The sequence below is a fragment of the Cebus imitator genome, unplaced genomic scaffold (genome assembly GCF_001604975.1).
Source record: "Cebus imitator isolate Cc_AM_T3 unplaced genomic scaffold, Cebus_imitator-1.0 Scaffold119, whole genome shotgun sequence".
Classification (NCBI taxonomy): domain Eukaryota; kingdom Metazoa; phylum Chordata; class Mammalia; order Primates; family Cebidae; genus Cebus; species Cebus imitator.
In genome coordinates, this window is record NW_016107434.1 from 4,943,295 (window position 1) to 5,004,846 (window position 61,552).

A 61,552-nucleotide genomic window follows, 5' to 3' on the forward strand; every position below is an offset into this window, starting at 1 on the left:
GTGTGTATAATTGCGTTTTTAGGTTTTGGGGTACATGTGAAGAACATGCAGGATTGTTGCATAGGTACATATATGGCAATGTGGTTTACTGCCTTCCTCCCTATCACCTGTATCTGGCCTTTCTTATATTTATCCATCCAGGAAATGTCAGTTTTTCAGGTTTAAAAATATGTTTCTTAGCTATTATGAAAAGGTGTCTTGCCTTTTTTTTTTTTTTTTTTTTTTTGAGACAGATTCTCACTCTGTCACCTAGGCTGGAGTGCAGTGGCCCAATCTCAGTTCACTGCAACCTCAGCCTCCCAGGTTTGAGCGATTCTCCACCCTCAGCCTCCCGAGTAGCTGGTTTTACAGTCATTCACCACCACATCCAGTTCATTTTTGTATTTTTAATAGAGAAGAGGTTTCACCATGTAGACCAGGCTGATCTTGAACTCTTGGACTGAACTAATCAATCCACCTCCACCTCCCAAAGTGCTGGTATTACAGGCTAAGCCACCATGCCTGGCTGTGTCCTGCTTTTTATTAACATAAAAGTCCAAATGTTCTTTTACAAAAAGGAAATATCTCATCCTTTTAATTAAGCTTATAACCACTTAATTCATCCTCTGTGGATATAAAGGTGTCAGCTACTCTGCCAGATAAGTGCTTAATATCTTTGACATTAGTAAAATCAAATAAAGATCACTCATCTGCACTCTCTGGTTTTGCTCACCTCAAGCTGTTTAGTCTTCCTCAAAGGACCCATCTTCTATCCCCTTTGTCACTCGTCTGATCACTCAACTTCACTACCTAACCTTCTCATTGTATAGACCTAAAAATTACCATAAATGTTTTGAAAACATAACAAGCATAGGAGGATTTATTTCAGCCATTGTTAAACTCTACACATGTAGTTTCTTACTTTTTTCCTCCATTCTTCAATCAACTAATTTTAACAGACACTACATTATTTTTTCCGTTCAGGATGAGTTAGAACTCTAGGTGTTTTTCTTCCAAGTAAGTTTTCAGTTATTCTTTCATCATCTTGATTCCATGAAACTGGGATTTTATTTTTTTAAAACTTCACTTCTGACTAGTAACCAATGAATTTTCTCCTTTCTATATCTTGGGTCTTCTCTAGAAACAGAAGTAAAGCAAACAACAAGCTTGTTAGGAAAGCAACAAGCATATTTGTCTTAGTTTTCAGGGCTAACATATTTCCCCAAAGGTCTCTGGGTACCATAAACAACTTTATGTGCATCTTAGTTCTGCCCTGAACCAAGCCACAGTGCAGACTCCAGACTCCGTAGTGTACTGTGTTGCACCTTTGGATCTCCAAGTCATTTCTGTTTTAGTTAAAAACTAAGGTTAATTCTTGTTCTCCATATCCATAATTCATATTTACTCCTTTGCTGTGATCATTTCCCCACCACAACCACATTTCTTTCTGTCCCAGGCTAGCAAACTATTACCTGAGTCTTTCTTGCAGCTGAAGTTTATCTAGTTTATCTTGCTCCTATTGTGAATTTCATGCCATCCTCCCCTTGTAGCTATTTACAGACTATTATCTCAAGCACACACATACTTAAAATATTTATATAAGTGGAAAAAATGGCTAATGAATTGCACTGGAGGACAGTGACCAAGTAAAACTATAGTGACCTGGGATTGCAACTCTCAAGTCAAAGAGCCAAGAAATTGTCTCCTAGAAGTATATTCAAAGCAACAAAGGAGAAATGTTGATAATGAGTCATAGGAGAGAGGGATGACCCTGGGACCTTTAAGAAAAATAAATCTCTACAACTTTATATTTTTCTGGATTATTTTTCTAAGTTTTATTTTAAGGTCAGGGCACATGTGCAGATTTGTTACACAGGTAAATGTGTGTCATGTGGGTTTGTTGTGCAGATTTAATCGTTCAGGTATTAAGCCTAGTACCCGTTAGTTATTTTTCCTGACCCTCTTCCTCCTCCCACCCCCCTCTACCCTCCTATAAGCTCCAGTGTGTGTTGTTTCCCTCTATGTCTCCATGTGTTATCATTTAGCTCACACTTAGAAGTGAGAACATGTGGTTTTTGGTTTTCTATTCCTGAGTTAGTTTGCTAAAGATAATGGCATCCAGCTCCATCCATGTCCCTGCAGAGGACACCATCTTTGACAATTTAAATCCTATCATGATAAATAAAAGTGTCTCTAGATAATCTAATAATATCCATTTTCCAAGAGATTCATAAAAATCATACAGAATCCTCATAAATATCAATTTCATCTATACATGAATAAACTAAGCAAGTAAAAGAGTACAAAATGTTTTTAATATTTCATGTGACTTTTATGAGTTATAAATTTAATATATTATACCAAGCACTTTGAAGTTATAGGTTTTATCTAATTCACATTGTTTTTTCAAAGCAACTTTTCCAGTTTCCTGTAATCAAAGAAGCTTAACTTACATTCATTGACTTTAATAATTCAGTTGTTGAAGTAATTCTATTATTTTTACTGTGTCTGTCATTAGGAAGCAGGTATAATATGAACAAGGGTTGATTTCAAAATATTAAGAGGAAGCAACAGGACTTGTGTGGTTTTACAACTTTCAGTATAATCATATGTGTCTGTCCATGATGCTTAACGATTGGTTAATAGCAAGCGTTTATCAATTGACCAACAAGCAATGATCGTTGGCTTACAACTAGCACTCTTGTTTTACTTGCTTATCCCCTTTAATTTCCATTCCCCATTCCCAATCCCTTTCTCTCAAAGACCACCATTCTGGTGCTTTTAAGTGTGTCTTGCCATTTTGTGTGTTATTATGAAACATGTAGGATTGTTTGTATATGTATACGTATAAAATAGTATTCTACATCTAATTCTATTTATTTTTTTCCACTTAGTACATGTTGCTATATGTACATCTAGCATATCACTTCTAAATACTGCAGAGCATTCCATGGTGGCTATGCACTGCTTTCTGCCTTTGAGCACTCAGATAACCCCCAAGATTTTCAGGGTTGCTGATTGGATTATGTAAGTATTGGACCTTACTTTTAATTTCTCCAACCCTGACATAACAATATTGTTAATATTTACCTAGAAGACACCAGCGTAATACCAGTTGTTAAAAATTTTAAATACTTGCACATTGGTTAGAATATAGCTACTGTCACAAGCCTTTTGAGGTTCCACCTGTTTCCAAGTTGCTTCCCCAGAACTCCTTATGAATCAGCTACTAAAAGTTAATTCCTGGAACAGCAGGAGTCTCCAGGATCTTGTTCCAACTCTGTGGCCAGCGTCTGTTCTTATCAATGCAGTTTAATATTTTGAAGATTATACCTTCCCTATGCTAAAACCAACACTGCCATGGACACCCTCTACATTGTATCCCTGAAGATCAACAATGACAATGATCATATCTTTTAAAGCATTATGAGGCATCAGACCTTTGAACTAGTCAGCATTATTTTATTAATCACTGTTTCATGGCATAGAAAAAATACAAATAAAGCAAATGACTGATCTAAATTAAAATTTCCCACCCTAGATATAATATCCAAGAGGGAGGCACAAAGACCATGTTCTTCTCCATAGTACTGGACCCTAGGCTTTGGGTTTAAAGAGCAGTCATTAATTCATCCATGTTGCTATGCTAGCAATTATTTCTCCTTCGCTTATTACACATCAAAGATTCATGACAAAATATTCAAATGCCCACTCATACAGAATTAGGCCAGAGGGTGAAATATAGCGGCACTAGAAATTGGCTAAGGTAGTTATTCTGCCAAAGACACTCCAGTGAGAACTCCTAGGGAACTATCCATAGCTAAAGATTTGAAACATGAACATCAGTTCTGAAGTCATAAGACTAGGAAACTCAAAAACAGAGGCCAAGGATTCCATCTGTTTAGAAGGAAAAAGTAACTGAATCAAAGAAAGATCAAGAGAGACGACATGGGGCAATCATGACACAACTTGCCTTTACAATCCAACCATGGTGGGATGGATTTGAAATAAACCCCAAGGAAAATCTATATGCCAAGAAAATCTATACCCCAATCATATCCCCAAGAAAAATCTGTTATATATTCACAAATTATAACAAACCATCATCAATCCTATAGATAACTTGGGGGAGCTTAAGTAGAAAGAATGCAGATGACATATGTAACATCTAAGAAGTCACTTCTGTTTTATCAAGATCAAATAATAAACCATGAGCAAATTTAACATCACTAGTGATACTGTGTGGATATTATGTAGTCCCTAATATCATGTGATTAGATCTTTCCATCTTTTGGGTATTCTTTTCAAAAATACAGAACCCATGTATAACTATAATAAAAAATTTCAGACAAACTCAAATTGAAGGACATTCTACAAAATATCTCACCAATATTCCTCGAAGCTGTGACACCATGAAAAGCAAGATAAGACTGAGAAATTGTCACAAATCTCAGAGAATATTTTTAAAAACTTTAAAAATAAAAGAGACATAATGTAATGTGACACCCAGGATTGGATTCTGAAACATAAGACATTAATGGAAAAAATCAGTGAAATTTGAATAAAATCTATAGTTCATAGTAACATATTATACAGTGATAATTTCTCAGTTTTGGAAAATGTACCATGGAAATGTAAGGTAATAACATTAGGGGAAACTGCAACTTGGTAAGGGTCATATGGACACTGTCTGGACTAGCTCTGTAACTTTTCTGTAATAGTAAAGTTATTCCAAAATAAAAACCTTATTTTAAAACAACCCAAAGGATTAGAGAAAGAAATGTAAATTAGGACTGAATAGATTAGGTGAAAAATTATGTCTGAACATTTGTTGAAACTCTGACAGTCACTCAAGATACTAGGTGAATATCTTATGTAAGTGAAACATTAACAGTCCAATGGAATACCAGATTTATCAATTAAGGAAATGTGATCTAAAATCATAGAAAACAGAAGACCAGGAATCTGTCAGCCTGGGTTCTAGGTTCTAGATTTGGATCTTTCATATTTTATCATTTTGGGCTAACTATTTTCTTTTCTAGTAGGTGAGATTTTCTAAAATGAGGAAGGACTGAAATTATAAAGTTCAAAAACTCTACAATCCTACTAAGTAACTGCATGTGCTTTCAGTGCCAAAATATCTGTCTACACTCTGTACGATGCAGGAGCTGGGGCTCTGTCAACTTTTTCTTTTTAGCTTTTCCTTGCTTGGACTCACCATTGGGGATACTAGAGGGAAGTTGCAAGACTGGGTATGGAAAAAGGGACTTGCTTCTTCCTGTTTGCCCTCTCTCTGCTTGCTGTGCCTATCAGCATTAGCCGAACACACTCATCAACTCAGCAACTTTGGTTGTTTTCCAAGGCAGCAGCTGAATCCAGTTAGTTTTTACGATGCTGCAGGAGCTCTGCTTATTACACTCTCCTCAGGAACACCTGCACCAGCCAGAGATGCCTTTTCCTCAAGGGTGTGTTCCAAACCATAGGCCCTCCTCTGAGCTCAGAGACACTAGCAACAGCCAGACAGCATCCGCCCCACTCAGGTATTTGAGTTTCATCTCCACAGGTTCTTCCTTCAAGCTTTAATATTTTTTCTTTAAGTCTTAGCAGTTCTAACCTTTTCCCTTTATTTCCTCTTTTCTAGGAGTGAAAGCTGCTTCTTCCAAATGCTACATTTTTATCTTAAAGTTCATTTTTTCCCCAAACAACTAGTTAACAACTGTCAAAATTACAAAGTTACAACTTTAAGATCGAATTGCCTTTTATTAGTGATTCTATAATTGGGCAATACTTCAGTCTATCAAACAGAACAAGTGTTCCCAATTTGCTGAGCAGAAGAGCTTGGCCTTGTAGGCAGAAAAAGGCTGAAGAAAACAGAATCAGAGACAAAAAATGGATTGGCCTTTTCAAAGATACTTCCCTTAAAAACTTAAAACAGAAGGGACTTTCATATCTTACTGACTCAGGCTAACTGTAATGTGGGTTTTGGGGGGTGGGTTTTAAAAATGGCTCATTTTGAAGTTCAGGTGATTACATGGCACTTAGCACAAGTGACTCTATTCTGATTTACCTGCTGTTTAGTTCGTTCTACACTGCTGTAAAGAAATACCCATGACTGGATAATTTATAAAGGAAAGATATTTAATTGACTCACAGTTCTACATGGCTGGCGAGGCCTCAGGAAACTTACAATCACGGTGGAAGGCAAAGGGGAAGCAAGCATTTCTTTCATGAGGCGGCAGGAAGGAGTAAATGCAAGCAAGGAAAACGCCAGTAGCTTATAAAACCATCAGATCCCGTGAGACTCACTCACTATCACGAGAACAGCAAGGGGGAAACCAGGCTGTTCCCATAATCCAATCACTTCCCATCAGGTTCTTCCCTTAACACGTGGGTTAATTTTTGCCTATATATAGTAAGATGTTGGTGAGATAAAGTAGCCACACTCTTTAATTTTTAAATCTCTTATATAAGTAGTCAAGAGATTGGTATCATGATTCAATTTGGGAAAAAAAAAAAAGACAACACAACAAATATTAGTAGAAGGTGATATTCTAGTTAAATTAAACATAGCTTACTTAGCACATATCTGTCTAAAATCCTGGTATAATTTGCCTTTTTGTATATTCTAAATATAATTAAGAGACTTTACTGTAATTCACAAATGGAGAGCATAGTCTTCTCATTGCCACCTTCATCTCTTTATTCCTAAAAGTATAGATGACTGGATTCAAAACAGGAGTGATAACTGCATCAAAGATGGCAAGAAATTTATCCAGATGTGATGTGGGAAATGGAAAAATATAGAAAAAGATTAATGGCCCAAAGAACAAAATCACCACAATGACATGAGCTGACAGCATAGAGAGAGCCTTGAATATACCACCTGAAGATTTTTTCTGAACAGTCACCAAAATAAAGATGTAAGAGATTATGGGAATTAAAAAGGAAGCCAGAGAAATAAGTCCACTATTGGCAGTAACCATGAATCCCAATGTGTAGGTCTCTATGCAAGCCAGTTTGATAAATCGAGGAAAATCACAAAAGAAACTATCTAATTTATTAGGGCCACAGAAAGGCAGGTCTACAACAAAAGCCAACTAAATCACTGAGTGAATAATACCTATAATCCAGGAAATGACTAAAAACAAAATGCACCTTTGTGGGCTCATGACAGTCAGGTAGTGGAGAGGCTTACATATAGCCACATATCGGTCAAAAGCCATGGCTATGAGCAGCACCATCTCAGTGCCCCCTGCTGAGTGGATAAAGAAGATCTGAGCTACACAGCCCCCAAAAGAGATGGTTTTGTGCTTCCTGAAAAGGTCATAAATCATCTTGGGAGCTGTGGAGGAGCAAAATACCAAATCGATGATGGAAAGGTTGGCCAGCAGGAAGTACATAGGGGACTGTAAACGAGGGTCAGAGGTCACAGTTAGCACCATGAGCAGGTTTCCCATCAGGATTGACACATAGAACACTGAGGAAAAGAGGAAGAGGAGGAGGTGGATCTTCCAGGAATCAGACAGTCCCAGGAACACAAACTCAGAGACCACGGAGTGATTGGCTTCATCCATTGCCTCTGTCAGCTATGATAACTTTCATTCTGCCTGAAAGAGGAGAGTAAGGAGAAACTTTGATTTAGGACAAAAAGCACTGATGTTGGCAAAAATCACAAGTAATTCAAATGTTGTTAGAAAACTATATAAGGGCTAATATATGCATTTGGAAACAATTCCGGTTACAAAGCAACTCATATTCCTCTAATGTATATTTTGTCACCAAAAAAAATACATTGCACAGAATATTTTGGGAAGATAAGGTGAGTTATCCAGAAGAAGACAAAACTATAGGAGTACCGGATGCCAGATCATGGCACTCACCATGAGTGTTAGAAAAAGTGATGCAATTATGGGTGTTGTTAAGGAGATTCTGACTAAGAGAGATTATTTCCTAAGGGAGGAAAGAACGTGAGACATTAAAAAAGGCAACCAGACTGGAAGTGATGAGTTGTAAACCTTAAATAAGGGGAACAATATGGGTAACCCCCCATATAGGCACCCAGGAATCAGAGCTAAGCAGAACGTTGGCACAGTTAAGGCTTGAAGAATATCTCACTTTATAGTGTTACTACTTAGCTATTTCCTTTTATATAATCCTTTACATAATCATATATTAGTTTATAGAAATAGGGCTTGAAGAATCCCTTTATATAATCCTCTCTATATAATCAAATAATAGTTGATAGTATGAGTGCCTAAAGAATATTTCCCTACATATATACCTATAATTATATCTTAGTTCATAATCAGAGGAATGCCTAGAGTGGACACAGGACAGAGCATGAATTAAGGAATAAGCAGCTTATAATTGGAGGAATGCCTAGAGCAGACAGTGCAGAGCATGATTTAAGGGAAAAACAATCATACCAGGACAAGAATCCATGGCCCAGGCGGCAGCGTTCAGTATCGTAAAGATACCCACTGTATGGCAGGCTTGGGGCGAGAGCCACTCCTCCTGATAAAGGAGGTGTAGGACCTTGCTCCAGTTCTTGTGGAAGGCTGCCCTCAGAACGGCAATCCACCTTGGTGACTGTGAACTTTACCAACTCTTACTACTGTGCTGCTTGAAAAGCATCTTCCCATAGAACCCATAGGAAGCTGCCAGAAGGTGGCGGTAACCTTGACAGCTCTGTCATTGCTATGTGACTTAAAGCATCCTCCTATAAATCTTAGAAGTAGCTTGCCCATAGATAGAAGTATTGCACACTGCACCCTCTTCACTGCGCACGGCCCACCTTCAAGCCTCGGTGACTTAATGGGGTGGAGCCCTTACTGCACACGGCCCTTGCCTTCATGGAAATGGTCCCCTTGCTGCGCACTGTCCACCTCCTGGCCTAGGTGACCTAATGGGGGTGGACCCCATGTTTTATTGCTCATGACCCTATCAATATCCTTAAAGATGATTTCACTCACTGCCCTGCCCCCTAACCTATACACAATAAACACTCATGCTTCTGGACATTCAGGGCCTGGCCTGACTCCACTCATAGGTGGTGTGGCCCCCAAGCCCAGCTGCATTTTCTTTGTACTTCTGTGTCCTGTCTCTTTATTTCTCAGATCCTGTGCCTCAGCACAGCAGAAGGCTCACCGCACGACCCTGTGGGGCCCTCAGCCCTACAGAACAAGAAAGAGTAAAAATATCAGAAAATTTAGAAATTTTCTTTCTACTTTAAAGTCTGCCTGTTAAAGTCTCTGTGTACCTTTAAATGAGCTATTTAACCTCATTCATAATAAACACATACTAAAATAGCAAGATACCAGTTGTTTCATCAGTTTGGCAGATACGTAAACATTTGAGAAAAGTCAGAGCTTTGTAGGAAATGGAAAAATAGGCTGTCTCATAACTGAGAATGTAAACTGAGAAAACATTTGCCAATTTGGAAATACCTTCTGAATTTTTATGTCATCATATACTTTGTTTCAGTTCTACATTTCGGGTAGGGAGGGGAACTCCTGAATATACCTATGTGTGCATACAAACTAAGTGAACAAAGAAATAGCATTCATTTGCTTTTTTTGCTAAAACATTGTTCTAAGAGCAAAATCCTGACAATAACTTCAATGCATAGAATAGGAAGCTAGTTAAAAGACTTATCTTAGATCATTTCCATGCAATACTATGCAGCCATTTATAATACTGAGGTAGATCTAAATGTACTTAGGATGGAGGAGAGGTTGTCAGTTGCCTGCACTATATCATTCCATCTGGGCTTAAAAATAAAATTAGTCAAATAAAATAAAAAGTAGATAGAAAATGTCTAAATTGATACACAAAAGCCTGTTAATAATGACCTCAAAGGGCTGGGATTGAGAAAGTAATGAAGGAAAAGAGAGCTTTTATGTTTCACTTTGTGCTCTTACTATCTTACATTTTTTCAGTGAGCACATATCAATTTTAATCTTACAATAAGGTAAACGTTTTCAGAAAATTACACAAGCAGTGTCTTCAGAGCATCCAAATATATTATCAAAATGTCACTCTCAAATTAAGAATCAAAGCTACTCCCCAAATATTCACTAACTTTGTTACTTCACTGCTCCCTACACCTTATACTCTAAGCTATACTATTTTTTTCGCTGGACATGTTCCCAAAAGGCATTTACTCTTCACACACACATGCACACACACACGTATGCATGCACTTCAGCTCATGTCTTCACTCCACATTCTTCAGTGGCCTACCTGCCCTTGTACTCATTATATCTAATTCTTCCTATTTTCCTCAGTACCCACTCTGTCTAATTCCTTTCTCAATGAAGTCCTCTTTACACTAAATGAAAACAAATTTTGTTTATACTGTGGTAACCAAACTGAAAGTCTTCATACTAACAGTGTTCTAAGAGTGATCTAACAAAGAACACTATGGAATTTCCCATCATTGTAAATCACGTTTCTTCAACGTGTCTTCAAATCATCCTTTTTAGACTTTTGCATGATAATAGTATAAATAGCATTTACATTTATAAAGGGCAACTCAGCTTGGAATAAAGTTTCTTTCACAGTGATTATCATCAGCAAACTTCCCACTAAAGCAACTTATTTAAGTGAATGTTTAAATTCTAAATTGCTCCCCTAGAAACTGTAAGTTACTCTGTCAATGTCTCCAATTTCCACTCACACCTAAAACCTTTTTAATGTTTACATAAGACTTTTGTTTGATCTTTAAAACAATACTTTTTGATTTTTATATATAAGGTTAGCAAAGATTTATATTCGATAATTCCTAGTGTTGCTAAAAATTATGCTAAAAATTTGGAAAACAAGTTTGTCCACTCCTCTAGCCAGTCTTTCGTGTCCTATCTCTATTTAAAACTTAAAGTCTTTAGGTACCACACTTTGTATTAGTCCCTACTGAATGTGTTTTTTAAACAGGGTTGAATAGTTGTTTGAATCTGATCTTTTTCATAAAGACAGATTTAAGCTCTCCATTTAGTTCACTCCTACAAAAGGAAAATACATTATTAGTTGTGATAAGCAACTAAATCTCAGTCTGCCTTTATAGTGTTCTGACTCTCATAATTGTGTTGAACACAGACCAGCAACATCTGCCTGCACTCCTACCACGAAGCCTAGAATGTAAGAAAATAAAAATATTTCAGAGATCCCTACCGATCAACTTACTCTCTCCCCTGCTCAGTTTGCTCATCCCTGTGCTGACCAACATAAATAGGAAATGAATTAAAGTCATGTGAGCTTATCACCAATCCAAATAAAGATGATAATTCTAGTATTTTTTTTTAAAGTAGATCAATGTTTGAAGTCACTCAGATAAAGATGGATAGAAAGAACTCAGGATACCACTCAAAATATGAGAAAGATGGACAGGAATGGACACTGGAGCTTCAGGCTCCCAAAATTGTTATTATGCTATCAACAATACAGCAAGCCTCATAGAAGTCAGTTGTTATGACCTGAATGAAATTCTGAATGAAATTCTTTCATTTTAGAGTTGAGAAAACCAAGGTACAAGGAGGGTAAATGACTCTGCCAAAGCTACAGAACAAATTGGTGGCAAATCCAGAATGTGTTTGACTTTTGGCTTCCTCAATCCAGCTTATTTCCACTACACCGTGTTTCTTCTGCTGTGATTATCTTTGTGTACTGTCTGTGGTTCAGGAAACTATAACATACCAAAACTAGTTTCTTTAGCATTGTCTAAAATGCTTCACATTTTACTTGCACTGGACCCAAATCTTCCACTCTGACTTTATTCTTTGCACACAACACATCTGTGCAAATGTCACTGGAATAAGCTTTCCAATACTGAACATGAAATCATGACTTGACTCCACTCATTCTGTTACCTTCTATATTTCGGTCGTTAGTTAATCTGCTGCAATTTTCCTGTTGAATAACAGTTAATTCATCACTCCTGTTTGATTAAATTCTCCCTCTCACTGCTCTGTGTGTTTCCACTTAAAGTTCTGATCTCTATCGGTCCAGTTTCTATCCGTCTAACCTACCTGGACTAATGTTGAAACAGAGAATCACAAAATGCCGAGCTCATTGATGTTATCATCACTTGGTATAAAAAGTCAGGTTTAATACTTCCATAGGGGAAAAGGGAGCTAATTGGCAGCAAAGAAAAGTTACCTAAATGTTGCTGTGGAGACCTGGATTGCCATCCTGAGTATATTTGGCCAAGGGAATTGTTTCCTAGGACCACAGAAATTTGGCCACAGCAATTAAAGGAAAAAGCTGACAATGGGTCAGTTGAAGGGAAAGAAGAGAAACTAGGGACACTTTATGTGTAAAAATCAAAGATTTTAAAAAATCTTTTTACCTGCTTGTTTTCTTTATTTGTGAGGGAAGAAACTCCATAAGGATGAAAATATATACTTTCTAAAAAGTGAAATCAAGTTTATCATTGCAGAAGGAAGGAAGGAAGGAAAGAAGGAGGGAAGGAAGGAAGGAAGGAAAGGGAGGGAGGGAAAAAGGGAGAAAAAGAGGCCTCCAATGTGGCATATAAAATGTAATTTATGCCCCACTAGAAAGGATAACTAAATTAGAGGTAATAATATGAACAGTTGTGTAGTCAACATTTGGTTAGTTCTTAATTGTGTGTGTGAAATGGAGAGATGAATAAGATGCTATAAAAGCAGCGCATGAGGATTGACTCAAAATGCTAGTGCAGCTGAAATAAGGAAAACCAGTAATGGATTTACCCTCTCATAGATCAAGACTTTTAATTTTTAAAAAAATCAACAAAACAGAATATTTCTGGTTATATTTAATTTCTTTTTTAAAAATTGCACTTTAGGTTCTGGGGTACATGTGCAGATCATGCAGGATTTTTGCATAGGTACACACACGGCAATATGGTTTGCTGTCTCCATCTCCCTGTCACCTATATCTGGCATTTCTCCCCGTGTTATCCCTCCCTGACCTCCCCACCACCCCACTCTCCCTCCTTTGGCCCCTTGAAACAGACTCCAGTGTGTGATGCTCCCTTCCCTGTGTCCCTGTGTTCTCATTGTTGAACATCCATCTATGAGTGACAACATGCAGTGTTTGATTTTCTGTTCTTGTGTCAGTTTGCTGAGAATGATGGTTTCCAGATTCATCCATTTCCCTGCAAAGGACACGAATTTATCATTTTTTATGGCTGCATAGTATTCCATGATGTATATGTGCCACATTTTCCTTGTCCAGTCTATCATTGATAGGCATTTGGGTTGGTTCCAGGTCTTTGCTATTGGAAACAGAGCCAATACGAACATACATGTGCATGTGTCTTTACAATAGGACAATTTATAATCCTTTGGGTATATACCCAGAAATGGGATTGCTGGGTCAAATGGAATTTCTGTTTCTAGGTCCTTGAGGAATCACCACACAGTCTTCCACAATGGTTGAACTAGTTTACACTTTTACCAACAGGGTAAAAGTGTTCCTGTTTCTCCACATCCTCTCCAGCATCTGTCGTCTCCAGATTTTTTAATGATCGTCATTCTAACTGGGGTGAGATGGTATCTCAATGTGGTTTTGATGTGCATTTCCCTAATAATCAATGATAATGAGCATTTTTTTCATAAGTTTTTGGCCTCATATATGTCTTCTTTTGTAAACTGTTATATCCCTCGCCCATTTTTGAATGGGCTTGTTTGTTTTTTTCTTGGATATCTGTTTTAGTTCTTTGTAGATTCTGGATATTAGCCCTTTGTCAGATGGGTAGATTGCAAAAATTTTTTCCCATTCTGTTGGTTGCTGGTTCACTCTAATGATTGTTTCTTTTGCTGTGCAGAAGCTGTGGAGTTTGATTAGGTCCCATTTCCCTATTTTGGCTTTTGTTGCCAATGCTTTTTGTGTTTTAGTCATGAAGTCCTTGCCTATGCCTATGTCCTGAATGGTTTTGCCTAGATTTTCTTCTAGGGTTTTTATGGTTTTAGGTCTTATGTTTAAGTCTTTAATTCATCTGGGGTTGATTTTGGTGTAAGGTGTCAGGAAGGGGTCCAGTTTCAGCTTTCTGCACATGGTTAGCCAGGGAATCCTTTCCCCATTGCTTGTTTTTGTTCAGTTTGTTAAAGATCAGATGGTTGTAGATGTGTGGCATTGCCTCCGAGGCCTCTGTTCTGTTCCATTGGTTTATATATCTGTTTTGGTACCAGTACCATGCTGCTTTCATTACTATAGCCTTGTAGTATAGTTTGAAATCAGGTAGCGTGATGCTTCTGGCTTTGTTCTTTTTGATTAGGATTGTCTTGGCTATGCAGGCTCTCTTTTGGTTCCATATGAAGTTTAAGGTGTTTTTTTCCAGTTCTGTGAAGAAGGTCATTAGTAGCTTGATTGGGACAGCATTGAATCTATAAATTACTTTGGGCAGCATGGCCATTTTCATAATATTGATTCTTCCTAACCATATGCATGGAATGTTTCTCCATCTGTTTGTGTTCTCTCTCATTTCCTTGAGCAGTGGTTTGTAGTTCTCCTTGAAGAGGTCTTTTACATCCTTTGTTAGTTGTATTCCTAGGTATTTTATTCTCTTTGTAGCAATTGTGAATGGAAGTTTGCTCTTGATTTGGCTCTCTTTAGTCTGTTATTTGTGTATAGGAATGCTTGTAATTTCTGCAATTGATGTGGTATCCTGAGAATTCGCTGAGGTTGCCTCAGTTTCAGGAGATTTTGGGCTGCAATGATAGGGTCTTCTAAATATACAATCATGTCATCTGCAAATAGAGACAATTTGACTTCCTTCATTCCTAATTGAATTCACTTTATTTTTTTTTCTTGCTTAATTGCTCTGGCTAGAACTTCCAATCCTATATTGAATAGGAGTGGTGAGAGAGGGCATCTTTGGCTAGTGCTGGAATTCAAAGGGAATGCTTCCAGTTTTTGCCCATTCAGTATGATATTGGCTGTGGGTTTGCCATAAATAGCTCTTATTATTTTGAGATATGTTCCTTCAATACCTAGTTTATTGAGAGTTTTTAGCATAAGGGGCCATTGATTTTTGTTGAAGGCCTTCTCTGCATCGATTGAGATAATCATGTGTTTTTTGTCTGGTTCTGTTTATGTGGTGGATTACATTTATAGATTTGTGTATGTTGAACCAGGCTTGCATCCCTGGGATGAAGTCTACTTGATCATGATGGATAAGCTTTTTGATGTGCTGTTGCAATCAGTTTGCCAGTATTTTCTTGAAGATATTTGCATCTATGTTCATCATGGATATTGGCCTGAAGTTTTCGTTTTTTGTTGAGTCTCTGCCGGGTTTTGGTATCAGAATGATGTTAGTCTCATAAAATGATCTGGGAAGTATTCCCTCTGTTTGTATTGTTTGGAATCGTTTTGGAAGAAATAGTACCAGCTCCTCTTTGTACATCTGATAGAATTCAGCTGTAAACCTGTCTAGACCTGGACTTTTTTTGATTGGTAGGCTATTAATGGCTGCCTCAACTTCAGCCCTTGCTATTGGTCTGTTCAAGGTTTCAAATTCTTCCTGGTTCAGGCTTGGGAGGGAGCAAGTATCCAGAAATTTATCCATTTCTTCCAGGTTTACTGGTTTATGTGCATAGAGTTGTTTGTAGTAATCTCTGATGGTAGTTTGTATTTCTGTGGAATTGGTGGTGCTATCCCCTTTTTCATTTTTTATTACATCTATTTGATTCTTCTCCCTTTTCTATTAATCTGGCTAGTGGTCTATTTTGTTGATATTTTCAAAACACCAGCTCCTGGATTTATTGATATTTTGAAGGGTTTTTTTGTGTCTCTATCTCCTTCAGTTCTCCTCTGGTCTTAGTTATTTCTTGTCTTCTGCTAGCTTTTGAGTGTTTTTGATCTTGTTTCTCTATCTCTTTCACTTTTGATGATAAGGTGTCAATTTTAGATCTTTCCTCGCTTCCCTGGTGGGTATTTATTGCTGTAAATTTCCCTCTAGACACTGCTTTAAATGTGTTCCAGAGGTTCTTTTACTTTGTGTGTTCGTTCTCTTTGGTTTCAAAGAACATCTTAATTTCTGCAGTCATTTCATTGTTTATCCAGTTGACATTCAGGAGCAGGTTGTTCAGTTTCCATGAAGTTGTGCAGTTCTGAGTTAGTTTCTGAATTTTGAGTTCTAATTTGATTGCCCTGTGGTCTGAGAGACTGTTTGTTATAATTTCCATTCTTTTGCATTTGCAGAGGAGTGATTTACTTCCAATTATGTGGTCAATTTTAGCGTAGGTGCAATGCTGTGCTGAGAAGAATGTATATTCTGTGGATTTGGGGTGGAGAGTTCTTTAGATGTCTATTAGGTCTACTTGGTCCAGGTCTGCGTTCAAGTCCTGGATATCCTTGTTAATTATCTGTCTTGTTGATCTGTCTAATATTGACAGTGGAGTGTTAAAGTCTCCCACTATTATTGTGTGGGAGTCTAAGTCTCTTTGTAGGTTGTTAAGAACTTGCTTTATATACGTGGGTGCTCCTGTATTGGTTGTGTATATATTTAGGATTGTTAGCTCTTCTTGATGCATTGATTCCTTTACCATTATGTAATGACCTTCTTTTTCTCTTTTGATCTTTTTTGGTTTAAAGTCCATTTTTATCAGAGACAAGAACTGCAACTCCTGCTTTTTTTTTTTTTTTTTTTTGCTCTCCGTTTGCTTGATAAATCTTCTTCCATCCCTTTATTTTGAGCCTATGCGTGTCCTTGCACGAGACGGATTTCCTGAATACTGCACACCAATGGGTCTTGATTTTTTATCCAATTTGCCAGTCTGTGTCTTTTGATCGAGGCATTTAGCACATTTACATTTAAGGTTAATATTGTTATGTGTGAATTTGTTCCTGCCATTTTGATGCTGGCTGGATGTTCTGCCCATTAGTTAATGCATTTTCTTCATTGTGTCGATGATCTTTCCATTTGGTACGTTTTTGGAGTAGCTGGTACTGGTTGTTTCTTTCCTTGTTTAGTGCTTCTTTCAGGAGCTCTTGTAAGGCAGGCCTGGTGGTGACAAAATCTCTCAGCAATTGCTTGTCCATAAGGATTTTATTTCTCTTTCGCTTATGAAACTTAGTTTGGCTGGATATGAAATTCTAGGTTAAATGTTCTTTTCTTTAAGGATATTGAATGTTGGCCCCCACTCTCTTTTGGCTTGAAGGGTTTCTGCCAGGAGATCTGCTGTAAGTCTGATGGGCTTCCCTTTGTGAGTAATCCGATCTTTCTCTCTGGCTTCCCTTAGCATTTTTTCTTCATTTCAGCCCTGGTGAATCTGATGATTTATGTGCCTTGGGGTTGCTCTTCTTGAGGAGTATCTTTGTGGTGTTTTCTGTATTTCCTGGATTTGAATGTTAGCCTGCCTTGCTAAGTTGGGGAAGTTCTCCTGGATAATATCCTGAAGAGTGTTTTCCAGCTTGGATTAATTCTCCCTGTCACATTCAGGTACATCTGTCCAATGTAGATTAGGTCTTTTCACATAATCCTATATTTCTTGGAGGCCTGGTTCATTTCTTTTCACTCTTTTTCTCTATTCTTGCCTTCTCATTTTATTTCATTGAGTTGATCTTCTATCTCTGATATTCTTTCTTCTGCTTGGTCAATTCGGCTATTGAAACTTGTGTATGTTTTGCGAAGTTCTCATGCTGTGTTTTTCAGCTCCATCAAGTTGTTTATATTCTTCTCCATGCTGTTTATTCTAGTTAGCATCTCATCTAACCTTTTCTCAAGGTTCTTAGTTTCTTTGCATTGGATTAGCACATGTTCTTTTAGCTCTGAGAAGTTTGTTATTATCCACCTTCTGAAGCCTGTTTCTGTCATTTCATCAGATTCATTCTCCATCTATCTTTCATCCCTAGTTGGTGAGGAGTTGTGATCCCTTGGTGGAGGAGAGGCATTCTGGTTTTTGCTGTTTTCATCCATTTTGCACTGGTTTCTTCCCATCTTAGTGGCTTTATCTACCTGTGGTCTTTGTAGTTGGTGACTTTCAGATGGGGTCTCTGAGTGGATGTCTTTTTGTTGATGTTGAAGCTATTTCTTTCTGTTTCTTAGTTTTCCTTCTAACAGGCCCCTCTGCTGCAGGACTGCTGGAGGTCTACTCCAGACCCCGCTTGCCTGAGGATCACCTGGGGGGCTGCAGAACAGTAATGGTTGCTGCTGGTTTCTTCTTTTTTTTATCATCATCCCAGAGGGTACCCGCCAGATGTTGGCCTGAGCTCTCGTTTATGAAGCGTCTCTTTGGCATATGGGGGTGAGGGAGCTGCTTGAGGAGACAGTCTGTCTCATATAGGAGCTCAGGTTCTGTGCTGGGAACTCCATTCTTCCATGCAGAGCTGCTGGGCAGGTACCTTTAAATGTGCTGCAGCAGAATCATAACTGCCTGTTTCCCAGGTGCTCTGTCCCACCCCTGGTTTTGTCTTAGATTCAACAGATTTGTAATAAGTAATTTTTATTGTTATTTTCTTAATAAAGTTATATCCTGATACAAAACTCAGTTAAGTCACATGACCTTCCAAAGTCTTCAGCACTGACAGCCAACCTCCTACTTGTCAAAGAAGGTTCAGGAACAGAGGTAGAGGTAGAGGCACAGTCACACTACTTGATTGGAAGTCTAGATGCCCTGTAAAAAGAAACTTTTCACCATCAACAAATGAGATCAGATACATATAGAATGATTTGATGAACTTGAGTTGTCCAAAGGAGGGCAGTCTGATGCATGTCAGATAAAATTATTACAAAAGCAAAAGATATCTAGCAGAATAGGCCAGACTAAGCAGCAAGGCCTGGTGTCTAAAGGAAAATTTATAGCACTAAATGTCCATTTGAGAAGTGAGGAAAGATCTAAAATTGAAACTTTAATGTAACAATTAAAAGAGCTAGAGGACCAAGATCAAACAAATTCAAAACCTAGCAAAAGACAAGATATAACTAAGACCAGAGCAGAAATGAGGGAGATATAGACACAAAAAAATCCTTCAAAAAATCAATGAATCCAGCATCTGGTGTTTTGCAAAGATCAAGAAAATAGGCCACTATCCAGACTAATAAAGAAGAAATGATAGAAGAATCAAGTAGATGCAATAATAAATGATAAACAGGATATCATCACCAATCCCACAGAAATGCAAACTACAGTCAGATTACTACAAACACCTCCGTGCAAATAAACCAGTAAATCTAGAAGAAGTGGATAAATTCCTGGACAACTACATCCTCCCACAACTAAATCAGGAAGAAGTTAAATCCCTGAGTAGACCAATAACAAGGTCTGAAATTGAGGCAGAATTCACCTACCAAATTAGTCCAGTACCAGACAGGTTCACAGCCGAATTCTACCAGAGGTACGAAGAGGAGCTGGTACCATTCCTTCAAAGCTATTTCAAACAATACAAAAATAGGCAATCCTCCCTAACTCATTTTAAGAGACCAATATCACCTTGATATCTAAACCTGGCAGAGACACAACTAAAAAGAAAATTTCAGGCCAATACCCATCATGAACATGGATGTGAAAATCCTCAATAAAAAACTCGCAAACAGAATCCAACAGAACATCAAAAAGCTTATCCATCATGATCAAGTCGGCTTCATCCATGGGATGCAAGACTGGTTCAACATTCACAAATCTATAAAGGTAATTCATCACATAAACAGAACCAGACAAAAAAACACATGATTATCTCAATAGATACAGAGAAGGCCTTCAACAAAATTCAATAGTGATTTATGCTAAAAACTCTCAATAAACTAGGTATTGATGGAATGTATCTCAAAATAATAAGAACTATTTATGACAAACCCACAGCCAATATCATACGGAATGGGCAAAAACTGGAAGCATTCCCTTTGAAAACTGGCACAAGGATGCCCTCTCTCACCACTCCTATTCAACATAGCATTGGAAGTTCTGTCCAGGACAATCATGCAAGAAAAAGAAATAAAGTGTATTTATTTAGAAAAAGAGGAAGTCAAATTGTCTCTATTTGCAGATGACATGATTGTATATTTAGAGGACCCCATCATCTCAGCCCAAAATCTCCTTAAGATAATAAACAACTTCAGCAAAGTTTCAGGATACAAAATCAATGTGCAGAAATCACAAGCATTCCTATACACCAAACACAGACAGAGAGCAAAATCCTGAGCAAACTCCCAACCACAATTGCTACAAAGATAATAAAATACCTAGGAATACAACTAACAAAGGATGCGAAGGACCTTTTCAAGGAGAACTACAAACCACTGCTCAAGGAAATAAGAGAGAACACAAACAAATGGAAAAACATTCCCTGCTCATGGCTAGAAAGAATCAATATTGTGAAAACGGCCATACTGCCAAAAGTAATTTATAGATTCAATGCTATCCCCATCAAGCCACCATTGACTTTCTTCACAGAATTGGAAAAAAAACCACCTTAAACTTCATATGGAACGAAAAAGAGCTCACATAGCCCAGACAATCTAAGCAAAGAAAACGAAGCTGGAGGCATAACACTACCTGACTTCAAACTATACCACAAGGCTACCATAATCAAAACAGCATGGTACTGGTATCAAAATAGAGATATAGACCAATGGAACAGAACAGAGGCCTCAGAAGTAATATCACACATCTACAACCACCTGATCTTTGACAAACCTGACAAAAACAGACAATGGGAAAAGGATTCCCTATTTAATAGTGTTGGGGAAAACTCACTAACCATATGCAGAAAGCTGAAACTGGATCCCTTCCTTACACCTTATACAAAAATTAACTCCAATTGGATTAAAGATTTAAACATAAGACCTAACACCGTAAAAACCCTAGAAGAAAATCTAGGCAATACCATTCAGGACATAGGCATAGGCAATGACTTCATGACTAAAATACCAAAAGCATTGACAACAAAAGCCAAAATAGACAAATGGGACCTAATCAAACTCCACAGCTTCTACACAGCAAAATTAACTATCATTAGAGTAAATCAGCAACCAAGAGAATGGGAAAATTTTTTCTGCAATCTACCCATCTGACAAAAGGGCAATATCCAGAATCTACAAAGAACTTAAACGAATTTATAAGAAAAATACAAACAACCTTTTTACACTGTTGGTGGGGGGTGTAAGTTCAACCATTGTGGAAGACAGTGTGGCAATACCTCAAAGATCTAGAAAGAGAAATACCACTTGACCCAGCAATTCCATTACTGGGTATATACCCAAAGGATTATAAATCATTCTATTATAAAGACATATGTACATGTATGTTTATTGCAGCACTGTTCACAATAGCAAAGACTTGGAACCAACCCAAATGCCCATCAATGATAGATTGGATAAAGAAAATTTGGTATATATACACCATGGAGTACTATGCAGCCATTAAAAAGAATGAGTTCATGTCCTTTGCAGGGACACGGATGAAGCTAGAAACAATCATTCTCAGCAAACTGACACAAGAACAGAAAACCAAACACATATTGTCACTTATAAGTGGGTGTTGAACAATGAGAACACACTGACACAGGGAAGGAACATCACACAGGGCCTGTCAGGGGTTGGAGGGGCTAGAGGTGGGATAGCATGGGATGGGGGAATTAGGAGAAATATGCAAAGTAGATGATGGGGGGATGGAGCAAACCACCATGGCACATGGATACCTATGTAACAACCTTGTACATTATACACGTGTACCCCAGAACTTAAAGTATAATTTTAAAAAAAGATAAAATAAGGGGTACATGTGCAGTTTGTTACATAGGTATATTGCATGGTGCCGAGATTTGGAGGACAAATCAATCTGTCACCCAGATGTTAAGCATTGTACCCAACAGGTAAGTTTTTCAGCCCTTACCCTTCTCCTTCCATCCCCACTCTTGCATTCTTCAGTGGCTACTGTTCCTTTTTTTCTTTGTTTCCTTTTGAGATGGAGACTCGCTCTATCGATCAAGCTGGAGTGCAATCAATGGCACAATCTCAACTCACTGCAACTTCTGCCTCCCAGGTTCAAGAGATTCTCCTGCCTCTGCTTCTGAAGTAGCTGGGGTTACAGGTGAGTGCCACCATGCACACATAATTTTTGTATCTTTAGTGGAGATGGGGTTTTACCGTGTCGGCCAGGCTGGTCTTGAACTCTTGGCCTTCACACACTTCGGTCTCCCAAAGTGCTGGGATTACAGGCATGAGCCACCTCACCCGGCCTCATTGTTCCCATTTTTATAACAATGTGTACCCAATGTTTAGCTCCCACTCACAAGTGAGAACATGTGATATTTGGCTTTCTGTTTCTGTGTTTGTTCACTTAGGATAATGGCTTCCAGCTGCATCTATGTTCCTGCAAAGGACATGATTTTGTCCATTTTATGGCTTCATAGTATCCCATGGTGTACATGTACCACATTTTCTTTAGCTAATCCACTGTTGTTGGGCACTGGGTATCAACATATTTTTAAGCCATCACATTCATGCTAATTCGTTATGACAGCCTTAGGAAACTAATACAGAGATTAATCTATCATTAGAAGTAAAGTGGATTCAAGAAAGAGGCATTTGTTTGTTTTATGTTTCTATGCTAAGAAGAGATGTGACCCTATTTGAATACTAATATAAAGAAACCAAGGGAAAGGATGGTTTAAAAATATAGGAGGGGGAGGGAGTAACTGACAGAGCAAAGGCCCTGAAGAGGTGGCAGAGGATGAGATCTATAACTCCACTACAGAAAGGGCCCTGCATCTTTGGGGTCCTGGCTTCACCTAACCAATCATATCCTCCCTCCAGGAAATTTGAAATTTGGGGTTCATAAATGCCGGTTAACTTCTAGACTGAGGCTTCCTCTTTTATGAAGCCGGTACAGCAAAACCTACCTCAGGTTTTAAGAGTTTTTAACAAGAATACATATGAAGGCCCTGAAGTATAGCACATATTTGGTTACTGTTAGTTTCCTACCCATCCCTTAGAGGTAGCTTGAGGAAAACAGAAATCTCTGCCTAGATAGTTTATTTTGATAGTTTATTGTGATACGCATTTGGAAATGGATAATAAAGAAAATCTCACCACTAAAAATGGTTGTAGAGTATAGAGAAGCTTTAAGCTCCTGTAGAAATCTTAGAATATATGAGGCGTAACACCAGAGGACCTTTCTACAAGGCCTCTGCCAATCATCCCTACCTCTGTTTCTGTCCCCTAACCCTTTTCCAGACAATTAGAAAACAAAAGCTCGCCTGGTAACCTATCATAGATAGACTATAAAGGCATCCTAGATTCTGTTTATTTAACTTAAGACAGTTCTTAAATTGTACTTTCCATAAGAAGAAACATGATTCTAGCACTGGCGATGGAACAGAAAAACTTCATCCTCAGATTAGGAGTAACACGCAAGTTCTTCAAAGTTGTGCAAGGTCTTTAAAGTTACCCAATGGCATGATTCATGCAGTTGATAACACCACAGATCCGGGGTTTGCTGCTGCAAACAGGCTGACCTCAGCACAAGGATGAATGTGTCTCATAGCCTACTCTACGCAGCACCTACAACATGTAACAGGGAAACTTTAGGCAAATGATAGGAAACTATTTTACCCCTCCAGATTTTCTTTTCTCTTTTCTCTTTTTTCACTTCTAAAATGAGGACATAACAATGCCTGCTCCATACAATTTTTATGTATAAATTAGATAGTGCCTGGCACACAGCTCTCAATAAATGGTAGCTGGAAAGAGGAGAGAAGCCCTGCTGGTTAATATACTAGCTAAGGAGGGAGTATTTTATATACACCAGATAGAGCTGTGCTTGAAGCTTATTTTTTTCCTTTAAGCTCTTGTTAGAGTACTCTGGAGATGCCTAATGGTATAGAATTAAGAAGCAGTGTATCATTTGTTCGGTCATTTCCAGCTGTCAATTAAACAGTCATAAAAGTTGGTTTATCCTCTGCCTGGACTAATGCAAACTCTCTGGTTCCATGAGAGTGAAGGAACTGCATAGGGTGTCCCTGAGGCTTTTCCTGCAGCATTACTCTATTATGGATTAAGTATCTCCAAAGTGCAGACGGTGCATTGTCCTTCACTTATGCATAATTGTGTTTAAATATGATGAAGTTATAAAATTATTTGAGCACCCAAGCTACTTCAGAATCTTAAGTCTTCTGAATAGTAAATATAGCAATATTTTAATGAAACGTTAAAATGACAGAACACAAATCTTGAATAGTGCATTTTATTGAGTTGATGCACATTGTACGTTACCATTTTATGCTCTTAAGTATAGAAAGGAAAAATGTGCTCAGATTTTCAAAGTTCAGGAGAAAGCGTTTTTGAACTATCTTGAGAGGTAGTGGAGTGTGGTGATTAGGAGCAAGCATGTTGCAGCGGGAGCTGCTTGATTTTACATCCCAGCTCTATCACTTACCAGCTGTGTCCCCCTGGGCTAGTTACTGAATCTTTCTGTGCATGAGTTACCTCATCTGTAAAAGGAAAATGAGAATATCACCTACCCAGTTGCTGTTAAAATTAAATGAGTTAAGGTATGTAAACAACTTAGGATAGTAACTGGCACATCATAAGTGTTCAGTTAGACAAGTCTTGGTTCACGGTTAATTTTACAAAACAGAAACATTTCTCACTTGGTTAAGTCAATGTCTTAGCATATGTTTGTCCTAACAAATGTTTTACAAGTGAATTAACAGTTTTAAAAGAATTCCAAAATTAAAAAAAGACGAAAGGTGAGTAAAATCACTTCCTAAAAGAATCTCAAAATATGTCAATACTTTAAGAAGATGAATTTATTACAAAGTTCTACCAAAAATCACTAACTTACAGATATATATGATTATATATACATTTTAAAAGAATCTTTAGGGTAAATAGGTATTAGTGTAATATCCTCATAGTTATTCATTTATAAATCAAAATTTTTGTTTATAGAGCAGAAAGACTTTGTCTGTGGCTTATATCATCTTTGGATCCCAAAAGTTCTTTTTTTTTGAGACAGAGTTTTGCTCTTGTACCCAGTCTGCAGTGCAATGGTGCGATTTCAGCTGACTGCAACCTCAGCCTCCCGGGTTCAAGCGATTCTCCTCCCTCAGCTTCCCGAGTAGCTGGGATTAGAAGTGCACTCCACCACGCCTGGCTAATTTTGTATTTTTAGTAGAGACAGGGTTTCTTCAGTTGCTCAGACTGGTCTCTAACTCCTGACCTTAGGTGATCCACCCACCTTGGCCTCCCAAAGTGCTGGGATTACAGCCAGTATGGAGAGAAAACTGCTTCTTCCTCATGACTTTCTTATTGTATGATATATCTTAATCCATTTCTGAATGGCCCATGTTCTATCCTCACACCCTAGGCAGATCTAAGTGAAAGAGAAGGAGATAGCTTTGTCTTTAAGTATTCACAGCATCTGGGTTTCTTAAGTTACTTCACATGCATCCATAATTTATCCTGGCTTTTTAAACAAACATAGTAGCAGAAGGTGAATGTGTATAATACCTGCAGCTCAGAGCATCCTGGTTAAGTTCCCAGACTGCCATTATCTTGATACACAAAAAAAATCTTTCAGCTTTCCATAAGAGACTTAGTTCTTACTACAATCTAATCAATGAAGAAAACAAAGGTGTTCTGTCTCCATGCCAATAAATAAAATAAATCCTTGAACTAAAGCAAATCAGATTCTATTCCCATTTACAAGACTGCCTCAAAACCATGCTAACTCCCTTCTTTGGATTTCAACTTTAGATAGCAATGAGGTTTTTTGTTTTTTTAGAAATGAAAGCAATTTTAGATTCTGATTTCATATCCTTTTTCTTCTCATTTGTATTGATTCTTGCTCATTAAGCTCAACTGAAGCAGGATCCTTTGTACAAAGTACATTTAATTAATTTCTATACAAAGCAAACTTGTCATCAGAAACATCTATTCAATACTGACCACTGGGGACTTGAGTACTATAAGCCAATATCCCTAACCATTTCTATGTTGCCACCAATGTACTTTTTTAAAGACCAAAGGTGTGTCTGTTTCCTAAGATTTAACCACAGTCAATCGTGGTTAGAACTAGCATTGCTTCAAGGGGAAAGATGCCAGATGTAGGTGATGGGGAGGAAGGCAGCAAATCACACTGCTACGTGTGTACCTATGCAACAATCTTGCATGGCCTTCACATGTACCCCAAAACCTAAAATGCAATAAAATAAATAAATGGGAAAAAAATAAAATAAAATATTTACATTTCAAAAAAAAAAAAGAACTAGTATTGCTTCATGTACAAACAACTATAAAAATGCTATTATTGTGAAAGATATGGCTAATTGGCACACAGGGAGTACTGACCAAATGATAGTGTGGAGACTTGGCATCACCAATATAAGTTCATTTATCCAAGGGAGTTGTCACCCAGAATCCTGGCAAGCCAACAGAGAAACCTATAAGTGAATCACAAATGGAGGGAAAAAGAGATAAAAAAAATGTAAGGCTAATGTAAAAGACCTAAAGTATGGAAATAACAATGTAGATCTAAGTAACATCATACTCTGAAACCTAAAATGGATTATTCCTTTTTTTCCAAGTATCCAGGTAGACCATATATGTGACCACATATTATACCACAAGAAATCCCAAAAATTGGAAATAGTGCAAATAGCATACTATAATCACAATCCAAGAAATCTTGAATTTAATTTAAAAAGAGGAATAGAGGGGAAGAAACTTAAAACATGAAATAAATTTTCATAGATATATCAAAGGTAAAAGTAAAAGCTGTAAAAATATCTTTGTGAAAACTGAGAAAACTTGAACATGGACTGTGTATCAGTTGGTGTTAGTGACAATATGTGTGTTTTTAGACAAAATAATTTTTAAGATAGTTGTAATTGTACAAAATTGGAGGAAATGTTCATCAGTGAGGAATTAGCTAAATAAATCATAGAATATATAATAGAATACTTTGAAAAATAAGAAAAGCTTGGGAAAGCTCTCTTTGTACAGATATGAAATGCTTCCAAATAATAGGAAATCATTCATATTTTTTAAAGTGAAAGGATAAGACATAATATTTTATATACGCACAAGCACTCAGACATAAAGGATATAAAAGAAAAAACTAACAATGCTTACCTCTGGGAAAAGGAATTGGATATCTAAATAACCTCTTATAATTTTTTAATAGAAAATTCTTATTCAACAATTTTTATCTTAAAAATATGAAGAAAGAACATTCCAAAGGGTTTATTTTATGAAGTCATCCTCTCTGGTTAGTGCCAAGGAACTAGTATTTGAATTTAATATTTCCTCCAAACCTTTAGTAGACAGTTAGAGATGGGAGGAGACTCCAGAAAAGTCCAAGGTTTAAATATAAAATTTTAAAGTGCGAAACACTTCAGAAAAAAGACACACAAAAAGCAAGAATTAAAAGAAAAATAAAAAGGTGTGAATTTTCCCTAGGTTAATCTCTAAACTTAGCACCATTCCATTAAAATATCACCAGATTTGTTTCAGGTGCCAGGTAAATTAATTATAAATTTCATTTGAAAGAATAAGTAAGAGCTGTGAAAGCCTGAAAAGGAAAATCAATAGGAAGGGGGAGGGGGAAGGAAGCCTTAATATATATCAAAATATTTTAAAGAGTCTTATGTTTTTTTAAATTATAGGAATAAGCAAATGGATTACTGGGACCATATAGAAAATGCAGAAACATTCCAAATTGCCACTGGAAATGTAGTATTCAATAAAGATAACCTCTCATATCAGTTGAGAAATGTGTACATTTTAAATAAATGACCTGAGGATGCTAGAGAACTATATGTAGAAAATGTTAAATTAGACCAACTTCCAACACTACACCAAAATAAATTCCAAAGGATGCAGAGGTCTAAATGCTTTTTAAATGAACACATGGAAATGAGAAGAAACATAAGTAAATTCCTCTATAATCTGCAAGTAGAGAAAATATTTCTGACTCTAACCCAAAATCCAGACAGAAGACAATGGAGATGCATCCTAAAAATATTGTAAAGAAAGAAAAATGTGTCAGTTGAAATTATTTACAAAGCAAAAATCTTTCAAAATTGAAAGCTGTCAGTTCAAAATAGAATTAAACTAGAAATCAATAAAAGATTGATGAAAATTCTAAAACACTTGAAGATTAAACACATGCTTCTACATAACACAAGAGTCAAAGGAGAAATCTCAAGAGAAACTTAAAAATAATTTAAACTAAATGAAAATGAAAATACAAGGTATCAAAATTTGTGGGATATGGCAAAAGCCATGCTTGGAGGGAAATTTATCGCACTTAATTGATATAGTAGAAAAAGATTTAAAATCAATAATGCAAGCTTCAACTAAGGACACTAGAAGATGAATAGATTAAATACAAAGTAAGGAGAAAAATAACAAAAATTAGAATAGAAATTAATAAAATTGGAAACAGGAAACCAATACAAAAAATCAAGGGACAATTGTATCTTCAATTAGGCAAATGCTCTGGGTGTGGTGGCTCATGCCTATGATCGCAAAACTTTGGGAGGCTGAGGCGAGTGGATCACCTGAGGTCTGGAATTTGGAACAGCCTGCCCCACGTGGTGAAATCCGATTCTGCAAAACTACCAAGAGGGCTGGTTGCGGTGGCGCATGCCTGTGGTCCCAGCTGCGCAAGAGACTAAGGCAGGAGAGTTGCTTGAACCTGGGAAGTGGAGGTTGTAATGAGCCAAGATCGCACCACTGCACTCCAGCCTCGGTGGTAAGAGTGAGACTCTGTCTACTATAAGGACACGTGCACACGAATGTTCATTGCAGCACTGTTTACAATAGCAAAGACCTGGAACCAACCCAAATGCCCATCGACGATAGACTGGATAGGGAAAATGTGGCACATATACACCATGGAATATTATGCAGCCATCAAAAACGATGAGTTTGTGTCCTTTGTAGGGACATGGATGAACCTGGAAACCATCATTCTCAGCAAACTGACAGAAGAGCAGAAGATCAAACACCGCATGTTCTCACTCATAGGCGGGTGTTGAACAATGAGAACACGTGGACACAGGGAGGGGAGCACTACACACTGGGGTCAGTTGGGGGGAATAGGGGAGGGACGGTGGGGGGTGGGGAGCTAGGGAGAGATAGCAAGGGGAGAAATGCCAGATGTAGGTGATGGGGAGGAAGGCAGCAAATCACACTGCTACGTGTGTACCTATGCAACAATCTTGCATGTTCTTCACATGTACCCCAAAACCTAAAATGCAATAAAATAAATAAATGGGGAAAAAAAACAAAAACAAAAACAAAAAACTCATACAAGAATCCACATAGGCCTATATCTTTTAAAGATATTGAGTCACATTTTCTTTATCTAATCATCCGTCATGGACACTTAGGTTGATTCCGTATCTTTGCTACAGTGAATAGTGCTGTGATCAACAGGCAAGTGCTTGTATCTTTGTGATACAATAATTTCTTTTCCTTTGAGTAGTTACCTAATAGTGGTATTGCTGGATGAAATGATTCTTCTGTTTTTAGTTCTTTGAGATATCTCCATACTGTTTTTCATAGAGTTTGTACTAATTTACATTGCCACCAATAGCATATAAGCTTCCCCTTTTCTCCAAATCCTTGCCAATATCTGTTATTTTTTATCTTTTCAGTAATAGGCATTCTTACTGGTGTAAGATGACAATTGTGGTTTTGATTTGCACTTATCTAACGATTAGTGATGTTGAGCATTTTTTCATATGCTTCTTGACCACTCGTATGTCTTTTTTGGAAAAATGTCTACGTCTTTTGCCCACATACATACATATATAAACACACACACATGCATGCACAATGGAATACTATACAGCCATTAAAAAAGAATGAAATCATGTCTTTTGCAGCAACGTGTATGGAGCTGAAGCTAGAGACCATTATCTTAAGTGAAACAACTCAGTCAAATACATTTCCTCACTTAAAAGTGTGAACTAAATAAGGTGTACACAACACAGAGTGTGGAATAATAGACATCAGAGACTTGGAAGAATGGGATACTGGAAGTGGGGTGAGGGATGAGAAATTACTTAATGGGTACAATGTACATCATTTGGGTGATGATTACACTAAAACCTCAGAATTCACCCTATATGATATATCCATGTAACAAAACTGCACTAGTACCCTTTAAATTTATACAAACAAACAAACAAAAAAGAAATTTCATCAATAATTAATAATCTTCCAAAACAGAAAGTGTCAAACCCAGATAGACTCACTGGTAAGTTCTACCAAGCAATTAAGGAAGAAATTATACCAATGCTCTACTGTAATCTCTTCCAAAAGACAGGTAGAAGAAATACACCCTAACTCATTCTTATAAGGCCAGCACTACCTTGATACTGAAACTAAATAAAGATAATACAAGAAAAGAAAACTACAGACCAATATCTCTCATGAACATATGTGTCAAAATTTTTAGAAAAATATTTGCAAATTGAATGCTAAGTACAGTCTTTCCTTTTTATCCACGGATTCCACATCTGTAGATTCAACCAACTTCAAATCAAAAATATCCAGAGAGAAAAACAACAAAAAATAATACAACAATAAAAAGTAATACAAATTTTAAAAACAATACAGTTTAACAACTATCTATATAGCACTTACCTTGTATTAGGTATTATAAACAATCTAAAGTACAGTCATGTGTTACTTAACAAGAGGGTATATTCTGAGAAATGTATCATTAAGCAAGTTTGTCATTGTATGAACAACACAGACTTGACTTACACAAACTAGATGCAATAGTCTACTGCACACCTAAGCTACACAGTAGGGCCTATTGCTCCCAGGCCACAAGTCTGTATAGCATGTTACTGTGCTGAATATTATAGGCAACTGTTAAGTGTTTGTGTATGTAAACATATCTAAACATAGAAAAGGTACCATAGAAACTTAGAATACAAGGTAAAAACTTGGTACAACTGTATAGGGCACTTACCATCAATGGGGCTTATAGAGCTGGAAATTGTTCTGGGTACATCAGTGAGTAAGTGGTAAGTGAATGTGAAAACCTAAGCCATTATAATACACCACTGTTTATGAACATTGTACACTTAGGCTAGACTAAATTTATTTTTCAAATATTTTTATTTCTCCAATAATAAATTAATTTCAGCTTACTGTAACTTTTTACTTTAGGAACTTTTAAATTTCTTTTCAACTTTTTGACTCTTGTAATAACAGTTTAAAACACAAACACATTGTATAGCTCTACAAAAATGTTGTTCCTTTAAATTCTTATTCTGTAAGCTTTTTATTTATTTTAACTCTTCAAACTTTTTGGTTAAAAACTAAGACAAAATCACACACGTTAGCCTAAGCCTAAATAGGATCAAGATTATCAATATCTCTGTCTTCCACATCCACATTTTATCCTGCTGAGAGATCTTCAAGGACAATGTCATACATGGAGCTGTCATCCTCTGTGATAACAATGCCTTCTTTTGGAATACCTCTTGAAGGACCTCCCTAAGGCAGGCTTACAGTTAATGGGGCTTTTTTTTCATAAGTAGAATGAGTATAATCTAAAATAAAAAGTATATGCCATGGAATACTATGCAGCCATAAAAAAGGATGAGTTCATGCCCTTTGCAGAGACATGGATGAAGCTGGAAACCATCATTCTCAGCAAACTGACACAAGATCAGAAAACCAAACACCGCATGTTCTCACTCATAAGTGGATGTTGAACAATGTGAACACATGGACACAAGGAGGGGAAACATCACATACTGGGGCCTGCTGGGGAATTGGGGGGCTAAGGGAGGGATAGCATTAGAAGAAATACCTAATGTAGATGACAGGGTGATGGATGCAGCAAACCATGATGGCACATGTATACCTATGTAACAAACCTGCACATTCTGCACATGTATCTCAGAACTTAAAGTATAACAATAAAAAAAATTAAAAAAAGAATATGGTGTAAATACATAAACCAGTAAAAACAGTTATTTATTATCAATTTTTATGTACTGTGCATAATTGTATGTTCTATACTTTTATATGACTGATAGCACAGAAGGTTTATTTGTACCATTATCACTACGAACAGGTGAGTAATTTATTGTATGAAAATGTTACAATGGCTACATGACAAGGTGATAAGAACTTTTCAGTTCTATTGTAATCTTATGGGACCACTGTAATATATGCGTTCATAATAGACTGAAAGATCATTATACAACACATGACTGTATACAGGAGGATGTGCAGAGGTTATATGTAAATTTTACATAAGGCATTTTACATAAGGTACTTCAGCACCCAGATTTTGATATCCAAGGGGTCCTGTGAATAATCCTGCAAAGACACTGAGGGATAATTATATATAAAAAGAATTATACACCATGGGCAAGTGAGATTTACCCAGGTATGCAAGGTTGGCTCAACACTCAAAAATCATTTAATGTAATCCATTAAATCAATAAGCTAAAGAAGAAAAAAATACACTGTTATATCAATAGACACAGGAAAAGCACTTGACAAAATCGAACAGCCATTTGTGATTTTTTTTTAACACTGGGTAAACTTTGTTATTTTAGGATGTCAATAAACTGATTATCAATAAAAAGGTTTATATGAGGCTAGATGCAGTGGCTCACGCCTGTAATCCCAGCACTTTGGGAGGCCAAGGCAGGCAGGTCACGAGGTCAGGAGATGGAGACTATCATGGCCAACATGGTGAAACCCCATCTCTACTAAAAATACAAAAAAATTAGCCGGGGCGGTCGTGCACACCTGTAATTCCAGCTGCTTGGGAGGCTGAGGCAGGAGAATCACTTGAACCCGAGAGGTGGAGGTTATGGTGAGCAGAGGCCATGCCATTGTACTCCAGCCTGGGCAACACTGCGAGACTACAACTTAGGGTGGGGGCATGGTAAAAAAAAATGGTTTATATGGAGAGACAGAAGACCCAGAATAGCCTTATGCAAATTTGTTTTTTTATATGAAAATATAGAATTTCATGTATTTCTTTTTCCTGCTCTCAATTTTTTTTTAATTTGATGCATCTGAGTGTTTTTTTTTTTTTCCTTNGCGCACCACCAAGCCCAGTTAATTTTTGTATTGTTAGTAGAGACGAGGTTTTGCCGTGTCCGCCAGGATAGTCTGGATTTCTTGACCTAGAGATCCGCCTGCCTCGGCTACACAAAGTGCTGGGATTACAGGCAGGAGCCACCTCGCCCAGCCTATTTTTTTGTTGTTGTTGTTTGTTTTTTGTTTTTGTTTAGTCTTGCTCAGTCGTCCAGGCTGGAGTGCAATGGCATGATCTCGGCACACTGCAATCTCCGCCTCCCGGGCTCAAGAAATTCTTCTGCCTTAGCCTCCGGAGTAACTGGAATCACAGGCGACCACCACCGCACCTAGCTAATTTTTGTATTTTTAATAGAGATGGGGTTTCACCATGTTGACCAGGCTAGTGTCAAACTCCTGACCTCAGGTGATCTGCCTGCCTCAGCCTCCCAGAGTGCTGGGATTACAGGCGTGAGCCACCACGCCCAGCCACCTCCCCACCATTGACTCCTTTTTTTTCCTCTTCACCCGCTTATGTCCCCCACTGACTTTCATATTTAGAGTTCTTGCCGGGTGAGATGACTCATGCCTGTAATCCCAGCACTTTGGGAGGCCGCCGAGGCAGGCAGGTCAAGAGATCAAGAGATGGAGACTATCCTGGCCAACATGGTGAAACCCCATGTCTACTAAAATACAAAAATTAGCTGGGAGCAGTGGCGCTCGCCTGTAGTCCCAGCTACTCGGAAGGCTGAGGCAGGGGAATTGCTTGAACCTGGGATTCGGAGGTTGCAGTGAGCGGAGACTGCACCATTGCACTCCAGCCTAGGCGACAAAGCAAGACTCTGCCTAGGGCGGGGGAGGGGGGGCGAGGAAGGAGTTCTTTTTCTCTTTCTTTTCTTATTTTTTAAATAAAAAGATATGATAAACAAGTCATCCCTGCAGTCCACATTTTCCCCTCCCTCCCTTTCTTCTTTTTTTTTTTTTTTTTTTTTTTTTTTTTTTTTTTTTTTTTAAAAAAAAAAAAAAATTCTTTTTTTTTTTTTTTTTTTTTTTGTTTTTTTTTTTTTCCTTCTGTTGCCCAGGCTGGAGTTCAGTGGTGGGATTTTGGCTCACTGCAACTTCTGCCTCCAGGGTTCAAGCAATTCTCCTGCCTCAACCTCCCAAGTAGCTGGGACTACAGGTGTGTGCCACCATCCTCAGCTAATTTTGGTATTTTCAGTAGAGACAGGGTTTCACTATGTTGGCCAAGCTGGTCTCAAACTCCTGACCTCCTGATCTGCCAGCCTCAGTTTCCCAAAGTGCTGGAATTACAGGTATGAGCCACTGCGCCTGACCAAGCTTTTGTAACCTCCTGTTATCCTTTTTTTCTTTTCTTTTCATTTTTATGTTATTCACAAATTTTCTAAGTATGCCTTCATTTTGTCATCCTGACATAGACTTATTTTTATTATGCCATTTGAGTGTTTTAGAAAATAAACTCACAAGATATATTTCTTCTGCAGTAGGAAAACAAGTTTTGACTCATAATCTCAGGGTATCTATCTATATTGCTACTATTAATATAAATTGCTTCTTCATGGTTTTGATTATAATGAAATTTTCATAAGACAAGCTTTAGTTTTTAAGACATTATAAATTTTACACAACCATTATTTCATTCTTCATACAATAATCTAAATAATTTTTGAAAACTATTTGAAATAATTAGTAGTTAATCTTCTTAACAGAAAATCAAAATTATTAATCTATTAGAACCAGGAGAATTCCACCTTTGATGAAATATTTTCACTATTAATAACACTGTTTACCATATCACAGAGTTGATGAATTATATTTTCTTTTAAACTTTTCCTTAGCTGTTGCTCTTGCTAGAGCTACTAACCATCTTTAAAGAAGAAACTCATGAATGACTGGGCTCAGTGGCTCACTCCTGTAATCCCAGCACTTTGGGAGTCCAGGCAGGTGGATCACTTGGGGACAGGAGTTCGAGACCAGGCTGGCCAACATGGTGAAACCCTGTCTCTACTAAAAAAACAAAAATTAGCCGGCTTTGGTGTGAGCACCTGTACTCTTCCATCTACTCCAGAGGCTGTGGCAGGAGAATCACTTGAACTCAGGAGGCGGAGATTGCAGTGATCCAAGATCGGCCACTGCACTCCAGCCTGGGTGACACAGCGACACTCTGTCTAAAAAAATAATAATTAAAAAAAAATTCTGATGGGTCCTTGAAAAGTATTATTCAAATACAAGCAAATTTTCTGTATATTTTTCTAATTTTCTTTAGTAGACTTGTATTATTTTGTAATCAGAAAACTGCTGTAAGAAAGAAGAATCCTCAAAAATAAGCAAAATTCCTCTGACATACACATTTAGAACATAATCACTGAGATAATTTGGACCCCATTCAATTTTATTATCATCCAATCTACATTTTGCAATCTTATCTGTAAAGATATCATAAGAAAATTTGTCAAAAACCCAATGAAACTTTCAACTCAGACTCAGGGCTGAACATTATTAATAATCTTGGCATCCCTCTAAAATAATTAAAATTTACAGATTCTTAGATCATATTTTTTTACCTCATGATCTCTATGAGTGGTATCAGCATACATTATACATCAGCTCAAACTCATCCTAAGGAAATGATTTCCACAAGCTGTTCTCCAGTTTTCTGCATTCTGAATGTCCTCCTAGATCAGTAGCCCTAAAAACCCCAGTTCCTACAGTGTTGCAACATCCTGTGGCAAGCATTAAAGCTATTTTTCAATGTTTGTCTTCCAGAGTCACAACCAGTGATCTAAACTTATTATGGATCATTCTATGCTATAATGTGTACAAGAAACATTAATTCTTAAAGGTCCCCATTCATGCCAGAGAGACCAGGTTTTGGTTGCTCACATTTTTATGTGCTTTGTCAAAATGTGACATTAACATATCTACCATTATACAAAAACCAAGATTTTATAAATTCTGTACAAGAAATCTGGAGAAGTAAAAGAATTCTAACCCTATATGGTAGATGGTTTCTGAGAGCAGTCATATTACCAGATTCACATTATAGAAAATCCCTCTGGTGGCTTTGTGGGGGAGATTCTGGGAGGAAGGGGAGGCTCTATACTCAGAGACCAATTAGGACGTGAGGAATAAGAGACCTTGGGAAGATCCAAAAATGACACTGAAGAGAAAGGGACAAATACAAGCAATATTAAAAATAACACAATATTCTAGTAGACTGGACAAAATCTCTGTGTCTCCAAGATTCTAGCTTTAAAAAACTGGGTGGTATCACCAATCTAGGTGAAAATGCAGAAAACACCAGTTTCTATGGGGAAGGTGACAAGTTTCAGAAAAGTTATTTATGGAATTGCTCTTTCAAGTTATGTTATCTGGAGTTCACTAAAGAAACCAGGACTGGTGTTAGAAATATGGGAGAATATTACAGACGCATGCAACACTTAGGATGAAAGTTTTCCATGCATAAAAGCAAGGGGTACAAAACAGGAATGCCAACACATCTTATCTCAAGTTCAAGAATATTTACTCTTATAGCTAAGATTCAGTGGCAAATTTGTGCCGGGGAGAGGGTGAAGATTTGTCAGAAATATTCGTTTCAGCCTTGAACATTATGCTTCCAGTTTCTTACTAACAGCCTATTGCTGCCACTACAAGGATTGCTACAGGTCATTATGGAGCTCACGAAGAGCAGGCCAGTTGCCTAACAGGTCGTTTAATCCACACTTGAATAACAGTAGACTCACATGTATGCTGCTCCTACTCATTTGGTAACCCAGAGAAGCAGTGAAATACTCTCTTTGAACAATTATTTATACTGTTCTTGAATAGTATACTTATTTTTTGAATAATTATATAAAATAAATCTTATTGTGGAAACTTTAACATATTTCTTCATTATAGCTTTATATCTCTTCATTTATAGACAGTTTTGTAATATCTACTCTTCGTATTTGCTTTTCCTTAAGGTCTTAAGTTTCCTGAGTTGCCTCTCTATGATTTTCCTCAAAATTTACCTTCCAATTATAACTAAATCTAAAAATTTTAGTGTTAACTAAATCTCAGTGTTGGTGAACAAATTAAGGTGGTAAAAGCCTCAAACGCTCAAAGCCATCTAAGCAATTAGCTTCATTTTTCCTCAGTACACAGACACTGAGAAACTCAGAAGACATGAACATAGGTACACATGTGAATTAGAAGAAATAAGCCTTTGAGAATCCATGGCAAGGATAATAGTGTCCAAAATTTGGTATTAATGGGAAATGTGCCCAGTATGTGAGATTTTAGCAATCAACATCACCAAAATCTTTAAAAATAAACAAGGATGCTACATTCACAGAGTGAGTGAATATTCACTTCTCATCAATATCTTTAGGATTCTTAAAGCAAGGGTTCTCCATGAAGAACTGATCAGATCAGAACAGAATTCTTTGAGGAGAGATTTCACTGAAATCTCTCAGTAGATACTGAAAACACTAATTCAATTAAAATGATGTGCGAAATTTTCAATTAAAGAGATTAATTTCCAAGAATGGTCAAGATGAGTCTGAATTTCTTGGACTGGGCATAAAAGAACTCTGCCTGATACTTAAAGCCTTAAGAAACAGTCTCCTCATTGCCACCTTCATGTCCTTATTTCTAAATGTATAGATGACAGGATTCATAAAAGGAGTAATAAGGGCATCAAAGATAGCTAAAAATTTATCTATAGGTAAGGTAGGAAATGGCCACACATAGACAATAATGCAAGGACCAAAGAAGAAAACCACCACAGTGACGTGAGCTGTGACAGTGGAAAGGGCCTTGGATGGACCTGCTGAAGAGTGTTTACGAACTGTGACCAGGATAAAGATATAGGACACCATCAAGATGAAGAAGGTTCCCATAGAGATGAAGCCGCTGTTGGCAGTGACCAGAAACTCCAGTCTATATGTGTCTGTACACGCAAGTTTGATAAACCGAGGAAAATCACAATAAAAACTATCTATTTTGTTGGGGCCACAAAAGGGTAAGTTTACAACAAAAGCCAGCTGGGCCACAGAATGTATGAGTCCAATGGTCCAAGCAATAGCTGTAAAAGAAGTGCACATTCTTAGGCTCATGATATTCAGGTAGTAGAGGGGCTTACAGATAGCAATATACCGATCATAGGCCATGACTATGAGCAGCACCATCTCTGTACCACCAACAGTGTGAATAAAGAACATCTGAGTAATGCATCCTTTCAAGGAGATGACTTTATGTTTTCTGAAAAGATCATAAATCATCTTTGGGGTTGCAATGCTGGAAACACCTGTATCAATGAAGGAGAGATTTGCCAGCAGAAAGTACATGGGGAAATGTAAGCGATGGTCTGAGATTATAGTAAGCATAATGAGAATGTTTCCCAGCATACTTGCTACATAAAATACTGTGAAAAACAGAAAAAGGAAAATCTGAATCTCCCTCGAACTCATGAGTCCCAACAAGAAAAATTCAGACACCACTGAGTGATTTCCTCCATTCATCAACTTCATGTGCAAGGCTGACCCTGAAGTTACCTGAAGAACAAAAGAGGAATAAAAACATAATTTTTAAGTTGAAATTGACATTCTGGCTATAGAATAATGACAGAAATGTCTATTACTCTACTCAAGATTACAAGGTTATCTTGCCATTTTACACAGAATTTAAAAAGTACAAGATTCACAGAGAGCAAGATCCAGAATTTTTTCCACATCTAAATATTTGGTATCTTTTAGTCATGTAGCCTGAAATTTAGTTTGGGCTTTAGTGTATAATCAAAAAGAGAAAATGTAAACAAAGTCATCTACAAACTTAAAGAGATAAATCAGGTAGTAGAGGGACTTGTGCTTCCTGATTTCTAAGTGCAAAAATATGCCACAGAATGAAAAGTGCAAAAATGGAGAAAAGTTATTTATTTTTGTTGTAAAATTTACTTGTATATATGTAGCCACCTTGCTACACTTTGTGGTTTTTTACTGAAATCTCTTGGGTTTTCTATGTTGACAATCATGTCATCAGCAAAAAGTGATGTTATTTCATTTTAAAATGTTTGCTGGTTTTATTAAAACTGTATTCATTTCATTACATCCAGATTAACTTAGAAGTATTATTATACTTTTCTATTCTGTTCTGTCCCTTTTTTAGTGATACAATTCTCCATTCTTATTTTAAAATACATCAACTATTTTTCTCACCAACATGTTGTTTTCTTTTTACTTTCCTCTAACACCAATTAACGCAACACCTTTAAAATACTTTTCTCTCTTGTTTTCTTTTCTCCTCTGTCTACTTAAATTAAATCAATTCTTCTTTTATGCTTCTGGAATTACTACTGGTTTTACATATTGATTTTCATACCTCCTGTATCTATCCTTCCTATTTTGTTTTATTTCATTACTTTCATCTCATATCTTTATCCTGTGTGCTTTAAGATATACATTGCCCCTCATCTTCTAGCCTCAAATTCGGATTTCAAAAATAATCATTTGTCCAGGTGCAGTAGCTTATACCTATAATCTCAGCACTTTGGGAGGCCAAGGCAGAAGGATTTCTTGAGCCCTGGACTTTGAGATGAGCATGGGCAACACAGTAAGACCCTGCCTCTACAAAAAATAAAAAGATTATCCAGGAGTGACAGTACCTGCCTGTAGTCCCAGCTACTGGGGTGGTAAGTTGGGAGGATCGCTTGAGTCCAGGAGTGCAAGGCTGCAGTGAGCCATGATCTTACCACTGTACCCCAGCCTGGGCAACAGGGCTAGACTCTGTTTCTTAAAAAAAAAAAAAGAGTCATCTAAGCCAAGCACAGGGGCACATGCCTGTAATCTCAGCTAGCAGATAGGCTGAGGCAGGAGAATCACTTCAGCCTACGAATCCAAGGCTGCAGTGTACTATGATTTCACCTGTGAATAGCCACTGTACTCTAGCCTGGGCAACACAGTGAGACCTCATCTCCAAAAAAAAAAAATCATGCTCTCTTTAAATTCATCTTCTGAATTGCTCTGCTCCAAAGAATATTATCTGTGTTGTACTTTAGTCTCTTTACATGCTATTATTATCAAAGCCCTGTATCAAAGGCCTGTATGTAGCCTGATACTACATATATTTAATATATGCTTTACACATATAAATTTCAGGATTTGAGAAGAACATTCAGAAATCTATACCAACTATCTGATTCCAACAGCTATTCAATATATCCAGTCTAGTCTGTTATTTCGTACACTCTAATCTCTCCAGGGAAGTAAATGCCACCTAAAATACGGTGGTAGACTCCTTGTTGTGTTGTAATAATTACTTGAGTCCTACAAAAGTGCCTTAAAAATCTTTGCAATAAATAAATTCCATAATCTTGGGTTTGAAGTAAACTCAAATTCTCAATGACAATATTCTCATTTATTGCTTGTGATGAAGCAATTAAACAAAAGCTAGTGAAAATCTGATATTTTTTAAGGATCCAAACTTAAAATTGAACTCATCTTAAATATTTTCCATCACAATACAGGCTGACCTTGAAGATAAGTAAAACTTTCTCTACAAGATAATAAAGAAGGACAACTTAAAATGAAAATTCAATCACATTAATCTTTTCAAATCTCAGTTTAGGTCATTAGATAGTTTATATAAACCTCAGTGTTTCCCTCCTTATGTTTAATAATCTGGGCAGACAGAAGTAATAGACTGGTTAAAAATGAATAATGAGTCAAACTCCTGGGTTTAACCGTGATTTAACCACTTACCCTCCCATTTTCCATAATCTTAGACAATTTATCCATCTCATTGTATCAAATATACTATAGAATTGAGTAATACTAGTTCTGCCCTCAAAATTTGCTATGATAAAGAGCTTAGAACAGTTTTTGACCCAGCAAGAATTTGATACTGTGAGCTATAATGATACTATTATAAACATCCTGAGTGGCACTAAATTTTTCTGGTGGTTCACTTAATTTCCAAACTTCTCCTTTTGTCATTCTCTAGTTTTTCATCATTCCTTCATGACATAAATAAGAGCATATTTAAGATCTTGCCTTGTTCTCCTCCTCTAATGAGCTTTCTGTTGAGTCTTATTGTATCCTCCCCCTAAGACTTGACCACTATGCGAAAGGCAATATGTGTAGAAAGATCTAGTAGTATCGCTAGCGTATAATTTCTAGTTGAATCTGAGTAAGTATATCATTCACCCTCTAATTCTTTCCTAAACAATAAAGCCATATTTCTCTCAGTCTACTAAGCATTATTATCGAGATGTTGTACATTAATCACATGCATTGTTCTCACATATAGGCGGGTGTTGAACAATGAGAACACATGGACACAGGGAGGGGAGCATCACACACTGGGGTCTGTTGGCGGGGACTAAGAGGAGGACAGTGGTGGGGTAGGGGGTTGGGGAGGGATAACATGGGGAGAGATGCTAGATATAGGTGATGGGAATGGAGGCAGCAAACCACATTGTCACATATGTACCTATGCAACAATCCTGCATGTTCTTCACATGTACCTCAGAAACTAAAGTGCAATTATATATATATATATATACATATATAAAATTATATATACATATATATATAAAATCATATATATATATAAATTAAATGCACATGAAATTTTCCATGACAATGAAACCCATAATTACCTCTCTAATCCCCAATGCAGCTTTTCCTCAAGATCTATTATAGTATCACAAGCATCTCATCTGTCCTGCTCCTCTCAAATCTCTTACTTGTTTTCACTAACCATTACTGAAATTCTATAATTCAGGACAGCTGATCTCTCCCCATTTTTCCTGAATATGGCCACGAGATTACTTGTCCTAAGTAGCACTTTGATTATATAACTAGCACTGCCAAAAACTGTTCAGTGGGTCTCATTGCCTTTGAAAGTACAAATTCCTACTCTAGAAGCTACTGCTATAATTTACCATTATATCATATTGCTAGTATAATCTCCCTTTATGTTCCCACTTTTCAGAAATATTCATTTCTCCTAAATACTATCTGCTCCACTGCCCACCAATGCTCCCCTTTTCCCCACTTTCCTAAAATTGGTCTCATGAGGATCACCAAATACCTTAGAGTAGCTAAATCTTCATTCTCATGATCTCTCTGAATTATTTCACACTGTTCACCATTTTTCACTTTCTATGAAATCATGTAGATAGTGGGATATGCAAAACTTTTATCATCTTTCCCTATTGGTAATGTCAATTTTACAGGCTGAATCTAAAGAGGATATGTCTTCAAATGAGAATTCTAACTAGACTCATTAACATAGAGAATAATAGGATCATTATAGCTTAGAGGCCAAAGAGCAGATCATACCTAAATGCACAGTGCACAAGTGACTTTAAATATATGCAAGTTATAAATTTCAAAATCTTCTTTGGCATTCTGTCGAGTGTTTCATAAATTGTTTCCTTGACTCCTTTCTAAACCCTCAGACATAATCTATAAGGATGATTATTTAGGATTATTTACTTCTGCTAAATCCTCAGCAGAGAGAGAAACTACTACCATTCACCAGACATTGATCTTTTATACAAATGAAATCACGCCCAAAAATTCATCAATTAAACTTTCTAGTCAATGACTCAATCATAAAGTTATTTTTTACCAATTTACAATCTCCTTAATTTTGTGATATTCAGAATAAAGAAACATTTTTCTATTATTAATGTCATCTCCTTTTTCAATCCTTTTAAACATGTTAGTAGTTCTTCTCTGATTCCCTTTGATATCTACACATCATTTCCTTAATGTGCTAATAAATCCTGGTTATAAACATTAATAAGGGTCTGTCTAATTACAAATATAGTCCAATTATTTCCTGAATCTTGCAGTCATACTTCTGTTAATTCTCATCTCATATTGGCTTTAGAAAATAACATTATATTACAGATGTACTATATCCCTTGGTTATAGAGATATTTTATGTTAGAATATCATTAGTCCTGATGATTAGCCCTATCAGTTAAAAACTCATCTGAATTGAGAATGCTGTTGTCTCACATAATTACAACTAAGTCAATTTCTTCAAGTTCTGTCCTACCATAAATTCTGCTTGTTACTTTTTATCCTTTTCATTAACATTTCCTCCATGAAAGATATACCAAAATTTATAGCATTGATTTGCTTTTTTCCTTACAGTTCATAGCCTTTAAAAATCTTTTATATCTTTTGTTATAAAATAGCTCACGAAGAATGTAGGAAAAGTAATATGATACACATTTTACAGATTAGAAAACAAGGACTCAAAGAGATCATATGGATTGCCTGATATGCATACCTAAGTATCAAATTCAAACCCAATTCTTGCAATTGTTTTTTAAAAATACAAAGGAATAAAAAAGAGTAACTAAAGAAAATGTTAAAATTTTAACATTTGCCATTTTTCCATGGAGGTACTATGGGTGTTTTTTCCTCTTCCTACTTTATTTTATAAATTTTCTATGGCACACATGCATTTCTCTTTAAAGAAAAATATTAAAGAGCAAGTTGACTTCAGACTCCAGGCATTCTTCACTATGCTTTTCTAAGTCACCAACAGTCTAAAGTCAAAGATTATTTTCAGGGGCAGATAGTTTTCAGAGGAAGTATCTTTGACTATTAGAGTACGCAACAGAATTTCAGTGAAGGCAAAGTGGGTCTTGAGCTTCTATCACCTTATATGCAGCTCTTCTACCATCTCTTGCCATACCATCATCTGCTCCTACTCTGGCATCTACTACATTCATACTTCCCTTTAGCTGTCCAGTGACTTCCACTACATCTTTTTCTCACAGATATAGTCTCCTCTAAGTTCTTAGCCTTCATAATTATTCTTTCCAGATACTTTCAATTGGCCCATTTAATATTGAGCCAGCTCTACATGAAGTCATAGGAGGAAATCAATGCAGTTACCTGGGTTTATATAAATTTGCTTAATCATATTTTTATTTTAGTTATATATGTCCCTAACTGTGCTATGCTTCCTGATTATTCCAGGCTGCTATAACTCTCCAACTCTCACCCTGCCCTCCTTGTACACCAGAATAAGGAACATCAACAACTTAGAACTCAGCTCCTAAAATGTTGCCTATACCTGATCTCACCTCCCCATGGCAACATTTTTAAATGAGAATTGATCTTTATCCTATTTTACTGTCTTATTCATCTATATCACATAAAAAATACAACAGGTGAATCTTCTCTGAGCCTTGAAATGGTTCGTACTCAATGATGAAAATGTCTTTTGTCCTCTTTGCAAAGAAGGGCTGTGGGACCCAAAACTGTCTCTTACTTGAGTTAAACCAATGAATCTAATCTATTACCCTCAGATGATAGATTAATTCCTTTTGTGAAAAGATAAAAAGATTCAATTATATGAGAGTTACAATTTCTGAAAAGAAAGAAAGAGCAGTTTGAGTAATGCTGAGAGCTAAAATGACAAAAATTGGGAGTTTATAAAACACAGAAACTGATAACATCACTTAATAATTTATCTACCATGAAAAGCTAAAAGAAAATACAGAATAATGCAGTGAAAAGAAACCAAGAATAGAAAGAATGAAAATATGATGGTGTTTCCTCCTCCTCCTAGAAATGTTCTTTTTTTTGGGAATATCACCCTTCATTCAAGATCTAATTTAATGTCAACTTCTCCAAAAAAAGTTTCCCAATACCATCAGCAACAACCATAGTCTGTTCTTCTTGATACTCTCCTCCATGCCTTGGCCAGAATACATATGCAGCAAACATGCTGAATAAGAATTAAATTATAAATTAAGAGAAAAAAAATTTATTGAGCAATACTCAGAGACAGGTCAACTATCCAAGGATAGGTTAGATTAATGTCTAGTCTGCTAAACTGTAAAATATTTGTTTTACATACATTTTACGAGCTACTACTTGAAGTAGGAGCGTTTTTCTAAGTTCAGAAGATGACAATTTAGGGTTCTTTTGAGGTTCTAACATTTTCCAAACCAAAGAGTCTTATGTTGTTTGTTGCAAGTAAAAAAGATTCTAATTAACAACCTTAAATATTAGTGACCAAATAATGGTACTGAGTCTTGGGAATAGCCTGTCCTTTCTTGATTGGATTTTCCTGAGAATTATACCTTAGAGTCTACACTGATTTTCACCCAGGGAATAAAAAGGACAAAAGAATAGAAGAAAAGTAGCTGCTGGGTATCAAGTATAATGATGTCTTAGATGAATGTACAGAAGTATGTTACCTTTAAAATAACTCAATAAGAGTAACTGCCTGAGAAATTCAACACTTTCAAATGCTTGGGAAGTGGAGCTGGGAGTAACTATTTGAGAAACCACAGAATATAGAATTAAATTTAACTTTAGCAATCTTGATTTTTTAGACACTTTGAGTTCTACAAGGTCCAAAACGCTGGCCCTTAAGATTACAGAAATTTCCCATCAGAGAGCACTGTCAAGTTACAAAGTGTTAATTACTAAAGTATAAGAGGACTGTGACATCACAAAGCTTTCATATAAATATACCTTTTCTGTAAAAATCTTCCTTGACTAGTAGGTCAGTAAAGGCAAAGTCAAACCTTGGTCAGTAAATGCAAGCGAGCAGCAAGGCACAACTCAGAACACACAGTCAATATTTAATAACAAATCATCTTTAAAATCTGTTTGACTAATTTTTTTCTAATCTAGCTTAGAATAATTTTTGCAATCAATAAATGTAAACAAATGGTTAATCCCTTATAAACACAGCCACTACCAATGAGCAGCTATTATAATAATAAAATAAACTATAGTCTGGGCTTTACATATTTATAGATAATATCAAAATTGACTTTAAAATCCACCTTTATGCTATTTACAAGACACATGCTTAAAAACATAAAGATTCACAAAGGTTGAAAGTAAAATAATAGAAAAATGATATACCAAAAGGGAAAGTAGCATGATTGTATTTATTTCAAATAATAAAGTCAAAAAGTGTGAGTATAAGTGATAAAGGCTCAATTCACCAGTAACATTCTCAACTTGTACACAATTACCATAAGAGCCTCAAACAGTAAATGTGAAAAGAAAACATTGATCAAATATAACTTTTTTGACTAAGAGAAAATTGCAGTATATTTCTTACACCACTTATAGGTCAAGCAGAAAAAACTAGAAATGCTATAAATTTGAACAATCATGAGTAATGTTAATTACTAAATGAACAATCATGATCTAATTGAAATGTATGGAATTCTATTCCCAACAATTAGAAAATATACATTTTTAAAACACACGTGGAGCAATTATAAAAACTTACCAGGTAAAAGAACATAAATCTCAACATATTCAAAGAATATAACCTCAACCTCTGACAATAATACTATTAACTTATGAGTTTATAAAAGATATATATTTTTAATTCCCATACATTTGGAAATTTTAAAACTTCAAAATAGTTTGTGTTTCAATGAAGAATTTTTAGAATTTTTTAAAAACACTTAAAACTGAACATGTGGTTGTGAAAACTTGTGAGTACCTCATAAAAGAAGAAAGTCAAAAAATTAAGTATCTAACTTTCCAACATAGAAAGGTGGAAACATGCAAGGTAAGAAAAAGAACACAATAAATTCAAAGAAAGTAGACAGATAAGAGTAAAATCAAAGACATCAAAACTAAAGAAAAAACAGAGAAGATCAAGAAAGCTAGAAGTTGGTTCTTTGAAAAGACCAATAACTATGCAATTCTCTGTTCAACTTAACACCCACATAATACAGGAAGAGAGACAGAGGGGGAGAGACAGAATCAGAAAGTGACAGAATAAAGTAGAGAAAACCAAGAAGGGAATATATCTACATGGTATTGCAGATTATTTTACAAAAAGAAATTTTTAAAGTACTATTAAAAACTTTGATGCCAGTGAGTTTTAAAACTCAGATAAAATAGACAAACAATTCTATTCTTAAAAAGCTATAACTTAGCCAGGTGTTGTGCCTCTTGACTATATCCCAGTGACTGGGAGGCTGAGGTGAGAGGATCACTTGAGGCTAGGAGTTTGAGACCAGCCTGAGTAACACAGTGAGGCTACATCTTAATAAATAAATAAATAAATAAATAAATAAATAAAATTAGCCCAGTGTGACAGCACACCTGTAATCCTAGTTACTTGGGAGCTGAGGTGGAAGGATTATTCAAGCCTCGGAGTTTGAGACTGCAGTGAGTTATGATCATGCCACTGCACTACAGCTGGGCTGCAGAGCAGAACCTTGAAAGAAAGAAAAAGAAGGAAGGAAGGAAAGAAGGAAGGAAGGAAGGAATGAAGGAAGGAAGGAGGGAGGGAGGGAGGGAGAGAAGGAGGGAAGGAGAGGGAGAGAAAAAGGAGAGAAAGAAAGAGAAAAAAGAAAGAAAGAAAAAGAAGGAAAGAAAGAGAGAAAGAAAGAAGAGAATATTCTGGATATTAGCCCTTTGTCAGATGGGTAGATTGCAAAAATTTTTTCCCATTATGTTGGTTGCCTTTTATTCTACTTATAGTTTCTTTTGCTGTGCAGAAGCTCTTAAGTTTAATTAGATCCCACTTGTCTATTTTGGCTTTTGTTGTCATTGCTTTTGGTGTTTTAGTCATAAAGTCCTTGCCCATGCCTATGTGCCGATGGTATTGCCTAGGTTTTCTTCCAGGGTTTTTATGGTGTTAGATCTTATGTTTATATCTTTAATACCATCTCACTCCAGTTAGAATGGTGATCATTAAAAATTCTGGAGACAACAGACGCTGGAGAGGATGTAGAGAAACTGGAATGCTTGTACACTCTTGATGGGAGTGTAAATTAGTTCAACCATTGTGGAATACATTGTGGCAATTCCTCAAGGATCTAGAAGTAGAAATACCATTTGATTCAGCAATCCCATTACTGGGTATATACCCAAAGGATTATAAATCATTCTGTTATAAAGACACATGAACATGTATGTTTATTGAGGCACTGTTCACAATAGCAAAGACCTGGAACCAATCCAAATGCCCATCAATGACACACTGGATCAAGAAAATGTGCCACATATACATCATGGAATACTATGCAGTCATAAAAAAGGATGAGTTTTGTCCTTTGCAGGGACATGGATGAATCTGGAAAGCATCATTCTGAGCAAACTGACACAAGAACAGAAAACCAAACACCACATGTTCTCACTCATAAGTGGGTGTTGAACAATGAGAACACATACACACAGGGAGGGGAACATCATACACTGGGGCCTGTGGGGGATGGGGGGAGGATAGCAGGGGGTGGGCGGATTCAGGAGGGATAACATTAGGATAAATAATTAATGTAGATGATGGGGGGATGGATGCAGCAAACCACCACGACATGTGTACAACTATTTAACAATCCTTCATGATCTGCACAGTACCCCAGAACTTAAACTATAATTAAAAAAAAAAGAAAGAGAAAATTATAGAGGAGGTGTGAGGGAGAAAGAAGCTAAAACAGAAGGTTCCACCAATCATTCCCCTGCGAGAACACCAATTTAACACACACACACACACACACCAAAAATAAAGTCTTTACAAGAACCAAAAATCAGGAAAGGACTTGCAATACCTGGTTTTAGCTTAATATAGCTGAACGAGGGTCTGATGAGGTAGGAAAAGCAGTCTTGAATTGCTGATACCATCCCTTGAACCTCCCCTGGCATCAGCAGGATGGTGCACAGAGCATTCCTGTGCTATGGGGAAACAGAAAGCAATGCAGTTATGAGGCATTGAACTCAGTGTAACCCTGTTTTAGCAGAAAGAGAAACTAGGCCAAACTCAGCTAAGCCCACCTGCAGAGGGGCATTTAAACCAACCCTAACCAGAGGGAAATCGCCAATCCCAGCATCTGAACATGAGTGTCCTCAAGCCTCACCACCATTCACCATGAAGTAAAGTACTCCAGGGCTCTCAATAAACTCAAAAGGCAGTCTAGAGCACAAACACTGTAACACATAGGCGAGTCCTAGTGCCAAACTGAGCTCAGAGCCAGAGGACTGCAGGTGCGCGTGATTTACTGGGATACTAGCCAGCTCAGCTAGGGGAATGCTGGCATCACCCATCCCCTAACTCCAGGAGGCACAGCTTGTGACTCCAAAAGAGACCACTTTCCTCACCTTGAGTTAAAGAAAGGGAAGACGGGAAAGGACTTTCTCTTGCATCATGTGTATCTGCTCAGCCACAGAAGGATACGGCACTAGTCAAAGTTGTGAGGCCCCTTTCCAGGCTGTAGCTCTGGGATGACATTTTTAGACACCCTTTGGGCCAGAAGGGAACATACTGCCTTGAAGGAAAGAACTGAATACTGGCAAAATTCATCACCTGCTAAGTGAAGAGCCCTTGGGCCCTGAATAACCAGCAGCAATACCCAGGAACTACATTGAGAGCTTTGGGTGAGACTCAGACTTGCTGGCTTCAGATGAGACTCAGCACATTCCCAGCTGTGGTGGGTACAGGGCAAGTCTCCTTATACTTAAGAAAAGTGGAGGAAAAAGTAAAGGGGACTTTAACTTGTACCTTAGGTACCAGCTCAGCCACAGGGTGACAGTACCAAGCAGGTTTTTGGGGTCTTTGATTCCAGGACTTTGCTCTTGGATGGCATTTCTGGACCTGTCCTAGGCTAGAGAGGAGCCCACCTCCCTGAAGGGTGACTCCCAGGCCAGGCGGCATTCACCACAAGCTGACTGAACAGCTCTCAGGCCTTAAGAAAATGATATTCTGGCAGTACATCCTATGGACATGTGGTGACAGTGACCATGGGCTGAGGCTCTTCTCCCCTTGGAAGGGGAGGGAAGAGTGAAAAGGACGGTGTCTTGTGGTTTGAGAGCCACTGAAGTACAGTATATTAGAACACAATGTAAATTTCTTCTGAGGCTTTTGACTCTAGTCCTTGGCTCCCAGATAGCACCTCTGGACACACCTAGGGCCTGGGGAAACCTATCACCCTGAAGGGAAGGATGCAGGCCTGACTGGCTTTGCCACATCCTCAGTGTAGAGCCCCAGGGCCATGAACAAACATACTCAGTAGCCAAGGAGTGATTACAGGTATTGATCGACTTGGAACGTACGACCATTCAACTTTACAACCACAATCGCTAGCCAAGACTGCTCCACGTCTGGCAGCGCAAACGTTGCCCAGCTGGGCATACGACAGTGCGGACCAGCTTCCGGCAGCACTACCATCTCCGCGTGCACCATTTCAACTGTTATCCCAGACTCGGTACAGCAATTTGTGTTTTGTGTCTTGGATATTTTTCATCAAACCCCTCCCAATAAACTTCTTATACATTTCGAAGCAATGGACCCAAACATCGAATGATTTGCAAGGATTGAACGGATGGCGCACGATGTGTTTCGTCCATATCGGGAAATTTATGAAGAAAAAAAGAAACATACAATTCAGACAAAGTTCACCATGTTTATGAAAAAACCAACTCCGGTAACCCCAACTGCTGCCTCAGATGATGACATCAATGATCCGCAGCCAAGCACCAGCGGCCAATAAAATGTTTCGTACATGTTTATATATTTTGATATGTTTTGCAATTAGGAAAATGTTTCCTATGGTATTTTTTACACCTGTATTTTGTATTTTTGTATGCACCTGTATTTTGTAATTTTGTATGTTTTGCAAATATTAAACCAGTTGTACTGGCAATGCAGTGTTTTACATAAATCTGATGAATGTAAAAATAAGAAACAAAATGGTGTAGAGATGATACAAATGGCATAAAATGAACAAAGAAAATTATGATATATAACAATAATGAAAGAAAATTATGATAAAATATGACTTAAAGATTTTTATAACATCATTTCACAGTACTGTACATATAGCCTACTCAACTTACGGCCAAATCATGTTATGACTGGTCTGTCGGAACCAATCGTGGTTGTAAGTCGAGCACTAGCTGTATAGCAAGGCTTTGGGTGAGATCTACTGTTCGGCAGGCATCAAGTCTGACGCAGTACAGTCCTGTTGGTGGAGGCCACAGAGGTGCTTGTGTCACTTCACCCCCAGCTCTGGGAGGCTCAGAGCAGAGAGAGAGACTCTGTTTACTTGGGAGGAATTAAGGAAAGAGAATGAGAGTCTCTACCTGGTAATACAGAGAAGTCTTCTAGAACTTGCCCAAGACCATCAATGAGGGGCATCTATGAGTCTGCAAGAACCACAGCATTACTGGGCTGGGGGTGTCCCCTAATGTAGATAGAGCTTAGATCACAACACCCAAGTCCTTTCAAATATTTGGAAAGCCTTCTCAAAATGGGCAGGTATAAACAAGCCCAGTCAGGGAAGACTATAATTAATACCTAACCCTTTAATGATCAGACATCAAAGAACATTTACAAGTATCAACACCATCCCAGAAAACATGACCTCACCAAATAAACTAAATAAGGCACTTTGGACCAATTCTGGAGAAACAGAGCTATGTGACCTTTCAGACAGAGAATTCAAAACAGTTGTGTTGAGAAAACTCAAAGAAATTCAGGATAACACTGAAAAGGAATCCAGAATTCTGTCAGATAACTTTAACATAGACCAAAATGATTAAAATGAATTAAGTAGAAATTCTGGAGCTGAAAAAAGTAATTTACATACTGTTTGGGCAGAAACTGAGCTAGCCACAGCAGTTTTTTTACATACCCCAGTGGTGCCTGAAATGCCAGTGAGACAGAACCATTCACTCCCCTGGAAAGGGTGCTGAAGCCAGGGAGCCAAGTGGTCTGGCTCAGCAGGTCCCACTCCCACTGATACCAGCAAGCTAAGATCCACTGGTTTGAAAACCTCACAGCCAGCACAGAAGTCTGAGCTCACCTGACAAAAACTAGAAGCATTCCCTTTGAAAACCAGCACAAGACAAGGATGTCCTCTCTCACCACCCCTATTCAACATAGCATTGGAAGCTCTGGTCAGGGCAATCAATCAGGCAAGAAAATAAAAGGAGGGGTATTCAATTAGGAAAAGTGAAAGTCAAATTGTCTCTATTTGCAGATGACATGATTAAATATTTAGAATATCCCATCATCTCAGCCCAAAATCACCTTCAGCTGATAAGCAACTTCAGCAAAGTCTCCAGATACAAAATCAATGTGCAGAAATCACAACCATTCCTATACACCAATAACAGACAAATAGAGAGCCAAATCATGAGTGAACTCCCATTCACAATTGCTACAAAGAATAAAATGCCTGGCTGCCCATTCCTTTGCAGGCCCCACATCCTCTTGTGAAGGATGTGAAGGACCTCTTCAAGGAGAACAACAAACCACTGCTCAAGGAAATAAGAGAGGCCACAAACAGATGGAAAAACATTCCATGCTCATAGAATCAATACCATGAAAATGGGTATTTTATAGTAATAAAAAGTGATTTACAGATTCAATGTTATCCCCATCAAGCTACCATTGACCTTCCTCACAGAACTGGAAAAAAACAACTTAAATTTCATGTAGAATTGAAAAACAGCCCATGTAGCCAAGACAATCCTATGCAAAAATAAAATAAAATAATAAAATAAAATAAAATAAAACAAAGATGGAGGCATTACACTTATCTGACTTCAACTATATTACAAGGCTACAGTAATCAAAACAGCATAGTACTGGTACCAAAACAGAGATACAGACCAATGGAACAGAACAGAGACCTCAGAAGTAATGCCACAAATCTACAACCATCTGATCTTCGACAAACCTGACAAAAACAAGCAATGGGGAAAGGATTCCCTATTTAATGAATAGTGTTGGGAAAATTGGCTAACCATATGCAGAAAGCTAAAACTGGATCCCTTCCTTACACCTTATAAAAATATTAACTCAAGATGGATTAAAGATTTAAACATAAGACCTAAAAACATAAAAACCCTAGAAAAAAACGTAGGCAGTACCATTTAGGACATAGGCATAGGCAAGGACTTCATGACTAAAACACCAAAAGCAATAACAACAAAAGCCAAAATAAACAAATTGGATCTAATTAAACTAAAGAGCTCCTGCATAGCAAAAGAAACTATCATTAGAGTGAACTGGCAACAAACAGAATGGGAAAAAATTTTGCAATCTATCCATCTGACAAAGGGATAATGTCCAGAATCTACAAAGAACTCAAACAAATTTACAAGAAAAAAACAACCTCTTCAAAAAGTGAGTGAAGGATATGAACAGACACTTTTCAAAAAAAGATATTTATGCAGCCAACAAATATTTTACCCCAGAATACATTTCTTTGACATATTTTGCAATAGCTCTGCAAAGCTGTCTCTTATGGGAGAAATCTGTATTCTGGAGAGAATTCTGTTTTCTTTCCAGGTCTTTCCTCTGGTCCAGGAGATAATTAACTAAGAGTTTGGCACTTTTTTGTTGTTGTTTTTCTGATAGGAGCTCTGAAGCCTGCTACTTGGAGGCTTCCTCTACATAATAAAACCTTAATCTTCAAATCTTATCTTAACCGATATAGTTCTTTCTATAGATTCCAGGTCTTAAGATAATAACTGTTTCAACCAATTTCTAATCAGAAAACCTCTAATCCATCTATGACCTGGAAGTCCCTGCTTCCAGTTGTCCAACCTTTCTGAACTGATACTGTGTATATATTACATGTATTGATTGATGCCTTATGTCTCTGTAAGATATATAAAACCAATCTGTAGCCTGACTACTTTGGGCACACGTTCTCATGATCCCCTGAGGCTGTGTCATTGGCCATTGGTCATTCATATTTGGCTCAAAATAATTCTCTTCAAATATTAAAAAATACCCTTTTTCATATATGCTGTTTGTCAGGTTGAGGACATTCCCTCCTATTTCTAATTTGTTGAATGCTTCTATCATGGAAGTCTTGAAATTTGTCAAAATGTTTTTATATCAATTCCTCCTTAAATATTTGGTAGAATTTACCAGTGAAATCATCTGGACCTTGACTTTTATTTGTGGGCCTTCTCAGGGTAGTTTTTATTGATAGCTTTTTGATTTTCTATTTGTGAGCAGTATTTTTCTGCTTCTTTGCCTTTCTCATTTTTTTTTTTTGTTAAAAAGTTAACATTTTAAATAATATGTTGTGACTCTAGAAGCTAGATTTCCTTTCCCTCCCCTGTGCTTGTTATGTTTGCTATTTTGTTGTTTTACTTATTTGTTTGGTGACGTCCCTAAACCAATTTTATGCAGTCTGTGCTCCCCGTATGATAAAGTTACTGAAGTTTCAGCTCATTTATTTAGCAGTCAGCTATCAAGTGGTCAGTTACTTCCATAAATGTCTTTACTCTATACGTGTTCCACCTTTTACTGGAATGCTGTGTGCATGTTAAGGCACACATACAAAGGTCACAGTTTTTAACTTTGCTTTATCCTTCAATTCTTGCTCATTCAGAGACTAGATGGACCATAATTGAGAGATTATGGTTTATCAGGTCTTTGCCAGGCACACGCACATTCCTGTATTGCATAAGGGCTTCTTGTCTCCATAAGTATGTTAAAACTTTTCCAGCCATTTATGGATAGCTTGTTTCCAAGATATTCCCTTTAAATTTTGGCCAGTCTCTTGTTTCTGTGAAGTGGTACTGTAGCTTTAGGCGGTTGCAAATTTGAGTAACTGCTGCTTTTTTTGAGACAGGATCTCACTGTGTCCCCAAGGCTGGAGTACAGTGGCACAGTCATAACTTGATCAAATGTAAACTTGATCTCCTGACTCAAGCAATAGTCCCACCTCAGTCTCCCAAGTAGCTAGGACTATAGGTGGCTGTCACCATGCCTGGCTAATCTTTAAATTTTGTTTTGTAGAGGCAGCGTCTTGCAATGTTGCTCAGGCTAGTCTTGAACTCCTAGCCTCAAACAATCCCCATCTTGGCTTCTCAATAATACATTGCCAGTACCAATATCAAGGAGTTCTTCCCTGTTTTCTCCTAGAAGTTTTATGATTTCATGTGTTACATTTACATTTTCAACCTCTTTGAGTTGATTTTTGTATATGGTGCAATTAATAGTCCAATTTTATTCTTTTTCAAATGGATATTCAAGTTTCTCAATACTGTTTATTGAAGAGGTTGTTCTTTTCCCACTGTGTATTATTGATGCTTTGTCTAATACTAGTTAATCATATGTGTGTGAATTTACCTCTGTGCTCTCTATTCTGTCTGGTCTATAAATCTTTTTTAATGTCAGAACCATACTGTTCTGATTACTATAGTTTTGTAATATAATTTTGAAATCAGGAAGTGTGATGGCTACAGCTTTGTTCATCTTTTTATAGGTTTCTTTATTTATTTGGTGTCTTTTGTGGTTTCACATAAATTTTAAAATTGTTTTTTCTATTTCTGTGAAAAAAACACCATTGGGATATGTATAGATGCAAGTGATTTTTAAATGCTTATTTTGTATCTAGCTACTTTACATTACTTACTCATTAGTTCTAATGACTTTTTGGATTATTTTGGTTTTCTATATATAAAATCAAAGATTTTGTAACAGAGACAATTTTACTTTTTCTGTTCAGATTTGGATACCTTTTATATAGTTTTTCCTGTCTACTTACTCTGACTATACTTGGAGCAAATGTTAAATAAAGTGGTGAAAATGAATATCTTTATCTTATTCCTAATCTTAGAGGGAAAGCTTCTAACTTTTCAACATCAACTATGATGTTAGCTGTATCCAACTATGTATGACCTTCCTTATATTGAGCTACATTCCTTCTATACATAAGTTTAAAAATTCTCAAATTTTTTTAATGATAGTTTGTTGGATTTTCTCAAATTATTTATCTGTATTTGTTGAGAGTATCATATGAGTTTTATAGTTCATTCTGTTAAAGTGATATAGCAAATTTATTAATTTGCTTATGTTGAACCATCCTTCCATCCTTGCATTTCAGGGGCAAACATCACTTCATTATAGTGTATGGTTGTTTTCATGTGTGATTAAGTCTGATTTGCTAACATTTTGTAAGAAATGTTGGATCTATGTTCATCAGGAATATTTGCCTGCAATTTTCTTTTCTTGTAGTATTCTTCTCTGGCTTTATAAGGCCAGGGTATAAAATAATTTTAGAAGTCATTTTTTCTCTTTAATTTTTTGTAATAGGTTTAGTATAATTGGAATTAATTAATCATTAAATATCTGATAGAATTCACCAGTGAAGATATCGATCTGGTCATAGGTGTTTCTTTGTGTGTGTGTGTGTGTCATTGAGAAGGTTTTGATTACTTATTCAATATGCTTAGTTATTGGTCTGTTTGGATTTTTCTATTTCTTCATGATTTTGTCTTGATAAGTTGTAGGTTTTTGGAATTTATCCTTGTTTCATGTTATCCACTTTGTTGGCACATAATTGCTCATAGTTATGTCTCATGAACCTTTGTATTTCTGTTGTGTCCATTGTAACAGCTTCTTATTTAATTTATAATTTATTTTTCTGTATTACCTCTTTTTAGTTAGTCTAAAGGTTTGCCAATTTTGTTTATCTTTTCAAAAATCCAACTATTCATTTCTGTTCTTTTATGTTCTGTTTCTAGTCTCAATTTCATTTAATTTTGCTCCAGTTTTTGTTATTTTCTTGTGTCTACTGACCTTGAGCTCATTATGTTTTTCCTTTTCTAGTGTTTTCACATGTAAAGTTAGTTGTTTATTTAAGATTGTTCCTTTTTCTTAATGCAGACATTTATTACTATAAACTTCCCTCTTAGAACTGCTTTTGCTGTACCCCATAAGTTTGGGTATATGTTCCCATTTTTGTTTTTCTCAAGATATTTTTTCCCTTTTAATTTTTTCTTTGACCCATTGGTTGTTAAGGAGTGTGTTGTTTAGTTTTCACATATTTGTGAATTCTTCAGTTTTCCTCCTTTTATTGAGTTCCATACCATTGTGATTTGAAAAGATGCTTGATAAAACATTCTTAAACATTTAATGCTTGGGTTGTGGCCAAACAAATAATATAGCCTGGAGAATGCCTTGTGTGCACTTCAGATATATGCGTATTATCTTGCTGCTGGATGAAATTTTCTATGTATTAGGTACATTTGATCTAATGAGTATCTCAAATCCGATGTTTCCTTATTGATATTTTTCTTTGGACGACCTCTCCATTCTTGAAAGTGGAGCGTGTAAATCTTTTGCTATTATTGTATTGCTATTTCTCTCTTCTTATCAGTTAATCTTCACTTTATATAATTAGATGTTCTGATGTTGGGTGAATGTATATTTACAATTGTTATAATCTCTTGAAGAATTAACACTTTTATCATTATATAATAACCTTATTTGTTTCTTGTTTCCATTTTGACTTAGTCTATTTTGTCTGATATATGTGTAACTATCCCTGAACTTTTTTGCTTTCCCTTTATATGCACATTTTTTCTTCCTTTCCATTTCAGTCTATGTGTGTCCATAATGCATCTCTGAGGCAGTGCATTATGGTGGTGTGTGCACTGTTGCTAAAGAAACTAGAAATTTCAGTAGGAATAAGATAGGAGGAGAAAACTTGTGAATTGTCGTCTGAAACTGTTAAAAGCTAAACAAGCTATTCTGAAATACAAGCATAGTGTGCAATAATTATCTTGAATATCTCTTGGGGACTTCTTTGTTAAGAGTAATTTCAAATGTTGTACTCTGAAAATCAGAACAAGGAGACAAATAACACTTCATACAAATCAGTCCACAATTTTAAATTAACAAATATTTAAAACATATTTTTTGTTGACCTGTAAGTACTAAAGAGATGTCTTCTGCAATCTTGTTCTATCTATGTAATCAGATTCAATTATGGTATTAGTTCCAGTCACTATGTATATTTTATACACACACACACACACATATATAATGACTGTTGTGATAGATGACCACCAACAAAAAACTGTGATGTGAATGGAGTGTCCTAATATATGTCAATGTTGTTTAAATAGGCAGGTGATTTTGGTCAGATAAGTGATGTATTTCCATATGCTCTATGATTATAAGTTCTGATATAATTGTCCCTCCACTTCATTTAAAATCTTCTCAAATTTTGCTTTCTTAATCTTATAAAACTGTCTGTCTCTGCTTATAGCTAACACATATTGAGCCATAAAATACTGAAAAAGATAAATTTCTTATTTTGTTTTTGAGTTTGGAATCTCACTATATTGCCCAGGCTGGTCTCTAATTCCTAAGCTCAAGGAATCTTCCCACCTCAGGCTCCCGAGTAGATGGTATTGCAGGCACATGTCACCACACACAGTGATGAATTTGTATTAAAACAAATTACCTACTTCTGTCAGTGTTGTTTAATATCGTTCTAGAATTATGGCCAAAGAAATAAAATAATTAAAATAAGATAAAAAAGGAAAGGTGAAGTAAAAATGATGGTCATGTGCATCTAGCAAATCCCAAATCAATTAAAAGAGCCAAATTAATAAGAAAAAGCACAATATATTTGTGAAAGATAATTATACACAGCTATAAATACATGCAGATTGTTTAGGGAGAACATAAGATGTTTCTAAAATATAATTAAAAAAATACACAATGAAATGAATATAGTTGGTTAACAAACATATGGAAAAATGCTTAATTGCACTAAAATGACAATGCCAATTTAAACATCAAAGGGATACAATTTTCACCCAACAAATTCACAAAAATTTGAAATACAATACTAATGGTATTGGCAATTGATATGTTGCTGATAAGAGTGCAAATAATACAGTGTGGCGATTCCTCAAGGACATAGAAATAGAAATTCCATTTGACCCAGCAATCCCATTACTGGGTATATATCCAAAGGATTACAAATCGTTCTACTATAAGGACACGTGTACACGAATGTTCATTGCAGCACTGTTTACAATAGCAAGGACCTGGAACCAACCCAAATGCCCATCGACGATAGACTGGATAGGGAAAATGTGGCACATATACGCCATGGAATATTATGCAGCCATCAAAAACGATGAGTTTGGGTCCTTTGTGGGAACATGGATGAACCTGGAAACCATCATTCTCAGCAAACTGACAGAGGAGCAGAAGATCAAACACCGCATGTTCTCACTCATAGGTGGGTGTTGAACGATGAGAGCACATGGACAAAGGGAGGGGAGCACTACACACTGGGGTCAGTTGGGGGGACATAGGGGAGGGACAGTGGGGGGTGGGGAGCTGGGGGGGGGATAGCAGGGGGAGAAATGCCACATGTAGGTGATGGGGAGGAAGGCAGCAAATCACACTGCCATGTGTGTTCCTATGCAACAATTTTGCATGTTCTTCACATGTACCCCAAAACCTAAAATACAATAAAATAAATAAATGGGAAAAAAAAAAAGAGTGCAAATAATAATTCTTAAAATCCATGAAAGTAAGGTATCTTTTCATTTATTTGCATCTTATTCAGTTACATTTAACAGTGTTTTAGAGTGATAAGATCTTTCACCTTGGTACAATTTATTCCCAAGTATTTTATTTATTGTAGTTATTATAAATGAGACATTTCTTGATTCTTTTTCAGATAGTTTGTTATTAATGTATAGAAATACTACCAATTGTTGTATATTAATTTTATATCCTTCAACTTTAATGAATTTGTTTATTAGTTCTAATAGTTATAACAGTTTTCTTGTGGAGTTAATAGAGACTTTTAGATGCAAGTTCACATCATTTACAAACAGAGACAATTTGATTTCTTTCTTTCCAATTTGGATATCTTTCATTTCTCTTGGCTAAATGCTCTGGCTAGGACTTCTATGTTGAAGAAAAGTAGTGAGACTGAACATATTTATCTTGCTCTTGACCTTGCAGAAAAAGCCTTTCAGCTTTTCACCTTGAGAATGATGTTATTTGTGGGCTTGTCATGTATGAACTTTATTGTGTTAAGATATATTTATTCTACATTTAATTTTTTGAGAGTTTATATCATGAAAGGATGTTGAATGTTGTTAAATGCTTTTTGTGCATCTATTAAGATAATCATATTGTTTTTAATCTTCATTCCATCTATGTAGCATAGCCTATATATAGATTTACATATGTTGATCCATCCTTGCATCCCTGGGATAAATTTCACTTGATCACAGTGAATAATCCTTTTCATGTGTTGTTGAATTCAATTTTCTAGTATTTTGTTGAGGATTTTTGCCTTCCTTAAGGATAATGGCTTCTAATTTTCCTTTCTTTTCTTTTCTTTTTTTTTTCAGTGTTCTTGCCTGGCCTTGGTATCAGTGTAATGCTGGCCTCATAAAATAATTTTAGAAATTCTCCATATCAATTTTTTGGATTAGTTTGAAAAAAATGGTGTTATTTATTTTTAAAATATTTGACAGAATTCAACAGCATTGCCATCAGTTCTTGGACTTTTATTTGGTAAGATATTTTTTTATTACAAATTCAATCTCCTTAATCTTGATTGGTCTGTTCAGGTTTTCCATTTCTTCCTGATTCATTCTTGGTAGACTTTTATTTTCTAGGAATCTATTTATTTCTTCTAGGTTATCCAATTTGTTGGTAAATAATTATTTATAATAGTCTTTTTCAATCCGTTGTATTTCTGTGGTATCAGTTGTAACGTTTCCTCTTTCACTTCTATCTATTTTAGTAGTCTTAATATATTTTCTTAGTCTAGCTAAAGATTTGTTAATTTTGCTCATCTTTTCCAAAAACCAACTCTTAGTTTTGTTGATCTTCTCTATTGTTTTTCTAGTCTCTGTTTAATTTATTTCTGCTCTGATCTTTGTCAGTTTTCTTCCTTCTACTGTTTTAGGCTTAATTTGGTCTTTTATCCCTTAGTTTCTTGAAGTGTTATGTTAGGTTATTTGAAATCTTTCTTTTTTGATGTAGCTGTTTACTGTCATAACCTTTTCTTAGAATTGTATTTTCTGTGTTTCATAAGTTTTTTTATATTGTGTGTCCATTTTTTCTGGTTTCAAGATATTTTAAAATTTCCCTTCTAATTTTTTTATTGACCCACTAGTTATTGAATGGCATATTATTTAATTTCCATGCAATTGTGAATTTTTCAAAATTTCTCTGTTACTGATTTCTAGTTTACTGTCATTGTGATGAGAATACATACTTCATATGATTTCAGTCTTACAAATTTGATAAGACTTGTTCTATGACCTAACATATGTTTTATATAGGAAAATGTTCTGTGTGCACTTGAGAAGAATGTATATTCTGCTGCTGTTCGATGAAACGTTCTTCATATGTTTGTTAGGTCTCTTTGGGCTAAAGTATAGTTGAAGTCTAATATTTCCTTACTGGTTACTGATTTTCTGTGTGATCTTTCTGTTGATGAAAGCGTAGCCTGGATGTGCCCCACTTTTGTATTTTTGTACAGCAGTTTCTCTCTCTTTTCAGAACATTTGCTTTTCCTACCAGCAGTGTAAAAGAATTCCCTTTCCAACTGAGCTACCCAGACCCTAACCATCTGATCTTTGACAAACCAGACAAAACAAGCAATGGGGAAAGGATTCCCTGTTCAATAAATGGTGTTGGGAAAGCTGGCTACCCATGTGCAGAAAGCAGAAACTGGACCCCTTCCTGACACCTTACACTAAAATTAACTCCAGATGGATTAAAGACTTAAACATAAGACCTAACACCATAAAAACCCTAGAAGAAAATCTA

At 36.6% G+C, this 61,552-nt stretch overlaps 2 protein-coding genes across 2 annotated transcripts; both read right to left on the reverse strand.

Moving 5' to 3' along the window:
• Positions 1–6,592: 6,592 nt before the first annotated feature.
• Positions 6,593–7,568, reverse strand: LOC108311943 (olfactory receptor 4F6). Its single transcript, XM_017539603.1, has one exon. The coding sequence runs from the start codon at positions 7,551–7,553 to the stop codon at positions 7,077–7,079; it is 477 nt and encodes a 158-aa protein (XP_017395092.1). The 5' UTR covers positions 7,554–7,568; the 3' UTR covers positions 6,593–7,076.
• Positions 7,569–30,172: 22,604 nt separating this feature from the next.
• LOC108311944 (olfactory receptor 4F3/4F16/4F29-like) lies at positions 30,173–38,487 on the reverse strand (the record flags this gene model as incomplete). Its single annotated transcript, XM_017539604.1, has 2 exons — positions 37,569–38,487; positions 30,173–30,210 (listed from the first exon to the last, which is right to left on the reverse strand). Coding segments are annotated over exons 1-2 (957 nt in total), but the record flags the coding sequence as incomplete, so codon positions are not given.
• Between the last annotated feature and the right edge of the window lie 23,065 nt (positions 38,488–61,552).

Coding starts and splice junctions, on each gene's coding strand:
- LOC108311943 (XM_017539603.1), bottom strand. CDS start 7,553: ATGGATGAAGCCAATCACTCCGTGGTCTCTGAGTTTGTGTTCCTGGGA.